Below are 72,089 nucleotides of genomic sequence, written 5' to 3' on the forward strand. Positions count from 1 at the left end.
AAAAGGGTATTCCATGCCAATGGAACAAAAAGAAAACCAGAAGTAACTATATTTATATCAGACAAAATGAATTTCATGGCAAAAACTTTAACAAGAAAAAAGGAAGTCACCATATAAGAATAAAGGGACCAATTCAACAAGAGACTAAAACAACTGCAAATATATATGCACCCAACACTGGAGCACACAGATGTGTGTGTGTGTGTGTGTGTGTGTGTGTGTGTGTGTGTGTGTGTGTGTGTGTGTGTATGAAATCTAATTAAAGCTAGAAACAGATAGATCGCAATAAAAAATAGCTGGAGACTTCAACCACCCATGTTCAGCATTGAACAGATCTTTCCAACAAAAAATCTACAAAGAAACATCAGACTTGATCTGTACTATAAAACAAATTAACTTGATAAATATTTACAGAATATTTTATCCAGTGGCTACAAAATGCATATTATTTTCCTCAACACATGAAAAAAATGGATCATTCTCAAGGATAGACAATATGTTAGCTTACAAAATAACTCTTAAAAATAATTTGAAATAATATCAAACGTTTTCTCTGGCTCCTGTGGAATAAAACTAGAAAGCAGTAACAAGGAATTTTGGAAGCTATACAAACACTTGGAAATTTAACAATTTGCTCCTGAATGAACAGAGGGCTAATGAAGAAATTAAAAGAAAACTGAAGAATGCCTCAAAACAAATGATAATGGAAAGAAAACACAACAAAATCTGGAATACAGTGAAAGGATTACCAAGAGGGAAGTTTGTAGCTATAAGTTCCTACATCACAAAAAGAGAAGAACTTCAAATAAATAACATAACAGTGCATCTTAAAGAACTAAAAAAGCGAGAGTAAACCAAACCCAAAATTAGTAGGGGGAAAAAAAAAGATCAGAACAGAAACACATGAATTTGAAAAGAAGAAAAGAATACAAGAGATCAAAGAAATAAAAAGTTGTTTTTTTTTTTGAAAAGATAGATAAAATTTACAAACCTATAAAGAGACTACTTCAGAAAAAAAAAAAGAGAGTATCCAAATAAATAAAATCAGAGATGAAAAAGAAGACATTACAATTGATACCAGAGAAATTGAAAGGATTGTTAGTGGCTAATATGAGCAAATATGTTCAGATCTGGAAGCAATGGGTAAATTACTAGACACCTACAACCTACCAAAATTGAACTATGAAGACATCCAAAACCTAAAAAGATGAAAAAGGTATTCCATGACAATGAAAAAATAAAATAAAAAAACAGAAGTCACATATTTATATCAGACAAAATGGATTTCATGATGAAAACTGTAAGAAGAAAAAAGGAAGTCACTATATAAGGATAAAGTTATCAATTCAACAAGAGAATAAAACAACTGCAATAAGAAGATTGCAGTTGTAATAAAAAGTTTCCCGGCAGAGAAAAGCTCCGGACATATTGGCTTCACTACTGAATTCTATCAAACATTTAATGAAGGAATTAATACCTCTCACTTTAAATACTCCAAAACAAAANAAAGAAAAAAAAAAAAGAAAAGAGAGAAGGGAAGGGATACTTTCAAACTCATTTGACAAGGCCAGTATTAACCTGACACCAAAATTAGGCAATGACACATCACAAAAAGAAAACTATAGGCCAATATCAATGAGGAAGAGTGATGCAAAAATCCTCACTGTAATATTAGTAAACTGAATTTAACAATACATTAAAAGGATTCTTCATTATGAACAAGTGGGATTTATTCCAAGGATTCAAGGATGATTCAAAATGTGCAAATTACTGTGATACATCATACCAGCAGAATGAAGGACAAAACTATATGACTAATTCAATAGATTCTGTAAAAGCATTTGTTAAAATTCAACATCCCTTTGTGATAAAAACTCTCAAAAAACCGGGTATAGAGGGAACATACACTAACATAATGAACGCAATATAAGACAGATGCGCAGCTAGTATCACACTGAACAGGAGAAAAACAAAAGCTTTTTCGTTAAGATCTGAAACATGACAAAGACGCTCACTATCACCACTGTTATTCAACAGAGTGCTGAAAGTCCAAGCTAGAGCAGTTATATAAGAGAAAAATACACATCAAAATTGGAAAGGAAGAAGTCAAATTATCTTTGTTTGCCATGATATGATCTTACATTTGAAAAAAACTAAATATTCCATCAAAAAATTATTAGAACAGGTAAACAAATTCTGTAAAGTTACAGGATATAAAATCAGTATACAAAAACCAGTAGCATTTCTATGTGCTGACAGTGAACAATCTAAAAAAAGAAAAATCAAGAGAATAATCCCATTTACAATAGCTACAAATAAAGTACCTAAGAATTAACTTAAGTGAAAGATTTGTATAGTGAAAACTACAAAACTGCAAGAAATTGAAGGACACACAAAAAATTTAAAAAATATTTCATGTTTATGGATTGGAAGAGTCCATATGGTTAAAATTGACTACACAAAGCAATTTATGGATTTAATGCAATACCTATCAAAATACCAACAACATTCTTCATGGAAATAGAGAAAACAACTCTAAAATTTATATGGAAACACAGAAAACCCAAACAGCTGAAACTATTCTACTGCAGGAATCACATTACCTGGGATCAAATTGTCCTACAAAGTTATTGTAATCAAAACAGCATTTATGGAACTAGCATAAAAACAGACACAAAGACCAATGAATAAAGAACATCAAAACACATCCACATACCAACAATGAACTCATTTTTGACAAAGGCACCAAGAGCCTAGAGAAAGGACAGTTTCTTCAAAAATGGCACAGGGAAAACTGAATATCCATATGCAAAAAAATGAAACTAAACTCCTGTCTTTGTCTTATACAAAAGTGAAATCTCAACAGATTAGAGACTTAAATCTAAGACTCAAATTCTGAAACAACTGCAAAAAAAACCCTAGAGAAATTGACCAAGACATTGACTAGGCAAAAAATTCTTAAATAATACCCTACCCAAGCATAGGGAACCAAAGCAAAAATGGACAAATGGAAAGACTGCAAGTTTAAAATATTTTGCACAGCAAAGGAAATGATCAACCAAGCAAAGAGACAATGCACAGAATAGGAGAAAATATTTGCACACCACCCTTCTGACAAGGAATTAATAAAAATATGTAAGGATTTCAAACAACTCTAAGAAAACAAATATCTAATAACCTTATTAAATATGAGCAAAGGACATGATTAGACTCTTCCTAAAAGAAGACATACAAATGGCAAACAGGTGTGAAAGGTTAAACATCACTGAAAAGTCGTTCAACACCATTGATCATCAGAGAAATGCAAATGAAAACTACAGTGAGATATCTCTCCCCAGTTAAAATGGCTTTCTTCAAAAGTCAGGCAATAACAAATGCTAATGAGGGTGTGGAGAAAAGGGATCCTTCATATACTGTTGGTGGGAGTGTAAATTAGTACAACCCACTGTTCTTTATGGAGAACAGATTGGAGGTTCTTTGAAAAACTAAAATTAGAGCTGCCATATGATCCAGCAATCCCACTCATAGGCATATACCCAAAAGAATGGAAACCAGTATGTCAAAGAGGTTTCTGTTTATTGCAGCAATATTCACAATAGCCAAGACTTGGAAGGAAGCTAATTGTCAATCAACAGATGAATGGATAAAGAAAATATGGTACATATACAAAATGGAATATTACTCAATCATAAAAAAGAATGAGATCTGATCATTTGCAACAACATGGATGAAACTCGAGGTCATTGTGGTAAGTGAAATAGGCAAGGCACAGAAAGACCAACTGTATGTTCTCACTTATTTGTGGGAGCCAAAAAATTAATTAAACTCATGGAGAGAGTAGAAGGATGGTTAGCAGAGGCTGGGAAGCATAGTGGTGGAGGTGAGGGGAAAGTGTGGATGGTTAATGAGTACAAAAAAATAGTTAAAGAATGAATAAGACCCAGTATTTGCTAGCAAAACAGCATAACCACAATAAAAAATAATGTAATTGTACAATTTGAAATAAAGAGTATACTTGGATTATTTATAAGACAAAGGATTAATGCTTGAGATGATGTGTACTCTGCCTACCCTGATGTGATTACTATGCATTGCATGCCTGTATAAAAATATCTCATGTAATCCAGAAATATATATAACTATTATATACCCACAAAAATTAAAAATTAAAGTAAAAATACAAATAAGATACAGACCTTGCCATCTCTTCCCTCTAAACTTTCCATTGATAGGTAGTCTTAGTTTTGTTGATCTTGTATAAGACTTTCCATTCATTCAACACCTGTTTATTAAGATCTTATAATTTGCCAGCCATTCTTCTGGGCAGAGTCTCTATACGTCAAAGTTTATTGCTAGTATTTCCAACTAGATGGGCAACTGCTTTATGTCAAGGTTTACGAAGTTTTATCTCCTTGTCAGGACACACTTTAGGTGATATGCAATGCATTTTTAAAGAAGTAATAAAGCAAAAGTAAACCATACTTCATTTGGATAATCACATTTTTAAGCAAAAACTATGCAAACTTATATTCTAAACTTCTAACATTTTCTTTTTATTATATGCAATTTAATTTATTAACTTTGTTTTCAAAAGTGTACAGTAAATTGAAAAAAAAAAAAGAAACCACCAAACTCTTTCTTATCACCCTAAGTAATTAACCATAGGGTGCCATTACTGTTAAAACTGAAGGCAACTTTTTGGGCCCTAAAATAATTATGCTGAATCTTCAGCATCTTTTGGGAAGGCTAATTGAGAAAAAATGAAATACTAAGCTTCTATGTTGTGCCACTGCAGCTATTAAGATTTGAAACTGTTGTCATTAGAGTCTCCCTGAACATTAGTAAAATGAATCTTTGTACAAGCACGTATTCCTGTTATTTAAACACCTTGATTCCAGATACAAAATAAGTTGTGAAATTTAGCTTTGGGATGCACTTTTATCTTTAGGATTCTCTAAGCTCAGCTATAGTGATGTATTTTTCCCAATATAGAACAAAAAAGATGCCTCTGACTGTGCTACTCATAGGAGATCAACAACTTGGTGAACAGAGAAATGTAAATCCTGTCATCTGTTCAGGTGTGAGGAGCAGGACCTTGGCAATGTGCGTCATCAGTCCTGCATTTGAAGATGAAGTCTGTGACCATGCTCTTTCCTCCATGCAAGAGGTTGCTGAAAGAACCAATGTGTGACCTCAGACCTCTCCACAGAGTACACAAGGGGCTTGCTCTTTGGTTAGTGCTTGGGACCACCACTTGCAAGCCTTTGTTGCTTTCAACTTTGTCTGTTTGCTACAGAAAAAGCTTGACCCCTTTTCCTATACTGAGTTAACTTACCTTTGCTGCAAAGCACTAAGGATTAGATACATCACTGTTGTTGCTTCCCCAAAGCTCAGGCTGAAAAACCTTAGGTAATAAGTTCCACCACAATTTTCCCCCTCTGTGGTTACTTTCAATACCCAGTGCTGCAGGTTTTCAAGAATCCTATTATATAAGTAACATAATTTGCCATGTTAAACATGTGGCTCATTTTGTGATAGTTCCTCAGAGGCAAATAGGAGAAGTAGAATATGTTCGAAAGGCTTGGTTTTTATAAGTGTAAAATAGGGGGCTGAGTGGATTTACATTTGAATGGACCTCAGGCACAAAACAGAGGTCCCTCTTGATATAAAAGACTATGAAATTTTTGTTCTACTTTCAGGATCTCCTGCTGCATTAGGGACTTCTTTCTTTAAGTGCCCCAGGGTAATGCAGTTAAGTCTAGGAAGACTCACTATCAGAAATTTCTTCAGTTACCATGTAAAGGAAGGAGTATCACTTTACCAACTGTGCTCCTCTTAGTGCTAAAGGCTTGCAAGAGGTGGAATTGAGTTTCCCCACTCAATGCAAGTGAAAAGGATAGTCTTTCAGGATACTTGTGTTCTAGATTATTTCATAAAAGGGTAATCATCATTCTGGGCAGAAGACCCAGTAAATCTCTAGTCATATACATGAATTTATTAGAGGTATATGTATACTGAAAAAATAAAATTAATACTGAATTTTCTTTTGCCTTTCCTATATATGGCCTTTTGTATTAATGTGAGCAATCGGATTAAAACTGAAAATTTGACTTCCTCTGCTTCAGCTAATAAAAATTCCAGTTTTTGATTCCTTATTAGGTAATTATTTCAATAACTATGCATAATCATATTTTAAATAGAAAACAATCTGTTATCAGAAAGCCTTATTGCTTTAAATTCTTCTTAAAGACACATTCGAATGCCTTGTCCACCAGTGAGAATATGTACTACCAGGAAATTCAGAAGACCAACAAGTCGACCAGGCAGGGTGGCTCACATCTGTAATCCCAGCACTTTGGGAGGCTGAGACGGACAGATCACTTGAGATCAAGAGTTTGAGACCAGCCTGGCCAACATGGTAAAATCCCATCTCTACTGAAAATACAAAAATCAGTCAGGCGTGGTGGTGGGTGCCTGTAATCCCAGTTCCTTGGGAGGCTAAGGCAGGAGAATCACTTAAACCTGGGAGACGGAGATTGCAGTGAGCTGAAATCATGTCCCTGTATTCCAACCTGGGTGACAGAGCAAGACTCCATCTCAAAAAAAAATAAATAAAAGGAACTGGTGAAAAATTTTATCCACAGAATATTTCAAAGTATTGTATGAACTAATTCTACTCTATGTTACTTAAGGTAAATAGTAATGTCAGCACTTAAACTGTTTTTCCCTTTTCTCACCTTAATGGAATTAGTCTATCAGTTTGAAAATCTTACCAATCCCCCAAAATGCCTCCTGCTATTTCAAGAAGGCCCATCCCACTGTGAAATTCAAGTAGTACCAGGCTCTGAACACAACTTTTTGCCTCTGACTTCAGTGTCAATTTCATCAAAAATGGAGATAATATCAGAAGTTCCAGGGCTTATGATTAAATTTATGTGTTGTTTCCTGGAAGCTATTTTAAATGAAATAAAATAGGTATGAATTCAAATTATTTGGTAACTTTCAATGAAGTGATATGAAAGCAGAGCAAGGTAGATGCTGTCTTTGTCCCTTACATCTATGTCATAGCATCTCGCTGACTCACTCTCCTGCCTTCCTCTTCCAGAACATTCCTACTTTTAGGTCCAGGGACTTAATCCAATCCAAAGATTTATATGTTGACATAGTGATAGGTTAACGCCACATGATGATTGGCTGAGACTTTGATTACCTGGACCTATCTACAGGAATTGGTTCATTAATGACTCAATTAGTAAAAAGTCTATTTATTTTGCCTGATGACTGCAGGAAGGAATACACCTTCTCCTCTTTCTCGCACTCTCTCTTTCTCTCTCTGTCACACTTTCTCTCTTTCTCTTTCTTCTCTCTCTTTCTGGGCATGTGTGGAAACAAGGAAATAGCTAGAAGTAGTTGCTGTTGATTGTCTGCCACTACTATGAGAAATGTTTGTTGAAACCAACATGCATAAAAAGTAAAGATTAGAAAACCCATGAAAGCTTGAACCATAACCCTGATCAAACCCTGCTTGTGGTCTTGCACTTTTCAATTCTGTGAATTCCAAATTTGCTTTGATGTTTAAGTTAGTTTGATTTAGATTGCTTGTTATTTAGAGTTAAATGCATTGTAATTAATACAAACACACTTTGGAGATAAAGTTGCCCTTGTGGGTCTTATGCTTTAAAGTTCACAGTCAAGACAAAGAGAGTATTATTAGTAAAGTGGCTTGCCTACAAACACACATTTAGGTAGAAGAAGAATTGGATACAGGTTTTATAATACATGCTTCTGTATGACACATACAACACCTTTAAAATATTTAAACCACTGTCATTCTTCAAAGTTTCTTTAAACATCTTGGATTAGATAGTATTAAGTAAGATATTAGTTTTTCTCTCTTGGTAAATCAAAATTAAAAGATATCTGAAATATCTCCTTTCCCATGATGCTTTTCCCTAGTGGCACCCCTCATGTGCCCTTTCTGCTGAATGCCTGGAGTGGTCGTTAACCACATAGCTTACCTGAGTGTTTTGGGAATAGGGATCATGTTTTAATTCTTTATGTACCTTTAGCTTTTAGAAAACTGCCTCAAATTCAGTAGGCTTCAACAAATGTATCTTGAAGGAATGATTCAAGGAATCAATAAAAAACATACAAATATATGAAAATAATTATTTTATAGATTTAGTTGTATGGCCCTTGAAAAAAGGGACAACAATTCACAATACTCGGTACCTAAAGGCCCACAATAGATATGCATTCTTGGAAATGACTTATTTTATATTATTATTGATATTGTATTTATATAATACATAAAATACAATAATAATATGTAACATATATTTATATTATATCCAATAAGCTTATGTTCCTTATTTTTAAGAGAAGAACAAAAATCTTTCAAATAATATTCTGATTATTCTTTCTTCATTGGGCACTGGAACATACATCTTCACCTTACTAGAAATACAAGAAAGAGCATTTTCTTTCCATCTTACTCTGCACTCCCTTTTCCTTTCTTTGCCTGAGGAATCTAGAAAAAAATGGAAATCATAGCTGTACTATAATCTTGTTTGCTCTGACCATGAATGAGTGCTTTTAAATACAAACACCCAACTGCCTATTTTTTTTTCTAATTGAGAAAGATTTATAAACAGCTGAAGAAAATTTGGAATATCTAATAAAGCATAAAGAAGGCAAAATTTGCCAATATTTTCAATACCCCGAAATAATCATTGATAACATTTTATTGAATTTATGTTCAGCCCTAAAATAAAACTCTTACTGAATACACATGCTCTCATCATGCTTCTCTTATGTTGAGATTATAGTATAACTATTTTCCATCATCCAGTACTCTTGCACAACATTAACATTTTATTCCAAGTTACTTTATTTCAATGTCTGTGCAATAATAATAGAGCTAATATTTATTGTTTGCAATTTCTCTCTGTTCTAGACTTTATCAAGTGATTTTACATGGATTTCACTTAATCATCACAGAAAGAATATGTGATAGGTAATGACGTTCCTATCCTCATATTCTAGATGAGGATGACATGCACAAAGACATTTAAGTAACTGGTCACAGAGCTAACAAGTTGCTGAACAACTTCTTTCTTTACTATAAAACTCTGTGTTCTTCTCAACAGCTTCCTTCATTGCTTTCTTAATTGGGAAATAATTTCCCATTCTTAATATTGTATCATTTTTATTTTTATTATGGAATTAATAATAAATATTTAGGCTGATTTCTCATCTCAGGATCTGCCAAATTTGGGGATAGCTTCTTTCTCTGGTGTAAGACCCTTGATTTTTTTAAATCACAATTATGGCTAAATTTCAGGGTACCCTAAGTGAGAAATTTGTCCAAGATGTCACAAGTTCTTTTTTTATTAATTGGGCAACCTGAAAAAAATAAAATGATATTAACTATGCTGCTTCCAGCCCTGAGTCCTGAGACAGGGATCTTTCTTAGTCAAAGATAGTGACTCCCAGGCTGGAGTTGCTCCATCTGTCATTTGGAATGGGGTGGTAGTGGCACACTAACAGAAATACATTTATAGCTAGATTTGCTAGCTCATCTTAACAAGATATCATGAGAAGGCTGGAAGCGTTTGGCCACTTTTTATTTCTTTCCAGAAGAGGGAATGTGAGTACAGAGAAATCCTATTGGATTTCTTCTCATCTTGCTGAAATTTTCAAAGAGGTACATCTCTCCCTGATCTTTTCTTAGAGCCATATCAAATGGCCAATTGCAGATAGCCAAATGAAATGTGACTTTATGTGGAGAATTAATAGCAGCTACTCTTTCTTTCTGGAGACACTGAAATGTGTCAATTTAGTACTAATGTGTTCTTCTACCTACAAAATCTCTGTTACACCCTGAAAGAAAATGACAAGCAGATTGGAATTAGGGAAGATGACTTCTCAAATTATAACTAGCCTTTCTTTTAGTTATGCTCCTTGTTAATTTACTTATTTTATTTTGATATTGATTTATATATATATACAATTTATATATAAACTTTGAAGAGTCACCGTTTTTGTTTGCATATTTAAAATTTCTAACTTACTAGTTATTAACTGTCAACTACCTGTAAACCTCTTCACCTGGTAGCCACTATTTGTGGAAAAAAGAAAAAATTCTTACTAGCTAAAAATTATTTATAACTCCTGAAAGAGTGAAATAAAAAATATCATTTTTATATCTCAACCTATTTGGTTTAAGCGATTAATTACTTGCCAGAGCTAATAACACGATGTAAAGTGGATTGTGTGTGTTTTGTCTGATTTTTTTCTTGCCATATGTGACTCTGCTATTTGTGAAATTTAAAAAGGGATAGACATAAGAGGAATAAACAAGGTCTTCATTTTACTACAGTAATCATTCTATCAGCAATTGTTTAAACCATACAGCGACTCTTCCTATGAATGGGCTTTAGCAAAAGAATCATAACTGTTGGTTCTTTGTCTTTTCTCACACCATTCTTCATTTCAAATACCTATCGTTTCTGAATGCCCATGTACTAAGCATTGCATTTGGAAATTTCATGTGTCTTTTAACTGTTACAATAATTGTGCAGAATTAGTATTATTTGTCAGTTTCACAAATGAGATTATTGAGGTTCAGAGAAGTTAAATTAAAAATACCTTAGCAAAACCATAGTTTATATTACAATCTTGCATACTGAAAAGTCAAAGTTTTTCCTCTAAATACACACTGCCACTTACTGTACCATAGAATTAGAGTTGTGCCTCTGTTCTTACACATACTCTAGTTTGCGCAGTTTAATACTTCTGATTGATTAGGCCAATAATTGTTGGTTTTATATGGTTTTTTTGTGTCTATTTGTATGCACATGTGTGTGTGTGTGCGTGTGTGTAACTTGCTAGTGTGTTATCTAGTGTTAAATATAGATTTCTACTCAATAAAGCAAATTTCATCTCAAGCCATTCATTCAATTAGCCCTGGATAAGAGATGACTCTAGAATAAACTGCTTTTGTAACATATCCCATCCTCTCACTGTTCCTTGGGCATAAGATTATTTGGCTTCTTATTCTATTGACCACTTTGCTAAATCATCTCATGTTCATATTAATGGTGGTTCAATAAAACACACCATGCACTATTGGCCTTGAGAAATTAGTCATAGTAAGGGCTATAGATCAGATAGACGGTGCTTTAATGCCATTGAGAAATTACTGATACAAAATTCTTTCATGATGACCAAAAACTCAGGCAGCTAAAATGTTGTCTGAGAACAGAGGCACTGGATGTCCGGTCATGAACAAAGACATCAATAAACTGTGCTCTCTTCAGAAGCCAAGAAAGCTGAAGAAACTATCTGAAGGAATTGAGTTTAAGTTTGCTCTTGGAAGCTAACAGGAAATGGTGTTTAGTGTGTGCCAAGACTAAAATGTTCTTACTCAAGGCTAAACTGGATGTGGTCACAGTTAGCAGAGGCATTTACAATCATTTATGAACATTTCAGATCTGTCCAGTGACACATGGCCAACTATTCTTTGAGAGACCAAAACGTGGTAAGTGGGAAAACATGAGTATTCCAAACAGGCTAGAAAAAATGTAACTTTTTTATTATTGCTATGAATTTGTAAAATTACTAAAGCAGTCATGTGCTGATTTACCTACTTTCATTTGTTTATTTCTGAGTTTCTAGGTGAACATTATATATTGTAAAAACATTTTGAAGATGTTCTTTTTCTTTAATTCACTAAGGCAGAGGCAAAAAAAATTTGAAAAAGGGAAATATTTGAGCATTATTTTAAGAAAACTATAATATAATGTACAGAAAAAAAGGTTTAGGCCTAGAGAAGGCAAATGACTTCCGCAAGGCCACAGCTGGTAAAAATCTGGGCCCTCCATTCATTTATTGACCCCCTATCTCTATGGGCTTAACCATTTTGTGTCCAATAAATTAATGAGAATATTGAAGTATGCCATAAGCTGAGTTCTAAAAACATTACAAAAGTATTTTGTTAATATGAGATTTAGTGCATGCCCATGCCATTATTCTCTGGATGTTATGCACTGAGAATACAACATTGTGTCTGTAATATCTTCCCAAAATAGCATCACATAACTCCAATTATAAGAAGACATCAGACAAATTTAAATTAGGGACAGTCTATAAAATAAATGACTTTTCATTTCAAAATGCCAAGGTCTGAAAATAAAGAAAGACTGAGTATTTGATCCAGTTTAAAGGAGACTAAAATAGATACAACAGCTAAATACTGTGCATTTTCCTCAGTTTGATTCTAGGCCTGCAAAAGTTAGTTATCAAGCATTACTAGGATAATTTTTAACATTTAAATATAAACTATGGATTAGTAACTCACTGAATCAATACCAAATTTCCTGAGTGTGTGAACTAAACTGTGGTTTTGAAAGAGAATGTCCTTGTTCTTAGAGACTTCATATAGAATTATTTATGCTTAAAGGAACATGGTGCTTCTCTCTTACTTTCAAATGATTCAGGGAAAAAAAAACTATGTGTGCATATGTATATGTATAATATTTGGTAAATCAGAGTAAAAAGTATCCTGTTATTCCTTTTACTATTTTACTATTCTTACGATTTGCAAGTTTGAAATTATATCAAATTAAAAAATATCTTCCCAAATTATATGCATTTCTAAAATGGGACTATTTCCTCACACAGTGCCCTTCAACTCAATAGAAAAGAGGCTTCTAATCAATGTTGTCTTCCTGTTAAATAATTCTGGGTGATGCTCACTTAATACCTTACTCTACCCAAATGTTCCCTAATTTCTCCATTCCTTTTCTTTCTTTACACCATATTCCCCTAAAATCTTGTAAACTAGTCAACTAATAATTAATAGGTAATAAATTATTTTTAATTCCATTTGATTAAAACATGAAATGATGAAAATATGACTTTGGAAAAGGTAAGCCAGACATTGTTTTTTTTTCCTAATCAATTATCAACATCATCAACCACATTCTTGATTTTTAAATAACAATATAGTGCTATAAATATATATTTTCCTTTCTTAGGATTTTCTTGCTAACTTTTTTTTCTAGTTTACCATATTATAAGAATACAGCACATATTACATATAACTTACAAAGCATGTATTAATCAACTGTTTATATTATTAGAAAGGCTTCCAGTCAACAGTAGTCAAAAGTTATACACAGATTTTCAACTGCATGGGGTCATCTCCCTAACCCTTGTGTTGTTCAAGGGTTTTATTCATTCTTGAGTGGATTTATTAAGCAAGTATGATTATGCATACACTCTTCTAAGAACTAAGAATACAATGAAGTCAATGAGTCTCAGCCCTTAAAGATATAGCAAAATGGATGTAAGTACCACAAAGTTAATAGAAAATTAGAAAATATGACATAAAATAAATGCTCTTTTTGGAAGAATGCTATGTAGCCCTTGAGAGCAACAACAAGCCAAGCATTAAGAGGTAAGTTTAAAAACCTGATACACAAAAATTAACAGGAGTTAAGAAATTTTCTAGAAGAGAAAAAATATTTCAAGCTGAGAAATAAATATGTGGAAAGACAGTAGGTTACAAAAGAGCTTGGGCAAATCCTGAGCACATCAGTAAATCTGGGGCAGGCATGAAGGATGAAAATATTCACAGAAGAGAAATCACATGGACCATGTGTGCTAGATTGAGGAGCATGAAGCTGAGGGCAATGAAGAGACACTAGGAGTTTTCCGGAGCAGAAAAGTAGAGTTAGATTTGTCTTTTGGAAAACTTCACTGAATATTAACTATTCTGAACATTTGTTTTGAAAGACATATTTTAAATACGCATCTATAATCTCTTACTCAAAACCCTTGAAGCTAGATGTTGGAAGTAGAATCTAGGAGTCTCAAAAAACCAAGCACTCACACAAATGATTTCTCAGGAAGGCAAATATATTTCTGCAGAAGGGTGGTGCTTGTAAGCCTGGCTGCCACGGGAGCACTCCCAAACAAAGGTAAGAGGGCTTTTTATCCCTGATGCTGTCCCTACTTCTGTGTCCTGTCTCCATTTGTTGGAGCTGTACCACACAATCTAAACTGATCACGATTGGCTAAAAACTTAGATGTTCCTAAATAAGTAAATGTGCAATGAGGAGCAAAGGAAAGGGAGGGGGACACTCACGGGAAACTGAGAAATTAATATCATTTCCAAATAAGGAAAAAGACTTATGCTACAAGCTGGGGCATGTCTGGACATGTCTAGGCAGATCAGGGAACAAGCAGGCTGAAAAAAGAACAAGGAAATGGAATATGCTTAATCAGCTGAACCAAGTTTTCCCTTTGAAGAACTTTACTGTTTTTAACAGTAAATATGATTTAGAATTCAGAATATGTTGGACTTCTAGAAAACTAGTAAGGTAAGTGTACTGGATATTGCATAGCACCCCCAGTGGGGTCAGTAGCAATATCTCACAACCAAATACATGAAATCATCTTCATCATATTGTATAAATCTTCACTTTAAACAGGACTAATCAGTTCAAATCACATTTTTTAAGTAAATGAATTAAGATGAAATGTTTGGTTGTCAGAATATTTTGATTTCAGAATTGCAAATGAGGGACTGTGGGTGTATATGAGAGATGCCGGAGGCACACATGAAGGCAGTATTAGTCTGAAAACCAAAGCAAACAATTTAGTAACAATGATAACATTGCAGTAGTATAATAGTGATTTATGGTGTAGCGTAAAGCATCCACAGAATAAATTGAATATTGGCTGCCCTTCATTTTTGTGCCACTGTTGAATAGACTTTGCTCTCCTACTCCACAAAGGCAAATTGTTTACATATTTAGTACCCACTTGATTGTTCTCTAGTTTGAATTCTACATTATATTATGTCTTGGAACAAGTTGTACCCTACAATTTTTTGTGACCTATCCTGCTCAGTATCCTGTCAAACTACTTACTATTAATACATATTGTATTTATAAAGCTCTAGTGAAAATTCACATCTATATTAAAGTTTGGTGACATACTTAGGGATAGTCTGAAATATACCCTATGCTATAGCATAGCAGTTGAGAGCCACCGGGGTAGCAAATGGATCATTGGAAGGGGCAAGATTTCATTCAGGAAAGTTAGGAACAATCACACAGTATTCTCACTAACAGATGATAATATCCTTCTTGTAATCCCAGCACTTTGGGAGGCCAAGGTGGGTGGATCACGAGGTCAAGAGATCGAGACCATCCTGGCCAACATGGTGAAACCCCATCTCTACTAAAAATACAAAAAAATTAGCTGGGCACGGTGGCATGCACCTGTAGTCCCAGCTATTCGGGAGGCTGAGGCAGGAGAATTGCTTGAACCCAGGAGGTGGAGGTTGCAGTGAGCTGAGGTCATGCCACTGCACTCCAGCCTGGCACCTGGTGATGGAGTGAGACTCTGTCTCAAAAATAAATAAATAAATAAATAGATAATATCCTTATCTGGGGAAATTGCAGCAGTATTCTTTGACCTTAAAATACAGATGTGTTCTGTCCCACTATAGCATAAGGCAGAAAAAAAGATGAAGTATTATTGATCAAGGGAAAGAAAGAGTACTCATTTATGATCGGAAATATTTTGGAATGTTTCTTGCAGGAAGTGAAGTTTGTCCTGAATCTTGAAATATAAATAGACAGTCCATGGATGGAAACGATGAGGTAGATTGCTAAGTCTAAAAGAGAGATAACAAAAGCATCAAGGTATACTTATATAGAATTTGCATAAGGTGGAGATAAAACTATCACTGACATTCAAAGTCCTGTTAAATTTTGTTTTATTCTGCAGGTAATGAAGGCTTTCTGGCTGGGGCATGAAGGATGATCAAAATCAAGGCAATATATTTGAACAATTCTTACATTCAGCATATGAGAAAAATAAAAGATATATTGTTAAAATAGCCTCAAAAATACTGTTCTCTACAAGATTGGTTTTGTATACCTCTATCTGTTTACCATGAAAGCTTCAGAATCAAAATGGAGTCACTGATATTAAGTAAACCTTGGCAGATAGAGCCAGGGAAGGCCACGAAGGAAGAGTTCTCATGCTTCTATATCTGATAACAAAAATGATCACAAAAGATGGCAAAAACCACAATTTTGTGTAAAGGCCATCACAACTTTGTTTTAAAAAGTACTTCTGCAAGGACATATGTCCAGCAACTGTCTATCCAATCCAATCTCAGACTAGTGATACTCGTTATTGATCTTTGTAGCCAAGTATAATTATTTCAAAACAATTATGTAACTCTACTCTTTGTTTTTTTAAAAAACTTTTGTCTTCCTTTTCATGCCTAAAACCACACATAGTTTATAACGGCATGAATGTTCCCATTACAATGCTGTATTCCCAAATAAACACCTTTACTTTTAGAAAATGCCTCTCTATTTGTTATCTAAGTTGACTCTATCTATCTATCTATCTATCTATCTATCTATCTATCTATCTATCTATCGCTTATGTGAATGTATATGTAGGTATGTTTGTGTATGAGTTCTTCAACCTCATTTTCTGGAATTCAAGAATTCAATTCAAAAGTACTTCATGCATAGCAATTCAACCATAAACCCTTTAGCATGACTACCCTTCCAGCAATGGAAATTTAGTCATCTCTTCCTGAAATAAAAGCAGCGAGGTGACACGTTCCTTGCTTGGCTCATGGGGTGAGAAGGTCTCTCTTGAGGCCGTCTGTTACATTGCCATGCCTTCTTACTAATGAATGCTTCCCCTACTTGTACACTTCTTTAGGCAAAACAATTTTCTTTCAAGGTGCCTTTATAATGTCATTAGATTTCCCATTTGTGTTCAAATGTACCACATTCATGAGCAGAAGATGCTAGCACTGGATTTCTCTGAAATGAGGGACCGAGAAGGAAACTGCTTTCTACAGAACATTTGACTTCCTGCTTCTTATACCTCTGTTTCTTAAATGAGAACATTCTAGTCATTCGTTGTTTCGTCTTACCCAACTTTATTTTATGGACATGTAGATGAGTAGAATATTGGAGTAAGCACACTTTAACCATAGGTGTCAGGGACACTATGACACTATGATATTAGAATAAAGATGAGTAAGTCTGAACACTGGTCACTGACATCAATATTTGATACAACAATAATATCTAATTTCTTTTATCTTTTTAGAAGCAGTATTCACCGGGTTCTAAAAGACATACATATTTAGTTCATGAAGAATAACTCTGAGGTCATTTCATAAGTCAAGAACACATATTGTCGAGGGTGGAGGAAAGCAGGAGAAAAATAAAAACAAAAACCACATATTATCATCTATGATGACTGCAGCCTCCCCCAAACTGAGGCTGTAAGAGTGTGCTTTAGAACAAAGTTCTGAATACTGCAAGAATCCTGACATATGTGACCCAGTTTATCTTACGTTGATACAGTTGGTCCTACAGTAACGTCCTTTCATTCAAAGTCTTTTGTATTATAACACTGATAAGGGTGTGAACCCTGAAAACCTGAGATAGGTCTCAGTTAATTAAGTAACTTTGTTTTGCTGAGGTTGAGAATGCGCCCATGACACAACCTCAGGAGATCCCAACGATACGTGCCCAAGGTGGTTAGGGAACAGTTTGGTTTTATATATTTTAGGGAGACGTGAGATATCAATCAATACATGTAAGATGAACATCGGTTCAGCCCAAAAAACAGGAAAAACCCAAGCAGGGAAGGGGCTTCCAGGTCATTTGTAGATAAGAGACAAATGGTTACATTTTTTTGAATTACTGATTAGCCTCTCCAAAGGAGGCAATCAGATATGCATTTATCTCAGTGAGCAGAGGGGTAATTTTGAAATAGAATGGGAGGCAGATTTGCCCTAAGCAGTTCCCAGCTTGAGTTTTCTCTTTAGCTTAGTGATTTTGAGGCTCCAAGATACTTTTCACAAGGAAAAAAAAAATCAATTCCTAGCCAGGGGCACTGTTTCTGTGAAATTTTAACTTTCTCTCTGAGTCTGTTTACTCCAGGTAGTCAGATTTCCTCCCACATCCAAAGACATGGAAGTTAGGTGAATCAGCCTGCCTACTTGGTTCAAGACTGAGGGTGTGGACTGTGTGTGAGTGTGGCCAGTTGGGAGATGGAATGGCAACCTCTCTGGGGTTGTTCCAGCCTTGACCCTGAGTTGCCAGGATAGGCTCTGGCCATTCGTTATACTGAATTGAAATTAATTGGGTAAATAATTACCTTACTTGTTTGTATCGATCCTTTATAAATGTAGGTATAGCTCACATTTATTTAAATGTTTTATAGTGGTAGTTTTGAGGGTCCTTATTTAGAAGTTTGGTGATGTTTTTGTGATCAGAAATATTCTATAGGAACTTACATCTTGCTACAGAGACTTGAAATGGCTAAGGCCAAAGACAAGACCCAAAAGTAAACTTTAGCCAAATATCAAGAACAAAGCCAAAATTTAGAACATCCCCAGCTAAATCACCTGATAGAATAAAATAATTATTACAATTTTTTAAATAATAATCTTTCTTTTTCAATCAAAATGACTCAAGATTTATATGTGTATGTGACGAGATGTAGAAAGATGTAGCTCTGTGGTTTGTATGTATTTGTGCATATGCATGTATGTGTACGTATGTATGTATGTGTACTATATTTATTCCTAGAGAAATAAAATAAAGCATATAATTTTTAGTGCTTCTTTTTTCTGATGTTAACTGTAGTTTAGCTCTTAAAATCACATTTCAGTTTCTTCAAAGAATGGAATCATGCTTTTACAGTATTTTCAAAGTGCACATCTCATTCATATGCATGAAAGACTGTTTTCATTATTAAACATGGATTTTTGCCATGATCATCACCACCCCTCAGGAAGAAACTTTCCAGCCAATGATATATCTGATGATATAATTCACAACAAAAAAACATTTATATCAAGATACTCTACAGTTTTTCTGTGTAAAGCACAGCCCCTGGCCTAGGACTTTGCCAACATGACTAGCCCATGATTATTCCTTAAAGAATATTATGTTGATAACCATAAACCTTCATTCTGAAATTGTTTTGGTAAAGCTCTTAGAAGTAAAACACTCATTCCTAATGCCTCAAGAAACAACAGAATTTGTGCAAATGGACTTTAGCCTAAGTGAGCAAATGTACCTCCTGCTGATACTGTGTGGATGGAGTGGGAGGAGGGTGTCATTTTCCTAGGAATTTCTTCCAAGCTGCTTAAAAATGGAAGTGCATTAAGTAATTTGTATGCTTTTATGGAGTTAATATTTTATGTCTGAGGAAGTCAAATCCATCTGAAAGATTTGTAAGCAATGGAACCCAAAATGAATTGATAAAAAATTAGTTTGAAACCAATGAAACTGGGTCTCTCTCTTCCCATTTTCCTTGGAAGCAGTTAAAATTCTAAGGTTCCCATGCTTCAGAGGAGATGCTGAACACAGTGAGAGTGTCCAGTAATTGCTGTGTTTCTTTTTCTACAGCTTCTCATCTCGCTGGTATTCCACTTCATTCAAGATTTCTAATGCCTGACTTAACCAAGTATATTTCTATCATGGGTATTGATTGATATCACTTCTCAAAAGGCATTATATTAACTAATTTCTTGGAATCTTACACATTATTTTAGTTACAATGTTGACAGGGTCAAAGCGGATGTCACTAAAAAGGAAAGAGAATGAAAATACTTCTGAGCCATCATGTTTGTTTTCCTCTTCTGGTTTCTCTTTCTAAACAGAATCAGGATTTTTTTTATTTCCAAAAATAATCTGCATAAAAGAAAATTAAACATACACATTTATATTACAGATGGCCATGACTGTCACTAACTTTAGTGATTTAAAGAAATGTGGTTCTAATGAAATATTTAACAGCCTCAGCCACTTTTCCCTCCCAGTACCACTTTCAGTGATTCTGCTGCTATTGGATTTGTCCAGCTCCGTGAGTATGTACCAGAGGAAATGGGAGAAAGTCAAGGTCTTGAAATTGTTGCTTTTTTTTTAAAACTAGCTTTCAGTGTGCTTCAGTACCATGCAGCTAATCATGCATTTCTGAGTAGTAAGTTGGCATTAAAATTAATCAGATCACATGAAAATCTTATATGTTTATGGTAAAAATCAATGATGAATTTCAAGGGAAATAAATGAGTCTTCAATGCCCTTTAGTCCCCTAAATACAGCACAGTTTATAAAGAAACATAATTAGGGGACACTCATTTAAAAAGTATACCAGGCACACTAAAATTTATCATGTCTACATGCTATTTTCAAGATTTTAAGTAATATTTTGATATTCATTGAAAGCAAAAATATATCAAAATTAAAATGTACACCAATATATTTTGAGTAGAGATGAATATCATGATACATTTTTTTCACTAGTAATATAAAAGGGAGCAAGTGAGCACATATTACTTTTTGTTCTGCTATAATTCATTTTAAGGAATAAAATAGGTGTAAAATAATAAAATAATTTATATTCATTCAGTATAGTAATAGCTTTATTATCAACATAAATTTTTTGATGCTTAAGTCTACATTATTTGAAAATCAAGTGTCTGGTTTAGAAATTGCATGTGAAATTATTAATGGGTTAATAAGCTGTTGAAATGAGAATGCATATAAAAATAAAAAGGTTGGAATTTTTAGTCAAATCTCTTTGCATTCATATGGTACTGCTAAATGTATTGTCCGTAGTATCAAGTCAATTGTGCTATTTGAGATAGCAAATATATTTGGCAGCCAAAATAGCATGAATTATTAGCATGCATGGATCTAATGTGGCTACATCAACCTTTAAATATTGAGCCCTAAATTGGAAACATAATATGTGCACAATTTATACATGTAAATATTTGTTTTATTGTTTACTACAATTTGGGAAAAATGAAACTAGAAACTTCAAAGCTTTATATTCCAGGCAGGACACAAAGCCACATTTTCTTATAATAAATCTTAACATTTAATTCATATGCATTAGACCTAGCATTATAAAAAGCATAATTAACAAGATTAACCACAAAATTTTACATCCATGTTGCTGCTATAATTCATTAGTTGTTATTATAAGTCTGAATTCTAGAAAAAGTGTGACTCCACTACACATACATGTACTCTCTATTTAAGTTATCTGTAGTTTTAAATGGAAACATCTTTTGGTAGAAATTCAAAAAGAGTTAGTTTCAACTCCTATATATTGAAACATATTAACAAACTGAAAAATAAATGACCTATCTTCATCAATGAAAAATGTGGTTTTATCCATTATTACCCAATCAGTGTATCATGACAGCTTACGGCAATGTGGTCAGCCTTTTAAAATTCAAAGAGAAAATACAATTAGTTTACCGCTGCCAAAACAAAATTTGTTAAGAATTCCTCCATTGATCTATTCACTAATCGCCATTTACCCAGATAGGACTCTTTTATTTTGAAAACAGTGAGCAGTACAATATGAATCCCACAAGATTAAGTTGAAAATTTTAACCTTTATATATTATATGCATTCTCATTTCAACAGCATATTATCTCACTAAAAATATCACATGTAAATTTCTAACCATACACTTCCTTTTTAAATAAAGCACATTTAGAGATCAAAAAACATTATGTTGGCCAGGTGTGTTGACTCATGCCTGTAATCCCAGCACTTTGGGAGGCTGAGGTGGGCGAATCACGGTGTCAGGAGTTTGACACCAACCTGGCCAAAGTGCTGAAACCTCTTCTTTACTAAAAATACAAAAAATTAGCTGGGCGTAGTGGCAGGCACCTGTAGCCTGTAATCCCAGCTACTCGGGAAACTGTGGCAGGAGAATCGCTTGAACCGGGAGGCAAAGGTTGCAGTGAGCTGAGATGGTGCCACTGCTCTCCAGCCCAGGTGACAGAGTGAGGCTCCATGTCAAAAAAAATGTTGATAATAAAGCTATTACTGTACTGTATTACTAGAAACTATTCTGGTAATGAATCTTTGAAAATACCTCACAATAACAAAGACACATGCACACGTATGTTCATTGCAGCCCTATGTACAATAGCAAAGACCTGGAACCAACCCAAATACCCATCAATGATAGACTGGACAAAGAAAATGTGATACATATACACCATGGAATACTATGCAGCCATAAAAAATGATGAGTTCATGTCCTTTGTAGGGACTTGGATTAATCTGCAAACCATCATTCTCAGCAAACTGACCCAAGAACAGAAAGCCAAACACCATATGTTCTCACTCATAGGTGGGTGTTGAACTATAAGAACACGTGGACTCAGGGAGAGGAGCATCACACACACGAGGGAAAACATGGGGAGAAATGCCAGATATAGTATGCACCTAAAGTAAAATTAATTAATTAATTAATTACAAAAGCCAAAAAAAAAAGAAAAAGAAAATACCTCACAATAAAAACCAATGCCTAAATTTGGGACTTCGAAGACTGACATTTGATATACATTTATTTTTTAGATGTATGTTTACCTCAAAGAAACTATAACTACACAAAAACAAAACCAAGATGGGTAGAAGTTCTGAAAATGCTTGTATGAAGAGTTTGGTTGATTCCTTCTATAGAAAACCATTATAATACTAATCCAAAATATTTAAAAATATTATTTAAAAATTTGAAAGTAATGAAAAACGCTAAATGAAGACAAAAAATGAAGTAGAGTTTACTCTTTCAAGACTCTACTACATGGAAAGATTTTGGTTTTCTTTCATGGGTGAATACTCCATGCTCTGTAGTTGTGGAACTGGAGAACTGCAATCACTTTACGTGGCAGATATCAGAATATAGAGCAACAGAGAAGTTAGAAATGTAGAGAAGAAAATCAGAAGTGAGATGGTCATAAAAGGGCTGTGATCCCAATCCTGAGTGTCTAAACATCATAAATTTCTGGGAGCCTACAAAAAAAAAATTTAAAAATGAGGGAGATTGGGATTGGGAGAATCTACCCTTGCAAGAGGAGCTTTTCCAGGTAAGGTGTGCAAGTTTATTGTGTTTGTAATTGTCTCCCCAACCTACACACAGCTTGGTAGACAGAGAATGGAAATCTTACTGGCATGAGGGAGTAGAGGCCATCTGGAAATTCAGGGGGACAAGGAAAGTGAAAGAATCACAGAGAAAGTAAACCCTCAAAACCTCAATTGCTTTGTGTTTTTCTACTATTTTTCTACCTATCTTGTTGTCTTTTACATGTGTGCATAATAAAAGCATCTAGCCAGGTGCTATTGCTTTATTTTTTAAACATTAGAATATCTTTCAAAATTGGGAAATTTATTCTTTAAAATCTTGTGATTATTAATACTTATTTTATTCTTGTCTTCTTATTTTGGGCCTGTTATGATGCATTTTCTTTGGAGTTTTTCTCTTTCTTGCCTTCTGCTTGTTTTATAAAGTTTTTCTTATTTTTCTCTTTTCTTTACATACTATATTTAAGGTTATCTATAACATTTTTGTATGTTTAGATATTTCCTTTAAAATCTTAGCAAAAGATTTCATATAAGAAAATCTTAAATATTTATTATTATATTCTTCCTCAATAAAACTCAATCACCCTCAATGTACATATTTAAGTTGTCTTAAATTACAACTTTATTTCTAACTTATAATACTTAATATTGTTAATAGTATCTTATCAGAATTATTTTATATCATGATTACTTTGTGTGATTTGTCTGCAAATTCAGCATTTCATCTTGCCTGTTAATCAGTTTGAGTTTAGTTTACTTCTTCCTGAAAAACAAACTTTTAATTTTTTTCTCCTTAAGACTTTTCAGTGAAAATTTTCTGTTTTGTATGGAAACATATTTATTTCATTTTCACTTAAGGTGGATTATTTTTAGGTTAGTTTGATAGTATTTCTCTCAGGACTACAAAGATAATCCATTGTCATATAATCCTCATTTTTGCTTCTGAGAAGGTTATCTTCAGGCATTCTTTCATTCTAGGTAATATATCTTTGCTTATTAGAAGCTATTAATAATTTATTTCTATTTTTAGAGGTCTGCAGTTTTATTATGATGTACCTAGCTATAGAATCATTTTGCTTTTCTTTCTCTCAACTAGTTGTATTTCCTAAAAATAAAGTTTTGAGCCCTTTATATGGTCTGATAAAATTTGAGCCATTATTCCTACATACAATTTATCTATTGTTTTATTACTGATCCCATTACATGTATGTTGGACCTTCTAATTTTTGTATTTTTTTTTTTTTCTTTTTGAGATCAGGTCTCACTCTGCCTCCCAGGCAGGAGTGCAGTGGCACAATCTCCGCTCACTGAAATCGTCCTCTTCAGAGTTCAAGCCATTCTCCTGCCTCAGCCTCCCAAGTAGCTGGGACTACAGGAGTGCACCACCATGCCCAGCTAATTTTTTTTTAAATTTTATTTTAGTAGAGACAGGGTTTCCCCATGTTGGCCAGGCTGGTCTTGAACTCCTGAGCTCTGGCAATTTGACCACCTCAGCCTCCCAAACTGCTAGGATTACAGGTGTGAGCCACCATGCCTGGCCAGTATTCTTTCTTATAACTGTTATAATTTCCATGTCTTTGCATCTGTGCTGAATTCTTGATAGTTTCCTCATGTATTCTATTTCTATTTATTCATTCTCTATTCATCTCCATCTTAACTTCCATGTGGCCCACCGTATTGTTAATTTCAATTACTATATTTTTTTATTCTAAAGCTTATATTTGAATTACCTATACATTTCAATTCTTTTGGAATAAAGTGTTTTCCCATTGGAGTTCAAGTATCATTTTAAACATATTTGTTTTATAGTCTTTTTTTCACATTGTCTTATAATCTTAAGTTCTCCAGATAGAAATTTCTTATTTTTTCTTTCCTTAATGTTGCTTATAAGGGACTATACTTTTGAGTATTTTTTTAATTTAGGTATTATTGACAGGACAACCAGCTGCAGAGAGGAGCTACCCTTTCTGCTAACAGCTGAACACTTGCCGGGACAACCTGCCTGCAGAAAGGAGCTGCACACTCCAGCGTATCCTGATAAGAGCTGAACATTCAACCTGCCTACAGAGAGGAGTTACCCACTGTGGGTCTACTCTGAGTTGTTCTAAAATTCCCTAAATCTCCTCTTCATCTTGCTCATTCTCTGCTTGTCTGTGTATCTCATTCTTCTTGGACACAGGACAAGAACTCAGGCAAAAGCACCACCAGACACAGAGGTTTCTGGCCAGAAAACATCACCCCAAAGATCCCCCCTGACATTATGAGCTCAAATGTATCCTGTGGAGCATGGGTTGTAGGCATATCTTCTTAGATGAATTTTGTGTTTGCTCTAACAGAACCTAAGTGAATTACAACTTTAAGACTAAGTTTCATGTTAATGTTTTGTTTTGGTATTGCATGACCATACAAGTAGCATAAATTTGGACCTCAAACCAAGAGAAAGAACAGAATTGGGGACAATTTTTTTTTTTTTATATATCTTTGAGACCAAGTTTCGCTCTTGTTACCCAGGCTGGAGTGCAATGGTGCAATCTCAGCTCACGGCAACCTCCGCCTCCTAGGTTCAGGCAATTCTCCTGCCTCAGCCTCCTGAGTAGCTGGGATTACAGGCACGTGCCACCATGGCCAGCTAATTTTTTGTATTTTTAGCAATGACAGGATTTCACCATGTTGACCAGGATGGTCTTGACCTCTCGACCTCGTGATCCACCTGCCTCGGCCTTCCAATGTGCTGGGATTACAGGCATGAGCCACCAGGCCTGGCCTTAAATTTTTAATTTTTAAATTTTTTTCTACCTTACATCAGATAGAGACAAGCTTCATTGTCTTCTCCCTTACCAGAACGTGAAATTTTTCTTGTTCAACCAGTATTTGAGAGTATGCCTTTTTAAAATTTCTACTTTATATTGTCACCTTTTATAGGCCCAGAACCTCAATCCCTGACCAAGTATAAAATTAAGTAGAATTCTTGTGATACCAAGAGAAATAAAATATCCCTCTAACCTTCTCTAGATGTCCGTACTATCAGTTCACATGTTTCTCTCTCTAAAGCATAGTCCCTGTTTCTCCTGACTTTTTCCCTCTTTCTGGCAAAAAAGAATGTTATTGCACATTGCAAATAATTTTTGTAAGTTTCTACTCAGAATTTTTACATATTTGTAGTGAGAAGGTTGTTACAATATTTATTTCACCATCTTGCAAGAACAAGATGTCAAGATGGTGTTTTCTAAAACACAAATGGGTGTGTCACACTCCTGCTTAAAATTTCAAATGACTTTATACTTCTATTATCATAAAATTCAATTTCTTTCACATGACATATTAGGAAATCCTACCTTTCAAGTCTAACCCTTTGCTATGGTCTCCTTCACACTCAGTTTTCAGCTATATGGAGCTTTTTTTAGGTCCTAGGATGTTTTGGTGCTTCCTTGGGGTGTTTGTGTGGGCATCATCTAAGTAGTCCTCCTCACCCTTCTCACTCAACCCCCGCCACACATACACACTCAGATACATGTAACTTCAATTGTTATTTGCCTCTTTTTAAATTTATTTGATCCTTGAACATTTTCATTAGTTTTCTAACAAGTTAGGCACCCCTTCTAGATGTTTCACAATATCCTGTATATCCCATACCATATTGCTTCTTAAATTGCACACTTTGAAAACTAACCTATTAGCTCCATTTACTTATTCAGTGAATATTTATTAAGCATCTACTATGCACTACTTCTTGTTTTAATGGGAAGACAGTGGTGAACAAATCATACACAAATCCTTACCACGACAACAGGGATCCTATATACTTTTTTTAACAAGGTAAATTTCCATTATCTGGTACAGTAACTAGCCTTCAGCAGGTATTGAATAAATATCTATTCAATGGATGTCTCTTATCTAAGCATTCAGTTAATATATGAAATTTTTTAATTTGTCCTCTTTTTCATTATATTCATCTGCTCTTTAAGGTAAAATCGTAAAATAATATAAAGTACAATATATCACTAAAATATTTTGTGATAATGTCTAATATATGAGCTCCCCTCTAAGCTTAGACTCTTCATTAAGGTCAATAAATTTATCATCTTCACGACAGTGCATATTGTTGATATGAATCATACCTAACTAAAAGATAGGGGGAAAAATTGCCAAAAAAATTGCTTGACAAGACATGTACAGTTTCTAAAATTGCAAATCTCCAGACATGTTCACTTTTATTTATTTCTTTACTTTGATTTCATTTTGTAGATTCTTCCTCACAAAATTGTTCACAGGTATATACAAATATTTTTGTGCTACATAGCTCTATCTCTAATAGCTTTTATTATTACTTTATGTTTTGTTTGAGTGGACATTGGTAATTTATCTGATAGATACTTAAGTTATATTTTACAGACAGACAATGTTAATAAATGACTAAGGTCAACTTGTGGATTACTGCTTTTAGGTTTCTTCATCTTTACTTCAGTCAAATGTGGTAACTATTTTCTTTTTTAAAGAGTCTTAAGTCTATTTATTCAGTAACAGGCTATGTGACCTTTTGAAGTTTAATTTCCTTATCACTACTTGAGTCAGAATGAAGATGCAGTCATTTTATTCTCATTTATGTCTAGACCTTTTCTGGAAACCAACAACTTAAAAATAGAAAATCATGATTTGTCCGAATAGAAGCCTTTTCTTTAGTCCACCAAGAATGGTCCTTCTCTTCCCTAAATATATTGTGTGATTTGTCTTGTTTGCCAAAATTAAGGCAGCTAAATTCTATGTTTTGGTAGTCTTGTACTCTGCCCAGAGTACTGTGCTATATGCTATTTTTCACCAGTCCTTACAGAAAATGTCTTTACAAATTTTGCAGCTGGCGTTTGTGACATCAGTGGCCTCCAATTTCTAATATTTATTCTATTTAATTTTAAAAAATATCATTGATTATTTTCTCTGCCTCATGGTGGTGATTGTTTTGCTTTCTCTCACATGCTTTTGAAATCAACAATCAAAGAACACTAGGTCATACCCCAGAAGTCTTGAAAACTGCAGCAGTAGAGCTGTTAGCCCCAAACCACTGGCCTTCTGCAGGGACCAGACCAAGGAGACTATAAATCATTTTCTTAATGTTGGTTCCTACCCTTAAATCACTCACTGTTAAATTTCTTGGGATCCTATCATCATATACACACACAAATACACATATACACACACTCACATATATATAAATACACACACATTTTATATATATATATATGTATATATAAAATCTTGCTTTTAAGATAGTTCTGCAAACAGCTTGTTATCTACATTATCTCCTTCCACGCCATCTTAAGTCACTTTGTTTATCCTGTCTATATCCATTACTTGTTACTCATAAATCCTCTCTGTGTTAGGTTAGCAATACTTGGATTTGTTCTTGACATTTATGCACCCACTCTTAATAATCATCCTTTCATTTTCAAAAAATAAAAAAGGATTACATTTGCTATGTTTTATTATTATCCATTGTTTACCTTATTTTACTTCTAAGCACCCTGTAAACACATTTGCAGCTGGGAATTTTTAATTTAATCTTTAAATCTTTCAAATTTTCTATGAGAGGCTTCCATTGCTCATTCGTAATGAATCCTCATCCTTTTCTCATAAAGGTGCAGGCTCCCATATCCTTGACGATCCTCACAATAGATGCCATTTAGTTCTATTCTCACTGGGATTTACCCATACTCCTTTTACAGATACCAAATTGCCCACTTTGGGAGTCATTCTTTTCATCTAACTTCCTAAAATCATCCAAAGGAGCCTTAAAAGTGGTCTTTATTTGCACTTTTATTTAGTCCGCTGAGGTATGTCTATTCCTTCTGGTTAAATACTCAAAATTGTTAATATATATATATTTAAATAAGTGGTTTTGTATCTCCATTTCTATACGCCAATTTAAATATTTGGTTTCAAAGATAAGATTTAGTTATAATATTCATTGCTTGCATGTTTTCTGTGAATGCTGAAATTCTAATATTTTCCTTCATGTTATATGCAAAATGTCATCATCAACTTAAATGGTTGTATTTTTTACATTCCTTTTTTGCATTTTTTAAGATTGTTATAAATTTCATTTTTCACCCTTTCTTATGATTTATCTATAATCTTACACATTCCAATATAGTTTCAGATATTTTATACATATTCTTATAAATATTATCCTCATGTGACTCTTGGTTGACTGATGTGACATCCCCAATCTCAGTCCTATATCTTGCAATAAATATTTCCCTAATATCCAAAACAAATCAAATTTTTTTGTGCTAAAATATATCTAATTTCATTTTTCAGAGTGTACCATAGGTAAAAACCTTTCTTCCTGATGTATTCTGTAAAAGTTTTCATTTCACAATATGTTGCCCAGATATTTGTGTGATTTCAATGATTTCACCAACAGTGTTGTAATCTACTTCCTTCTCTTGCGCCTTTCATAAAAGATTCTGGATCAATCCCATTTCCACTTCCGATTTTCCTTCTTCATTTGGTGTTTACAGATCTTTATCCCATTTTTCCTATTAGTTTTATAGTTTCCTTTCTCTTTTATTTTCTCAAGCCAAAGCCTTGTTTTTTTGTTTTTGTTTGTTTGTATGTCTGTTTGTTTAAGACAGGGTCTTTCTCTGTTACGCTGGATGGAGTATAATAGCACAATCGTAGCTCAACACAGCCTTGACCTGCTGAGTTCAAGCCATCTGCCTACCTCATCTCCCAAGTAACTGGGACTACAGATGCACATCACCACATCTGGCTAATTTGTGTTTTGTTTGTTTGTTTTTCATAGAGACAGTGTCTCTCTATGTTACCCAGGCTGGTTTTGAACTCCTGGCCTCAAACAATTCTCCCACTTCACCCTTCCAAAGTTCTTTGATTAAAGGCATGAACTTTAACCACACCCAGCTCAAAGCCTTGTTTTCTGTCTGTGCTCCCCATATTCTTTCCCTGTGGCCACTGCCTTTCTGGCTTTTCTCCTTTCTTTCATCCTATCCCTATCATCATCTCTTTGTAAAACCCTATCTTGCTGTATTCTGCTCTTACAGTAACAGGAAATTTCATTGAACTGAGATTACAAACCCAGTTTTTGCTTTCTTGTTTCTTTAATTTGGCATCCCTTTTATTACAACATGTTTACCAGCAATTTGCATATAATGCCCCATTTTCACCTCAAAACTTACAGAAACTATCAACTTCTATTATGTTTAGACAATTTAACATAAAAACAAATTTATCTTAGTTCCACCAGCCTAATCATTTTTTACTCAATATTTTATATAATATAATCACTCAAGTAGTATGCTTTTATTTTTTATGTCATTTTGTACATTTTTAGTGTGCATGTTATTTATTATGACAGTCTATGAATTTATTATACAAAAAATTACTTACTATGTCTCTTAACACCTGTTAATGTTTATTAGGTGATGACAATGTACAGGCCTTGTTCTATACACTTCATATTTATTAACTCATTTAATGCTCACAGCAGATCTTTGAGATTAAATATTAGCATGATCTTCGTTTTAAATGTATTGGCCTTCCATCCAATTTGCCTTTCCTCCTGTGTTCCCCATGCCTTTGCTTCCTGTATCTCTATTGAACTAACTGCTCAACCTTAAAACAGGAATGTCCTCTTATACTTCTTCGTTTGCAACTGCCTCAATCATCTAAAACTTTCATTTTCATCTCTTAGATACTTTTTTATTCCTTAAAAGACAGGGTCTCACTCTGCTTCCCAGGCTGGATGGAGTGCAGTGACACAATAACAGTTCATGACAACCTCAAACTCCTGGGGTTAAGGAATCATCTGACTGCAGCCTCTCAACTACCTGGGACTACAAGTGGACACCACCACCCCCAACTATTTATTTCATTTTTTTGTAGGGATGGTATCTCACTGTGTGCGCAGGCTGTTCTCAAACTCCCAGGCTCAAGAGATGCTCCTGCCTCTGCCTCCCAAAGTGCTGGGATTAAAGGGTTGAGCCAATGCACCTGACCTGAAATGTCTCATGTTTGCGAATAACTTTCAATCACCACTATGTCTGTGCCAGCCTTGACTATCACACATGAACAGAGACAGGCAATAATACATTCTAGGCAAAGAAGACATCTCTCCAATCTACTCAACCCTCACATCTCAGCACAATGTGTTAGCTCCTCAGTGAAGCTCTCTCTCTGACTTCAATGAACATGTTGAATAGAGCATTTCCGTATGCTGAAATAATTGTGTGCCTACCCCTCTTAGAAACCCTGCAGTGCCTTTTTTCAGTAAACCCATCGTTTTCTCAAGGCCTATGTTAAAAGACCTATTGGATTGCATAAGTTCATGAATTCTCCATTTACACTAGAAGTTGACTTTCTGTTTTTCTAAAGCCAATATGTAAAAGGAAACAGGATTTTATCTCAAAATTTGAAGTGTTATAGTGGCAAGAATAATAACAGCTAAGTCATTTTAAAGTGTACATTTATAGGCAGCCAAATGGGAGTATTTGCTTCCTAGCCTATAAGTCTCCACACAGCAGCCTGGCAGTGCATATGGTTAAACTGTATATCTCAGCAAAATATTAAATCTATTCATGCCTTGGGCAACTAAATCCACCGGGAAGCATTAAAAACAATAAATTTTAAATTGTGAATAAATGAATAAGTACAAAAATAAATTTTAAAAAAATCTGTTGAATTCTTATGTGTGTAAGGTGCTCAATAAGTAAATTATTTTCTTTCTTTATGTAGAATAGATTCCTAAAAGTGAGATATCTTGTCAAGTTAAAATTTAACTTCCAGTGACATGTTATATATAACTTATTTCTTAAATTTTCTAATGGAATATCCCAGATCCTTTTGAGTATCCCAGATTTCAATCATAATGTTATCTGACCATAAATGAAAAACCTCTACAAGTAGTTTTAGAGTCTCTCTTCCCTTGGGTGTCTGTATGGTTTATTACTACCTTTTAAAGCCCAATAAGTCTATTCCTGGTACTATACACTCACAACAGCATCTTTCAGAACCAGGCCATTCTTGGATGAAATTTACAGTCCATTTAGCCTGTGAAGTAGAAGTATCTCCAAGTTGTTCAAGCAGTTTTGGTTTTTTGCCTTCCTATGCAATCACCAAATGATGCCAGTCTTTCTGCTGACCTGAAACCCAGCTTGAGATCCCCAATTCCTGATATTTGAAAAAACTCAAATATATCCTTTTATTTTTTCACCTGAATCAGGAGTCCTACAACATAATGTCTTGTTGGAAAACAGCTTGTTCTCATGTAAGAAATTTCAAATTCTGTTGTTTTTAATAATTTGCTCTCCTTTTGTCTTCTTAAGATTGTTATGGAATATCCAAATATTTTGTAAAACATTTTTTTCTTATTTTTCTACTTGGTTTCTTTCTCCCTTCTATTATCCATTCTAGTTTACAAATGTGCTCCTTTTCCTCCTTTTCCATTTTATCCTTCGTTTCTTTTATTTCTCTTCAGCTTCTTTTCCTTTTGCTTGTCCTTATTCTAGTTCCCATTTGATATAGATGCCTTGAACTTCAGATGGCTCCTATAGCTGAATTAAAGCTCAGCATATCTGAAATGTTTTTCCTCCACTTGGACTTAAATTTGTTTCTTTGACAAGTTGTGCATTGCTCTTTCCTCTCTTCTTTATCTGTATGCTGGAAGTAAGCCCAAATCCTGGTGAAGCTGATTCTACTTTACAGGACTCTACACCTAGCACCCATTCTGATCCAGTCCAATATCCATCACTCATTGATGATGCTTATCACAGAGCAGTTAAGTACATGACATCTCTTGTCACAAGGCTGAGGTTCAAATCCAAGGTCTGCATCTTATTAGCAATGTAAGCTTTGATAAGATCTATTTTATTGTGTGTAAAATTAGGATAAAAATTCTATTATGAGATCTTAGATCTGCTCTGTGGTCTGTTCACCTTCTCCTACAAGGCTATCTCAGAACTCAGATAAAATCAGCCTTTGAAGAATTAAGGCAATTATAGCATCTTTTCCAGCCTGAAGTTTAGCTAACTTAACACAAGAACAATCTCGCTAAAGCCACCATTCCTTTGAGCTCAATATATATGATCACAATCCTACAAATAAGTATCCACTCTCCTCTAAGAAACTGTTGGAATTAATTCAACCAAAACTCAGATTTGGTCAAGAGTTTATGCTTACTCTGTTTCATTCCAAGTGTATGTACCTTCTCTGATCTGATCCAATTCCTCTTCTCTCTCGCTATATTAATTTTGTTGCTGCATAAACAGTCACAAATCTAGCAACTTAAAACACATACATCTATTATCCCACAGTTTCTGTGGGACAAAGGTCTGGGCACAGTTTTTTGATCCTCTGCTCTGGTTCTCACCAGAGGGCAATCGGGATATCAGCCAGGATGGGTTCTTACCTAGAAACTCACCTAGGGAAGAACCCAAGTTCATTTGGGTCATTGACAAAATTAATTTCCTTGTTGTTAGATGTATGCCTTAGTGCTCTGGATTCTTTCTGGCTGGTTGCTGGAGGCTGCCCTCACATCCTAGAAGTGACCCACAGTTTCCTGTCATGTGATCCTCTCTGTAGGCAGTTTACAACATGGCTGTCAGATTCTTCAAGACCAGACATTGAATCTTTCATTGCAGTTTGCAGAAACAGAGTCTCCTTATATAATGTCACATAGTCATGGAAGTGACATCCCATCACTTTAACCAATTTTTATTGTTAAAAGCAAATAACAGTTTTCACCTGTACTCAGGAAGAGGGGATTATACAAGGAAGTGATTCATTGTGTCTCACCATATGATAATCTGCCATGGTTGCCTTGCAAGACGTTCTATTACTTTACCTCTAGCACCTTCTATGTCATCACTAAACTCTTTTATATCCTTAATCTCCATGTATTGAAAAAATTCACATCATTTTGTTATCTTAACCCAAAACTAGAGAATATATCGTGTTCTGGAGCCATCTCAAATAAAAGGTACCACTGCCTTTATTTTTTTTATTTTTTTTATTTTTGAGACAGAGTCTCATTCTGTCACCCAGATTGGAGTGCAGTGGCGCAATCTCAGGATCTCAGCTCACTGCAACCTTCACCTCCCAGGTTCATGCAATTCTCTTGAATCTCAGCCTCCCAAGTAGCTGGGATTATAGGTGCCCACCACCACACCCGACCAATTTTTGTATTTTTAGGGGTTTCACTACTTTGGCCAGGCTGGTCTTGAACTCCTGACCTCACGATCCACCTGCCTTGGCTTCCTAAAGTGTTGGGATTACAGGCATGAGCCACTGCACCAGGTACCACTTCTAATACCCCATTTGGCTTAGAGCCTATAGAAGGAGATAGGGCTCCTCTCTGCTCCCTAGTGCCTGCCCCAGGCAATTTCTCACCCATTCCCCCTGAAAATTCCTTGTTTCTCTAACACTCATGGTCTATACAGCTTCTAGTTCCTACTGTATTCTGACCTTCTCCAATCATCTGACTCCTTTTCATTTATCAACAATTTTGCCCCAGGTTTTCCCTATGCCTGTATATCTCTCATGCTCTGTGACTTCAACATTTGTGTCTATAAATCATCTGACATTCTTTCCCCTCTGATCTTATAATCTTTATCTCCAAATATATTTTCTTCACCCTACCACTGTAATGTATTCCTATGCTTACGCTTTAAGTATTTATTATTGAGTCTATAAACCATCCAAACTTTGGTTCTAAGTATATCATTCTCTGACAAACACTCTCTTGTTTTCATTCTCACTTACACAAACTCTCCAACATTCTCTCTACTCTTTGCCCATGGCTAGCTCCTCACCATTTAGATCTTAGAAAGGCTGTTCCTAAATACAGCAGATAGGGAGATTCTCCTATTACTCTAAATTACAGTATATAATTTATTTCTCTTATAACATTGATCCCATGTGTAACAATTTATTTGTTTGCTTATTCATTTACTCTAATAACCTCAGAAGATTTTAAAACCCATGTGGACAGAAATGATGTTTATTATACTTTTTGCCAGTATATATCAAATATTCTGGCAAGAACCAAATAAGATTTTTCATATAATTATGATAACAATAGCCAATGCTTATTGGGTTTTTGTAATGTCCTAGACACTTATAAGCACTTTGTACATTATCTCATTTAGTCCTCTCTGTAAGTCTGTGAAGTAAATATTATGATTCCCTCTGTGAGAAAGATAAGAAAACTGTCCAGTGTGACACAGACAGTGGGTGACAGAACCAGGAAGCCTGACTGCAGCTTCTGCTCTTCACCTCTACATTAGACTATTTTCAATCTTAAATATATTATACTTTTAGAATTATCCTAGTCACAAATAAGTTAGAAAAATCAAAGTTTGTATACAGTGTAGGTATGCATATATATTACATACATACATATGGGTATGAATATAGATAATATTTCAAAAATATTTCAAAAGTAATGAATATTTATTTTATTTTTAATTTATTTGTAATATATATGTACTAATATTTTCTGGATGAAGAACCAAGCAACAAAGAGAGAAAATAATGTGCCCAAAGTTAGGTAACGTATTAATGGTAGAAATAGTTTTCAACTTAGAAGTATTTTGCTGTTATTTTCTCACTATCAATAGAGATTTGTAGGTGGGCACATATATATGCATGAATGTGTACATTCATTGATTTTGAACAAATTATAATTTACTTTTATATTAACTCAATGAATGGTCTGAAGAAGTATCATAAAACAGGGCAAATAAAGATGATTTATTAGCTGTATTAGGACATAATTTATTACATTTTAGTTTAAATGATTTAAACATTTTTTCTTTACCTTTTTAGGAACATACTTTCCTTTATTATTGGAATTTTTTTTTTATTTTACACCAACTATCTTTCCTTCAAAAAGATTTGAAGTTGTTTATTGCTTTAGCTGATGAATTTATAACTAAAATCAATGTTGAGTTTAAAGTAAAAATTTTCATTGATTTAATAATACATATTAAATGTTAATGAGCTTTAGTATGTTAGAATACAATGTAAAGTTTTTTAAATACCTTAGTATACAGTATTTAAAATTCACAGTTGCAAAAAAGTTGAAGAAAATTTCAAGCTACGTCATTCACATCCTGTATTGTTTTCCTAGACTTGAATCAACATTTTTGTCTAAACTGTAAGTGCATACTGAAATAGCATTTCCAAGCTAAAGTTCTATAGAAGGAAAAAGCAACCAGTGAAAAATTTCAAGTCCTTTCCTTTAGCATAAATTTAAGAAGAGAATCTGCCTTTAATATATGAAGGATCGTTTTAACAAATTTTTAACTGTACAGTAAGGTATCACCAACTACAAAACAAAATTGTGTGGCAGATCTGTAGAACTCATTCATCTTGGATCACTAAAGTTTATGCTCAAACAGCAAATCCCCATTTTGCTATCCCCAGAACCCTTAGGAGCCACCATTTTACTTTCTGCTTCTGAGTTTAACCATTTTAGATACATGTAATATTTGTCACTTTGTGGTGTATTTATTTCACTTGGCATGTTTTCAAGGCTCACTCATGTCATTGCATATGGGATAATTTCCTACTTTTTTATGGTTAAATAATATTCCACTGTATGTATATACCACATTTTCTTTATCTGTTATCTGTCTTCTTTGTTTCTCTTTTTATGTGCATTTACATTTAAGAAGAAACTTAAAAGTTTAGCTGATATTTTAAAGTCACACAGGTTTTACTTTTTATTTATTATTTTAAGCACATTTTAAAATTCAGAATACATTTATATTAAGAAGTGAAAAAGGGTAGATTCAGTAGTGGCCTCACATTAAATAGGCCTCTGTGTATTTCTTTGTCTATGTTTTTGATGGAAGACCCTGCTGCCAGGCCGTGTACCATGTCCAGAGAGGTGACCATTGGCACACTGTGTGCAGAATATGTTCGAGCTTGGATGTGTAAGCAGAAATGTCCACAGGCAGGCATTGGAGGCCACTTATATTATGGAATGGAGATGTGGGGAGGTAGAGGTTGAATGGTAGTTCTGTTAGAAGTTCTTTGAGAAATAGCCAAACTGCTTTCCACAGTGGCTGAACTAATTTACATCCCTACCAGCAGTGTATAGACATTTCCTTTTCTCTACAACATTACAAACATCTGTTATTTTTTGACTTTTTAGTAGTAGCCATTCTGACTAGTGTGAGATGGTATGTCATTATGGCTTTAATCTGTGTTTCTCTTATGCTTAGTGATGTTGAGGTATTCATAATAGTCTCTGAAAAGTTTTCGTATTTCTGTGGGGTCAAGAGTAATGTCTCCTTGGTCATTTCTGATTATGTTTGTTTGGATCTTCTTTCTTTTTTTCTTTATTAGTCTAGCTAATGGTCTATATATCTTATTTATTCTTTCAAAAAAAAAGAATTTCTGAATTTGTTGATCTTTTCTATGGTTTTATAAATCTCAATTTCATTAAATTCAGCCCATATTTTGGTTATTGCTTGTCTTCTGCTAGCTTTGGGGTTGATTCCCTCTTATCTATCTAGTTCCTCAAGGTCTGATGTTAGCTTGTTAATTTGAGATCTTTCTAACTTTTTGATGTGGGCATTTAGCACTGTTCACTTTCTTCTTAACACAGCTATGTCCCAGAGAGCCTAGTATGTTGTATATTTGTTCTCATTAGTTTCAAAGAATTTATTTATATCTGCCTTAATTTCATTATTTACCCAGAAGTAATTCAGGAGAGTATTAATTTCCATATAGTTATATGATTTTGATTGATCATCTTAGTATTGATTTCTATTTTTATTGCACTGTAGTCTGAGGGTATGGTTGGTATGATTTCATGTTTTTAAAGTTTTCTGAAAATTGTTTTATGGCTGATTGTGTAGTCAATTTTAGAATATGTATCATGTGTATATAAGAATAATGTATATTCTGTTGTTTGGGGATGGAGAGTTCTGTAGATGTCTGCTAGGTCCAAATGGCCAAGTGTTGAGTTCCACTCCTGAATATCTTCGTTAGTTTTTCGCCTTAATGACCTGTCAGTGGGATGTTGAAATTTCTCACTATTATTGTGGGGTAATCTAGGTTTCTTCACACACCTCTAAGAACTTATTTTATAAATTTGGGTGCTCCTGTGTTGTGTGCGTGTATATTCAGAATAGATAAGCCTTCTTGTTTAATTGAACTCTATGATTATGTAATGAACTTCTATCTTTTTTTTTTCATTGTTTGTTTAATGTCTCTTTTGTCTGAAATTAAAATAGCATTCCATTTGCTTGGTAGATGTTTTAATTTGCCTTTACTTTGAGATTATGGGTGTCACTGCATGTGAGATGGATCTCTTGAAGATAGCATACAATTGAGTCTTGCATCTTCATCCAACTTGCTACTCTGTGCCTTACAATTGGGGCATTTAGTCTGTTTATATTTAAGGTTAATATTGATATGTACAGATTTGTCCCTGTCATTGTGTTGTTAGCTGGCTATTACGTAGATTTGATTGTGTACTTGCTTTATAGTGTCAATTTGTAAATTGACACTATAAAGTGTGTGTTAAATGTGTTTATGTGATGGTTGGCTACAACCTTCCATTTGTATATTTAGCACTGCCTTAATGACTTACAAGGCAGGTCTGGTGGCAATCAATTTCTTTAGCATTTGCTTGTCTGTAAAGGATTTTATTTCTCTTTCATTTACAAAACTTGGCTTGGGTAGATATGAAATTTCTGGTTGGAGTTTCTTTCTTTTAAGAATGCTGCATATAGGCCCCCAATCTCTTTTGGCTTGTAGGATTTCTACTGAAAGATTCACTGTGAGTTTACTGGGATTCCCTTTGTAGGTAACCTGCCCCTTCTTTCTAGCTGCCTTTAATATTTTTAATTTCATTTTTACCTTGGAGAATCTGATGACTGTGTCTTAGGGATGGTGATTGTGTATAATGTCTTGCAGGTGTTTACTGGATTTCCTGAATTTGAATGTTGGTTTCTCTAGTGATGTTAGGGAAATATTTGTGTATGATACTCTCTAACATGTTTTCTAAGTTGCTTACTTTCTCTCCCTCTTTTTAAGGATGCCAATGGGTTGTATATTTGGTCTCTTTACATAATACCATATTTCTCAAAGGTTTTATTTATTCTTTTTTCTTCATTTTTGTCTTACTAAGTTAATTTAGAAAACCAGTCTTCAAGCTGTGAAATTCTTTCCTCAGCTTGGGCTATTCTACTGCTAAACTTGCCATTGTCTTATGAAGCTCTAGTCTTGTCTTTTTCAGCTTTATTAGATCAGTTTGGTTCTTTCTTAAAATGGTCATTTCATCTTTCAGCTCCTATACTGTTTTATGTATTCCATGGATTTCTTGAATTGGGCTTCAGCTTTCCCCTGAATCTCAATGATATTCATTCTTATCAATATTCTGGATTTTATGTCTGTCATTTCAGCTATTTCAGTCTGGTTAATAAACGTTACTGAGAAACTAGTGCAGTTGTTTGGCGCTAAGAAGATACTCCAGCTTTTTCAGTTGCCAGAGTTCTTGTACTGGTTCTTTCTCATCTATGTGGGCTGATGTTCCTTTAATCTTTGAGGTTACTGTTCATTGACAGATTTTTTTGTTTGTTTTTTGGGTTTTTTTTTTTTGTTTGTTTTTTTTTTATCTCCTTTGATGCCCTTTGGATGTTTGATTGAAAATTAAGGTGTGTTTGGTCAACTAACTTTGATTCTATAAGATTTCAGGGGGCCACGGTTTAAGTCAGCACTCCTGGGCTGCATGCTCTAACTCTTGGGGGCTGGTACTGAGCCTCTGGCTTTGTTCTCTGGCCCCTTGAGTTTAGGAACCTGCTACACTAGAGGCCTGAGGTATTCCTGGTCCACTAGCCCCAACCCCCTGATGGTTGCCAGCCAAAAAACCTTGTGGTGGCACAATATTCATGCTCACTCGTGTGCCAGTGTAACTTCCCAATGAGTTCACCTTGCCTGCTGTCCAGACAGAGCCAACTTATCAAGGCAGGAGAATTACAATAGATAAAGAATAATTCATGCAGAGCCTGCCATGCAGGAGAACAGAATTTTATTATTACTCAAATCGGTCTCCCTGATAATACTATGATCAGAGTTTTTAAGGATATACTTGGTGGGTAGGGGGACAGTGAGTCAGGAGTGCTTATTGGTTGGGTTGGAGATGAAACCATAGGGAGATAAAGTTATGCTCTTGTGCTGAGTTAGTTCCTGGGTGGTGGCCACAAGGCCAGATGAGCCAGTTTATCCATCTGGGTGGTGCCAGCTGATCCATCAAATACAGGGTCTGCAAAATATCTCAAGCACTGATTTGGGGTTTTACAATTGTAATATTATCCCCAGGGGCAATTTGGAGAGGTTTAGAATTGTGCAGCCTCCAGCTGCATGACTCCTAAACCATAATTTCTGATATTGTGGCTAATTTGTTAGTCCTGCAAAGGCAGTTTAGTCCCCAGGCAGGAAGGGAGTTTGTTTGAGGAAAGGGCTGTTATCACCTTTGTTTCAAAGCTAAACTATAAACTAAATACCCAAGACTGGGTAATTTTTAAAGAAAAGAGGTGCTTTAATTGACTCACAGCTTCACATGGCTGGGAAGAAGTCAGGAAACTTACAATCATGACAGAAAGCAAACGGGAAAAAAGGTACCTTCTTCATAGGGTTACAGGAAGGAGAAGTGCTGAGCAGAGAGGGAAAAGCTGCTTATAACACCATCAGATTTCATGAGAAGTCACTCACTATCATGAGAAAAACATGAGGGAAACCTCCCCCATGATTCAATTACCTCACACTGGGTCCCTCCCATGACATGTGAGGATTATGGGAACTACAATTTAAGATAATATTTGGCTTGAGATACAGCCAAACCATATTATTACACCCTTGGCCCCTGTACTCATATTTCAGAATGAAATCATGCCTTCCCAACAGTACCCTCCAAAGTCTTAACTCATTCCAACATTAACCCAAAAGTCCAGATACAAAGTCTCATCTGAGACAAGGCAAGTCCCTTCTTCCTATGAATTGGTAAAATCAAAAGCAAGTTAGTTACCTGCTAAACTCAATAAAGGTAAAGGCATTGGGTAAATATACCCATTCCAAAAGGGAGAACTTAGTCAAGATGAAAGGAAAATAGGCCCCATGAAAGTCCAAACTTCATTGGGTCACTCATTAAACCTTAAAGTTCAAAAATGATCTTTGACTCTATGTCTCACATGCAGGTCACACTGATGCAAGAGGTGGGCTCCCAGAGCCTTGGGCAGATCCTCCCTTGTGACTTTGCAGGTACAGCCTTGCTCCAGGCTGTTTTCACGGGCTGGCATTGAATGTCTATGGCTTTTCCAAGCACATGGTGCAAATTTATTCTCTGTTACCTCTTGAATGCTTTGCTCTTTATAAATTTCTTCCCCCAGATACCCTAAATCATTTTTCTCAAGTTCAACATTCCACAGCCATTTCTAGGGCAGGGACAAAATGCCACCAGTCTCTTTGTTAAAGTACAATGAAAGTCACTTTTTGTCCAGTTCCCAACAAGTTCCTCATCTCCATATGAGGCCACTTCAGCCTGGACTTCATTATCAATATCACTATCAGCATTTTGGTCAAAGTCATTCAGCAAGTCTCTAGGAAGTCCCAAACTTTCCCACATCTTCCTGTCATCTTCTGAACTCTCCAAACTGTTTCAACCTCTGCCTGTTACCTAGTTCCAAAGTTGCTTCCACATTTTTAGGTATCCATGTATCAGCAAGCCACTCCCTTGCCACCAATTTACTGTGCTAGTCCATTCTCATGCTGCTATGAAAAAATACCTGCACTGAATAATTAATTAAGAAAAGAGGTTTAATTGATTCACAGTTCCACATGGCTNTCAGCTATTTCAGTCTGGTTAATAAACGTTACTGAGAAACTAGTGCAGTTGTTTGGCGCTAAGAAGATACTCCAGCTTTTTCAGTTGCCAGAGTTAATTGGAGAAGAGACACTATGACTTTTGGAGTTTTCAGCCTTTGGTCTTTGAGGTTGCTGACCTTTGACTGATTTTTTTTTTGGGTTTTTTTTTTTTGTTTGTTTGTTTGTTTTGCTTTTATCTCCTTTGATGCCCTTTGGATGTTTGATTGAAAATTAAGGTGTGTTTGGTCAACTAACTTTGATTCTATAAGATTTCAGGGGGCCACGGTTTAAGTCAGCACTCCTGGGCTGCATGCTCTAACTCTTGGGGGCTGGTACTGAGCCTCTGGCTTTGTTCTCTGGCCCCTTGAGGTTAGGAACCTGCTACACTAGAGGCCTGAGGTATTCCTGGTCCACTAGCCCCAACCCCCTGATGGTTGCCAGCCAAAAAACCTTGTGGTGGCACAATATTCATGCTCACTCGTGTGCCAGTGTAACTTCCCAATGAGTTCACCTTGCCTGCTGTCCAGACAGAGCCAACTTATCAAGGCAGGAGAATTACAATAGATAAAGAATAATTCATGCAGAGCCTGCCATGCAGGAGAACAGAATTTTATTATTACTCAAATCGGTCTCCCTGATAATACTATGATCAGAGTTTTTAAGGATATACTTGGTGGGTAGGGGGACAGTGAGTCAGGAGTGCTTATTGGTTGGGTTGGAGATGAAACCATAGGGAGATAAAGTTATGCTCTTGTGCTGAGTTAGTTCCTGGGTGGCGGCCACAAGGCCAGATGAGCCAGTTTATCCATCTGGGTGGTGCCAGCTGATCCATCAAATACAGGGTCTGCAAAATATCTCAAGCACTGATTTGGGGTTTTACAATTGTAATATTATCCCCAGGGGCAATTTGGAGAGGTTTAGAATTGTGCAGCCTCCAGCTGCATGACTCCTAAACCATAATTTCTGATATTGTGGCTAATTTGTTAGTCCTGCAAAGGCAGTTTAGTCCCCAGGCAGGAAGGGAGTTTGTTTGAGGAAAGGGCTGTTATCACCTTTGTTTCAAAGCTAAACTATAAACTAAATACCCAAGACTGGGTAATTTTTAAAGAAAAGAGGTGCTTTAATTGACTCACAGCTTCACATGGCTGGGAAGAAGTCAGGAAACTTACAATCATGACAGAAAGCAAACGGGAAAAAAGGTACCTTCTTCATAGGGTTACAGGAAGGAGAAGTGCTGAGCAGAGAGGGAAAAGCTGCTTATAACACCATCAGATTTCATGAGAAGTCACTCACTATCATGAGAAAAACATGAGGGAAACCTCCCCCATGATTCAATTACCTCACACTGGGTCCCTCCCATGACATGTGAGGATTATGGGAACTACAATTTAAGATAATATTTGGCTTGAGATACAGCCAAACCATATTATTACACCCTTGGCCCCTGTACTCATATTTCAGAATGAAATCATGCCTTCCCAACAGTACCCTCCAAAGTCTTAACTCATTCCAACATTAACCCAAAAGTCCAGATACAAAGTCTCATCTGAGACAAGGCAAGTCCCTTCTTCCTATGAATTGGTAAAATCAAAAGCAAGTTAGTTACCTGCTAAACACAATAAAGGTAAAGGCATTGGGTAAATATACCCATTCCAAAAGGGAGAACTTAGTCAAGATGAAAGGAAAATAGGCCCCATGAAAGTCCAAACTTCATTGGGTCACTCATTAAACCTTAAAGTTCAAAAATGATCTTTGACTCTATGTCTCACATGCAGGTCACACTGATGCAAGAGGTGGGCTCCCAGAGCCTTGGGCAGATCCTCCCTTGTGACTTTGCAGGTACAGCCTTGCTCCAGGCTGTTTTCACGGGCTGGCATTGAATGTCTATGGCTTTTCCAAGCACATGGTGCAAATTTATTCTCTGTTACCTCTTGAATGCTTTGCTCTTTATAAATTTCTTCCCCCAGATACCCTAAATCATTTTTCTCAAGTTCAACATTCCATAGCCATTTCTAGGGCAGGGACAAAATGCCACCAGTCTCTTTGTTAAAGTACAATGAAAGTCACTTTTTGTCCAGTTCCCAACAAGTTCCTCATCTCCATATGAGGCCACTTCAGCCTGGACTTCATTATCAATATCACTATCAGCATTTTGGTCAAAGTCATTCAGCAAGTCTCTAGGAAGTCCCAAACTTTCCCACATCTTCCTGTCATCTTCTGAACTCTCCAAACTGTTTCAACCTCTGCCTGTTACCTAGTTCCAAAGTTGCTTCCACATTTTTAGGTATCCATGTATCAGCAAGCCACTCCCTTGCCACCAATTTACTGTGCTAGTCCATTCTCATGCTGCTATGAAAAAATACCTGCACTGAATAATTAATTAAGAAAAGAGGTTTAATTGATTCACAGTTCCACATGGCTTGGAAAGCCTCAGAAAACTTACAATCATGATGGAAAATGAAGGGAAGAAATGCAACTTGTTCATGGGGCAGCAGGAAAGGGAAGTGCTAAGAAAAGAGGGAAAAGCTCCTTGTAAAACTATCACATCTCATGGGAATCCACTAACTATCACGAGAACAGCAACTGCTCACATGATTCAATTACCTCACACTGAGTCCCTCCCATAACACATAGGGTTTATGGGAACTACAATTTACAATGAGGTTTGGGTGGGGACATAGCCAACCCATATCAGCTAATGATCATCTGAGCCTTCAATGAATCATAATCTTTTTGTTAAGAGAGGCTTTTGTCTTTATGCTGACAACTGCTGACTTTTCAGGGTGAGAGTTGCTGAAAGATGAAGTGGCTGTTGGCAATTTCTTAAAATACAACAATACATTTCTTGTGTTGACTGACTCTTCCTTTCTTGAAAGATTTATCTGTATTATGTGATGCTGTTTAATTGCATTTCACCCACAGTAGAGCTATCAAAATTGGAGTCTATCCTCTCAAGCCATGCGATGCCTTATCAAGTAAGTTTACATAGTATTGTAAATTCTTTGTTGTCATTTCAACAATGTTCACTGCATCTTCACCAGCAGTATACTACGACTCAAAGAGACCGGTTTCTTTGCTCATCCATAAAAGCAACTCCTAACGCATTATAGTTTTACTATTAGATTGCAGTAATTTAGTCACATCTTTAGGCTCCACTCCTAATTCTAGTTCTCCTGCTATTTCCATCACACCTAAAGTTACTTCCTCCACTGATGTCTTGAAACTGTCAAAGTTATCCATGAGGGTTGGAATCAACTTTGTCCAAACTCAAGTATATGTTAATATTTTGACCTCTTTCTATGAGATTGAGAATGGCGAATCTTTTTTAGAAAGTTTTCAATTTACTTTTCTCAGATCTGTTAATGGAATCATTATTTATGGCAGCTATATCCTTATAAAGTTTATTTCTTAATTAACAAAACTTGAAAGTTGAAACTACTCTTGACCCATGGGCTATGGAATGGATATGTGTTAGCAGACATTAAAAAAAAAAATTAATCCAATAGGGGATTTTCAAGATGGCTGGCTAGTAACATCAGATGTCAGTACGCCTCAGAAAGAAGATCAAAATTACTCATAAATGGAAAAGTTCTGAACAGAAAACTGAAGGAAGAGAGCTATACTTTGTCAGAGTGCCCACAGAGAGCAGCTGGGGCACAGAAAAGGAAATCAGCAGGAGTCTGGCAGAGATGACCCCAAGGAATCTGAAGCCCCATGGAAATGGTAGGGTAGAAATACTTCTCTGCTCTCCTCACTCTTCTGACGATCCGCTTATAGTGAAACTCTTGGAGAGTGCCTCTGTCTCACAACTGAGGTAATGCCATCAGTGGCAATTTGGGAACCTCCTGAGGATAGCTACCTGAATGGCCAGCTCACACAGATGTTCCTGCATTTCCCTCTGACTGATCTGAGATTATCAGTGCCATTGTTTATGCCCATGGTAGGACATGACCTTGCTTGGGGATTCCTCGCCCTTGAATCGCTATACCATCACATTCCCTGCAAATATATTCTTATAACCTGCTCTAACTTTGTTAAGCACAGGGGGACCAGTGATGCCCTGGAGAGCTGCAGGGCCCCTGGAGATCTAACCCTCAGTATGGCCACCCCTAGGGTAAGGGGAAGCACAGCCCACCAAAGCCACCCTTAGAACAAAGGAGATGCAGGCATTGGGCTACTTGCTGCTTACATCAACAGAAACAGACATGAAGAGGGGGTCACCTCTCATCCCCCAACAACCTCCCAGTACACTGTTCCAGATGCAGCAGCACTTTTCACTGGGAGCCAATGAGTGTGCACTGTGAGAAAGCATTTTTCATGCTTTTCATAGCTGCTCCCCTCTACCCACCAAGTGAACCTGACTTCTAGGGCTTTCACAATGTGGGGGCCAAACTACCCTTCTCTACACAGAGCAGCAGTACCTGACAATGAAGAAGATACTGTGGAAATTCCTTCCCTAGAGCGGGAGAAGAGGCCATACCCTGAGACCCATCTTTAATGGTAGCCATCAGAAAGGCATATCCACAACCCATAGCCACACTGCAGTTGGGAACCAAAAAACAAAATCCTTAAACTGAAGGTCATAATCCTTGTGACAGGGGCATGATAGGGAAGCAGATTATGTTTTTCCTAGATCAAGATGAGGAGCTGGTGAACCCTCCACCCTTCCCACAAGACCTCAGTGCACCCCAACACAATCTCTTCCCACCACCCTCATCAAGGAGGTGCTTCCATTTGGGAGAGGCCTGCCAGTCAGCTCTTACTCTTAAACATCATTTAATAGACTTCAACCTGAACTGCACCACCAAATTAAAATCTTGCTACAGAAATGGCTTAGTTCTAGTCCATGAAATCCGCTTTGTGAGCCCTCCACACCCTCAGCTCTGCAGGAGATAGTGTGTTGGCTAATACATCACTCCAACAAGCAATGTCAGAGAAAGTCACCACTCAGACGGCTAACAGAATTCACCACTAAAGGAATTTCACCACAAAAGGAATTTACCATTAAAATATTCACCACTAAAGGAATTTCAAAAGCTATCCACAACCAAGGAGCCCATATAGAGCCTTGACCCCCTGAACAGTATCCCAAAATGAAGCAAAACAATCATACACAACATATACCACAGTATACTCTCAAGGAAAAAAGAATTTGAAAATTAAAAGCCCCATCCAAATGATAGTGAATTCAAAAATAAGAAGTGACAGCTACCTCAGATGAGGAGGAATTAGCATAAGAACTCCAGCAGTTTGAAAAGTCAGTGTTGTGACACTTTCAGAGGATCATATCAGCTCTCTAGCAATGGATCCTAAATACATTGAAGTGTCATTGAAGTGACAGATAAAGAACTCAGCATGTTGATTTTGAGGAAACTCAACAAAATTCAAGAGAAAATTGAAATTCAATACAAAAAGCAGAAAAATAATACAGAAATATGAAAGATGACATAGCTATGTTTTTAAAAATAAAATTTCTACAATTAAAAAATTAAAGGAATTTCAAAATACAGTTGTAAGCATTCACAATAGACTCAATCAAGCACAAGAAAGAATCGCAGATCCCAAAGACCAGTCTTGCAAATTAACCCAGTCAGACAAATATAAAGAAAAAAGTATTTAAAGAAATTAACAAACCCTTTGAGAAATATGGGATTATGCAAAATGACCACTTATTGGCATTCTTGAGAGATAAAGAGAAAAAAAACAATTTGAAAAACATATTTGAGGAAATAATTCAGGAAAATTTCCCTATCTTGCTATAGAGGTCCACATCGAAATACAGGAAATTCAGACAACACTTGTGAGATACTGTACAAGACAACCATCCCCCTGGAACATAATCAACAGATTATCCAAGGATCAACCCAAAAGAAAAAGAATCTTAAAAGTAGGGAGAGAATAGGGGCAAATTACCTACAAGGGTAATCCCATCAGACTAACAGCAGACTGCTCAAGCAAAAACCTGGTAAACCAGTAGATATTAGGGGCCTATTTTTAGCCTTCTTAAAGAGCAAGAATGCCAGCCAAAAATGTTAGTTATATGCCACTGAACTAACCTTCATAAATGGAGGAAAAAGAAAATCTTTCCCAGAAAACAACATTAATCCACGTATACATCTCCATCAGAACTCCTGGGTGACTAGATGCATTGTCAATAAGCAGTAATAGTTTGAAAGAAATCTTTTTCTCTGAGCAGCAAGTCTTAACTGTGGGCTTAAAAAATTTAGTAAACCATATTGTAAACACGTGCTGTCAGCTAGCTGTCATGGCTGCATTTATCGAACACAGACAAGAGTTAATTTAGCATAACCCTTAAGGGTTCTAGAACTTTTAGAATAGTGAATAAGCATTGGCTTCAACTCAAAGTTACTAGCTGCATTATCCTCTAACAAGAGAAGCGGACTATGCTTTGCAACTTTGAAGCTAAGCCTTGACTTCTCCTTTCTAGCTACAAAAGTCCTAGATGGCATCTTCTTTTAGATGACATCTTCTTTTAATATAAGGCTGTTTCATCTATACTGAAAATCTACTGTTTATTGTGTGTACCTTCATCAATTATCTTAGCGAGGTCTTCTGAATAACTTTCTGCAGCTTCTACATCTGCACTTGTTCCTTCACTTTACACTTTCATATTGTGGAGATGATGTCTTCCCTTAAATTTTCTTTCTTTAAACTCAATGTCAAGATTATCTTCTGAAGCTTCCTCACTCCTTTAAACCATCCATCATAGAACTGAAGAGAACTAGAGTCTTGTTCAGGATAAGGCTTTAGCTTAAGGGAAGGTTGTGGCTGGTTTGATATTCTATCCAGACCACTAAAACTTTCTCCATATCAGCAATGAGGTTGTTTTGCTTTCTTATCATTTCTGTATTCACTAGAGTAGCACATTCAATTTCCTTCAATAATTTTTTTCTTTGCATTCCTTGGCTAGCTATTTGGCACAAGGGGCCTAGCTTTCAGCCTCTCTTATCTTTCAATATGCCTTCCTCACTAAGCTTAATCATTTCAAGCTTTTGATTTAATGTGAAAGATATGTAAATCTTTCTTTCTCTTGGACAGTTAGAGGCCGTTGTAAGATCATTAATTGGCCTCATTTCAATATCGTTGTGTCTCGAGGTATAGAGAAGCCTGAAAAGAGAGAAAGAGACGGGGAAAGAGCCAATTGATAGAGCAGTCAGAACACACACAACATTTATTAAGTTCACCATCTTCTATAAGCACAGTTCGTGGCACCCCAAAACAATTTCAATAGTAACATCAAAGATCACTGATTACAGATAACAATAACAGATATTATAATAATAATGAAAAAGTTTGAAATGTTGCTAGAACTACCAAAATGTGACAGAGACATGAAGTGAGCACATGCCTTTGCAAAATGGCACCAATAGACTTGCTCAATGCAGAGTTGCCACGAACCTTCAATTTGTAAAGAGAAAAAAAAAAGACAGTATATGAAAAGTAAAATAAAGTGAATAAAGTGAAGCACAGTAAAAATGATACATGTTTCTATTTTGAAATCAGGAAATGTGATACTTCCAACTCTTTTGTTCCTCAATATTCTTTTTATTTATTATTTATTATTATTATTAATTTTGAAGACAGAGACTCTCTCTCTATCACCCAGGCTGGGGTGCAGTGGCTTGGTCTAGGTTCACTGTAACCTCTGCCCCCTGGGTTCAAGAAATTCTCCTGCTTCAGCCTTAGAGCAGCTGGGATTATAGGTGCCACCACCATGCCTGGCTAATTTTAGTATTTTTAGTAGAGATGGGGTTTTAGCATGTTGGCCAGGCTGGTCTTGAACTCCTGTCCTCAGGTGATCCACATGCCTCGGCCTCTCAAAGTGCTGAGATTACAGGGATGAACCACCATGCCCAGCCACCTATTTAAGATTATTTTTGACATTCCAGGGTTCTTTGTGATTTCATATAAACTTTATGGTATTTTTTCTATTTTTGTAAAATATTATATTTGAAATTTGATAGGGATTGAACTGAATCTTTAGGTCACTTTGGGTAGTATGTAGATTTTAACAATATTGTCTTCTATTCCATGAACATGGATGGCTTTCTATTTATTTTTCTTTTTTTAAATTTACTTTACTTCATCAGTATTTTGCAGTTTTTAGTGAACGATTGCTTGACCTCCTTAGTTAAGTTTATGCCTATGTATTTTATTCTTTTTGATGCTATTTGAAATGAGATAGCTTTCTTAATTTTTTTCAGGTGGTTTGTTCTTAGTGAACAGAATTATAAAGAAATAGAAAATCTGAACAGACCAATAATAGTAAAGAGACTGAATCAGTAATCAAAACCTTTCAACAAAGAAAAGCCCAGAACCACAAGTCTTCACTGGTGAGTTCTGCAAACATTTAAAGAAGAACTAACACCAATCTTTTCAAACTCTTCCAAAAATTTGAAGAGGAGGGAATACTTCCAAGCTCATTTTCTGAGGCCAGCATTGCCCTGATATCAAATCCTTACAACACTACAAAGAAAAAACTAAACAAAACTACAGGGCAATATCCAGGATGAACATAGGTGCAAAAATTTATAATGAATACTAGAAAACTGAACTCAGAGGCAGAGTAAAAGGTTTATATGCCATAACCAAGTGATATTCATCACTGGGACTCAAGAAGCATTCAACATAAGCAAATCAATAAATATGATACCCTACACAAACAGAATGAATAACAGCTGTATGATCACCTCAATAGATGCATAAAAAGTATTTGACGAAATCAAACATCCTTTCATGATAAAAATACACAACAAAGTAGGAACAGAAGAAAATTACCTCAATATGGTCAAGGCTATATATGAAAAGCTTACAGCCAGTAACATACTCAACTGTGAAAAAATAAAAGCTCTTCTTCTAAGATCAGAAAGAAGGCAAGTGTGGCCACTTTCACCATTTTCATTCAACAGACTACTGAAGGTATTAGCCAGAGCAATTAGGCAAGAAAAAGAAATAGAAATCATCCCAATGGAAAGGAAGAAATAAAGTTATCTCTGTTCACAAATGTCATAATCTTATATGAAGAGAACACTCAACATACATCAACATACATCAAAAAGTTTTTAAAACTAGTAAATTAATTCAGTAAAATTTCAGAACACAAAATCATCATGCTAAAATCAGTTGCCATTTAGAATTATTAAGTGGCTTAAATAAATATCCAAGTGTTTGTCTAGCTTTCAGGAGCAATAGAGAAATAGTACTGATTTATCACTACAAAAAAAACATTGACTATATGCATTTGTATCTACATAATTACAGCTACATATAAACATATTTTGTAGTGTATATAACATAGGACACTAGCTCCCAAATGGCATTTAAATTTTTGATATTAAAACCCTCTAAAATAGATTTGCTTTACACACTAGAGACAAATTCCTTGTGATGTCACCTTACCCCAAGAGACAACATTGCTTTTTTCACAGCTTCAACATTTTGTCTAAAATATTTCTCATCTTTCTGTTGTGAGTGGAGACTTTTTAAATTGTCTCTAAGTTTTTATGTTTGAAAGATGGAACTATATTTTCTAAAATAATAATGTTTAACTTTGAATTAGGAAAACTTTGAGAGCACCAAATATTAACTTTGACATTCTTGGCTCTCTGGAAAGTGCCTAAGGTAGGAAGAAGTACCATATTGTCTTATAGAGCATATTACATTGTTTTCTTTGTCATCACTGGAGGTAAATCTCAGGAATGTTAAGGAAGAAATGAACATCAAAATTTTAGCAAATTAGACCTTTACCCAGATCTTTATGAGGTGTGACATTAAAATATTTGAGCATTATACAAGCCAAAATATGATTGTCTCTATTATGGGTCACTCCAACTTTTATTTTATTTCATTGTCCAGAAACCCATTTCCGGACAGAATCCCATTTCTAAGACTTCATTATGTATATTCACACCAAGCAGGCGGTTAGGAAGTGCCATCTACTGATTGTTTTACTTTATTAAGTTGTAGACTCTACAATGCCTTTCATACATCAAACTATAATTAAAGCAAAACACATGGGAATAGAATCCAAGTATTACTTTAATAGCTTAGGCATTTGTGGTTAGTACAGATGAATTTTTTCTTTTTGTTTTCAGAAGCCCAAATACTGTAAATAGAATCCTGCAGCAAGCCTTGTGTTTCAACTGTATAACAGAGGCTTGAACTGGGAATTTTTAACAATTCCACTTCAAAGGAAAGCAGACTAGTCAGTAATTCAATTTTGTCCTTTTGAAGCAAACAATAACGGACTTGCCAGTTTGCAAAATGTGCACATATGAGTAGTGTATCAACATTGTTAAATAAAAGGTTATTGCATTAAATAAGATGACCTTGCTACCTTTTAGTCGCAGTCTTAGAGAGCAAACTTGTTTTAATTAGCAGTCAGCAAGCAGACTGTAACTTCACTGAAGGAGCATTGAAGAATCACTGCCTATTAACAACCCAGCGGTAAGTAAGCCAGCACAAATACTTATAACCAAATAGTGTGCATTTCAGGAGTGGAAAGGATTAGCTATTGGGCACACAACACAGTGGAGGAAATTGCTTTATTCCCAGTACTGCTGGGTACCAGGAGGCAATCACTGTGCCTCCAGCCCATTAACAGCATTCAGAGTGTTGCTTCCCATAGAAGGGGTTATTGGCTAACCACTGGGTGACCAATTAAATGCTATGAATAAGTCCCAAACCCAGCAGCATGGGGCCTGTTTGTGGCACAGTGGTATCATTACTAAAGTGAAAAACTTGATGAGAAAGGAACATATTTAATTATAGAACTATACAAATGGCTAATTAGGACCATAAAGTGAAATGAATGACTTTCCAGTGGATTTTTGAATGTTACTGATAACTGCTCAGCTTCTTTGGAGACCATGAAAGTGATCTACAGCCAGAGCTAGCATGTCATGGTAATGGATGGATCTTCATTAGAGGAAGCTTTTTTGACCTGGTTGCTCAGGTAGCATGGGTTCTAAAGACAGTCCTTGATTCCTCTCACTGCAAGGGTTCTTTCACTCCAACCCCCTGGTCTCTCATGAGTTCCGCTTGCTTTCACAATAATTCTTATGGGTTTAAATGCAGAAACATTATCTGCAATAGTCACTCTCTATCAGTTGGAAAACTGAATGGCAAAAGAGTGTCACTAGTTAGTGGGAAACACTGATCCATGCTTCAGTTTAGCTTTTAAACTCTAGAATTAATCATAAAATCTGCGATTACGCTTTGCTATTTCAGGCATTTCAATTGCCAAAACATCATGAACGCTTTAAATGGAAGAATTATAATTTAAGGCTATATCTACCTAGTGACTAAGATTAAATTAAGAAGAAAAAAAAAAGGAACATTGATCTGAAATCACGAAATTTAAAAATTAAAATAAATACAATTGACTTCTGGCTATCAATTGCTGGAGCCAACTTGTTTTGGATGTGTTTGTGTGTTTTATGTTAATTTTGTGAGTACATTAATGAAACTAATTTTATTTTTATCAAAAATTTAATAAACATCTATAATGTATAAATAAGTGCACTAGAACTGTGCAGAAACATCACCTTTAGAGTAAGAGATATTAAGTGCTACCAAAGAATTACACACTTCTAGTCAGGTAACTATACAAAAGACTTACTTGCTGTCACTTAATGTTATTGAATGCTTGTCTTAGTTTTTATTTTATTTTTATAATTTAATTTTTATTTAAAAAAAACTATTGTTAAAAAAATTCTGAAACGTATATAGTAAAAAGTACAATTTTATCACCTGTGAACTTCGTCTACTAAATTTGCTAGTCACTATTATATTGTAAAAGGTGTAGTAACCACCTTTCTGGTAATCAAGATTTGGTGAAAGATACTGACACTGACGAATTTGTAAACATTGTGGCTAGGAATTTGAATGAGATTATTATAAATTTTCTACTTTATAAATGCATTATATATTCCTAGATGATTTTATTCAACAGCAAAGCCAAGGTCAATATAATTATGTACCCAATTCTGTTTCTAGAAATGCTGGAATAGTGAAAGTGTATATTGATTGACTCCATCTCCACTAATCACAAGAATACTTGTCATGAACTTGTTGACTGACTGCTTAGTCAGAATTTATATAAATATTATTTTATTTTAACTTAATCACTGAAATGATTTGGAGAGTTCTAAAGGTAGCACAGAGATCATCTGACATGGACCTTTCTATGCAGGCAAGCTACATTTCACCCATCCAAGGAAGCAATAGTTCCTTATGTTTACAATATCCTCAGGTATGCAGAGCCCATGATCTTCCTTTCAGGTTGATGCCCATCCTGATCACATCTATAGCCAAAAAGATATCCTTCTTAACTCCATTTTCTCTTGTTAACATTTATATATGTTTTGTCAACATCTGACCCTGAATTTAGTAACCTCTAAAAACCTTCCTCAGCGGTTAAAAGGAGGCATAACTTTGTAAATCAAAAATAAAATTATAAGCCTCCCAACCAACTGAATGGACTCACTTCTTGACCAAAGGGATCCCAAAGAAACCTGAAAAACTAATTCAAGCCATGATGGGAAGGGAGGTCAAACATGCCTCATTATACTCTCTCCCTGCAGTGTTTCGGCACAACCAACAAATATTAACGTTAAAATTGAGATCCTAAGACTAACAGAACAGACTCTTTGAAGCAAAAAGATACCAAATTCCAACCTGTTTCCAGTATAGCGTCACACAACAGATAAGAGGCCCTGAAGGTAATAAAAGTATTTTAGCCCAAAATATATTTATTTGACATAGCTTGAAATGGCTCTGTAAAGCTGTCTCTCATGGGTAAAAATTGTATTCTGTAGAGAATCTCCTCCCTTGTCTAGGTCTTTTCCAAGTCTGATGTCTTCTAAGGTCCAAAAAGAGACATTTACATTTGCCATCTATTCTCTCATAAGCCTGCTACTTACAGGCCTCATCTACAGGACAAGAACCGTGGCTTCCACAACCCCCCTTATCTTACCTCAAGCATTTCTTTATGCTGATTTCAACTCTTTAACAGAGCTTAACTCTTTTAAGCAATTGTCAATCAGAGAATCTTTGAATCCACCTATCACCTGTAATACCTACCCATATTCCACTTCCTACTTCAAGATGTCCCACCATTCTAGGCCAAACCAATATGTGCCTTACATGTATTGATTTTTATCTTTGCCTGTAACTTCTGTCTTCCAAAAATACATAAAATCAGCTGTAACCTGACCATTTGGGGCACATGTTCTCAGGACCTCTTGAGGTTGTACCCCAGGCCATGGTCACCCATATCTGGCTCAGAATAAAACTCTATAAATATTTTACAGAGCTTTCCATTTTTTGTCAACAACTATAAACACTCAAAATTTTTTAAACTTCTCTGGCTGTCTAGAAGTGAGATATTCAAAATGATAATAGTTTTTTGCTTTCTTCCTCATTGCTTCTTTAAGATGATTTTTAAGTATATAAACTATAAAAAGTTACATATAAATTATCTCTGCACTGATATTTACTATTATCTTGAAAATTATATTGCCTTTTAATTGTATGTCAGGTATTTTGCATAGCACATATGACTAAAGGGTATCTTTTCACTGATTGTGTACTGATTCTTTTGGTTGTTTTGGCTTCTGAATATGATAAATTCATCTTAATTGAATTTATCTCTATCCTATTCTTGATTACATCATTGTTAATATATCTGTTTTAGATAAAACAACAACTCTGCCACAGTTCCTCAATTCAACTTTAAGATAGTGTTTTTTACTTACTACCTCAGGTACAAATAAGAGGCTTAAAAATGTTTTTATTACTTTTGTTAAGGTTTTACTTAAAATAGCTAAATAATAGAAAAAACACAGATATAAATGTAAACCAAATATAGCTGTGCTTTCATAAGGTATTTTTGTTATTTCCTGAAGAAGCTCAGTTTGGATTTCAAAGGCTTTGCTGAATCATTTATACTATTTCTGAATGCATTCTTGAGGGACGACAAAGAAAGAATTTACCCTACATAACAAACAACAAGTATCTTCAGTATTTGTTCTGCTTCTCTTTCCAAATCCCACATCACAAGCAGCTAACCCTAGTAATTCTTTTCTCTCTCCCCTTGATAACACTTTAGCCAACTTTAGCCAATTCTCCTGTTTGGCTTTCCTTTCTCTTCCTTTTTCTAACTCTGCTTTCTCACCCCTCCCAGTTACCTGGCCACCACACCTTGGGATCAGCATAGAAAGAGGTCAGAAACCATCAAACAAAATGACCTGAAGAAATTTTTAAAAAGGGAGAGCTTTTGGATGCTTATATTTGATATTTTTGACTGTTTCATTTATATAAACAGTCAAAGTAAATAATGGTGAGCTTATTTGAAGGAATATAATCCAATCATAAAGGTAATTATTATGAGCACTATATAACCACAAACATAAATGTTTACAATATAATGTTAAATGAAAGAATAGGACAGATTTTAGAGCAGAATATTTACCAACAAAGATTATAAAATAAATAAATATATATACTGTTAGGGTAAAAAATGTTCACTAACAGGCAAATAGATAGACAAATTATGCTATAGGTAAACACTGTAATGCTACTCAGCAATTCATAAAAATACACACAAATACATACATGCTGATTGATGTGCCTTGGCTCTGTGTCCCTACCAAAATCTCATCTTGAATTGTAATCCCTATAATCTCTACAAGTAGAGCACAGGATCTGGTGGGATGTGATTAGATCATGGGGGCAGTTTCCCCCATGCTGTTCTCATGATAGTGAGTGAATTCTCATAAGGCCTAATGGTTTTACAAGGGGGTCTTCCCCCTTCACTTGCTCACTCTTTCTTGCCTGCCATCATTTTAGACATGCCTTTGCTTCTCTCTTGGCTTCTGCCATGATTGTAAATTCCTGAGGGCTCCTACATCTCTTTCCTTTATATATTACCTAGTTTCAGGCAGTTTTTTATAGCAGTGTGAAAATGAGCTAATACACATACATAACACATACAGGAAATAAAAATAAAATAAATCTAGCAGTGAGATTAATGAACAAAATTACACATAAGTCTCAAATCTAACTCAACTTTTTAGCAATAGGTATAACATTGGAATGATGACCTTAATGTAATAATAAATGATGACACAAGATGGCTGATTAGGAGCAGCTCAGGATTTCAGCTCCCAGTGAAAGCACAAAGGGTGAGTCGATGCTGCATTTACAGATGGATTTTTATTGCCCACAGACCAGGAGATTCCCAGGCAGAGGAGCCCCATGGGTCACCAGCGAGGCTGTTTGTATTGGCCGGTGCCCTGGTGCAGCAAGTCTCTGCACAAAATACAAGGGTCCAGGCACCATTTTAGTTGGCGATTGGAGCTCCTGGGAGACAGTTGCCCATTCAGCTGATAAAAAGGGGGACTGAAATGGGGAGCCAGGGCAGGAAATTCCTGGACAAAAAAAGCGCCACAAATCTCAGCATGGCTGTTTCAGCTGGTGCAGTGGATCGCCGCATGGGAAATCACACAGATCCCAGTGCCTTTTCAACAGGCAACTGGAACACCTTGTAGACAGAGCCGACCGTTCAACTGAAAAATAAAAAAGGGGTCTGAGGCAGGGAGCCAGGTGATCAGGCTCAGCTGGTCCCACTCCCACAAAAAAACAGCAATCTGGAATGCTCTGGATTGAGAGTTTCACAGCAACCACAGCTGAACCTGGGATGGTCCAGCTCTGTGGGGGAGGGGTGTCCACCATTACCGAGGCACTCCACAAGTATGGTGGTAGTCCACAATTGCTGAGGCAGCCCGCCATTGCTGAGGCAGCCAGCCATTACAGACAGAGTCTGCCATTACAGAGGTGGGCCACCATTGCTGTGGCAGTTCTAACTATACCTGTATAAACAGGACGGCAGGGAAGTTCATACTGCAGCTGGGCAGAACCCACAGCAGCTCCGCAAAGCCCCTGCAAGCAGACAGTAACTAGGCTGCCACCTCGCTGGCCAGGGAAGCCATGAAAAAAGGCAGCAGCACGACAGAAACTTATAAATAAAGCCCTAACTCCCCAGGACAGGTTGTCTGGGGGGAAAAAAAGGGGGGGGGGTTTATGAGCTCTGCTGCAACAGACAAACACACCTGACCAGCACCTCTGAATGAACAATGGAGCTCACAGCTCAGCACTTGAACTCCTATAAAGGACAGACTGTCTCCGCAAGCAGCTCCATGACCCTCATATATCCAAAGCATCACTTGATAAAGGAGAGCTCAGACTGACATTGGGTGGGTATCCTTCTGGGACAAAGATAGCAGAAGAAACTTGCAGCAACGCTTACTATTCTGCAGTCGCTGCAGGTGATCCCCTGGCAAGCAAGGCCTGGAGTGGACCTCCGCAGTGCTCCAGCAGAGAGGCCTGAATGTTAGAAGGAAAACTAAGAAACAGAAATAAATAACTTCATCATCAAAAAACTGGACATCCACTCAGAGACCCAATCCGAAAGCCAACAACTACAAAGAATGACAGGTGAATCAATCCACAAAGATGGGAAGAAACCAGCACAAAAAGGATGAAAACACCCGAAACCAGAAAGCCTCTCCTCCTGCAAGGGATCACAACTCCTCACCAGCAATGGAATGAAGCTGGATGGAGAATGAGTGTGATGAATTGACAGAAACAGGCTTCAGAAGGTGGGTAATAAGAAACTTTGCTGAGCTAAAAGAACATGTTCTAACCCAATGCAAAGAAACTAAGAATGTTGAAAAAAGATTTGACGAAATGCTAACAAGAATAAACAACTTAGAGAGGAATAAAAGTGAATTGATGGAGCTGAAAAACACAACATGAGGACTTCATGAAACATACACAAGATCAAATAAATGAAATAAAATGAGAAAGCAAGATTAGAGAAAAAAAGGTGAAAAGGAATGAACAAAGTCTCCAAGAAATGTGGGACTATGTGAAAAGACCTAATCTATGTTTGATAGGTGTACCTGAATGCAATGGAGAGAATGAATCCAAGCTGTAAAATACTCTTCAGGATATGATCCAAAAAAGCTTCCCTGACCTAGCAAGGCAGGCCGATATTCAAGTCCAGGAAATACAGGGAACACCACAAAGATATTCCTCAAGAAGAGCAACCCCAACGCACATAATCGTCAGATTCACCAGGGTTGAAATGAAAGAGAAAATGCTAAGGGCAGCCAGAGAGAGAGGTGGGGTTACTCACAAAGAGAAACCCATCAGACTCATAGCAGATCTCTCAGCAGAAACCCTACAAGCCAGAAGAGAGTGGGGGCCAATATTCGACATCCTTAAAGAAAAGAACTTTCAACCCAGAATCTCCTATCCAGCCAAACTAAGCTTCATAAGTGAAGGAAAAATAAAATCCTTTGCGAACAAGCAAGTACTCAGAGACTTCATCACCACCAGGCCTGCTTTACAAGAGCTCCTGAAAGAACCACTAAATATAGAAAAGAACAACCAGAACTAGCCACTCCAAAAATATACCAAATGGTAAAGAGCATCAACACAATGAAGAAACTGCATCAACTAACGGGCAAAACAGCCAGCTAGCATCAAAATGGCAGGATCAAATTCACACATAACAATATTAACCCCAAATGTAAATGGGCTAAACACCCCAATCAAAAGATACAGAATGGCAAATTGGATAAAAAGCCAAAACCCATTGATGTGTTGTATCCAGGAAACCCATTTCACATGCAGGGATACACAGAGGCTCAAAATAAAGGGATGGGGGAAGATTTACCAAGCAAAAAAAAAAAAAAAAAAAAAAAAAAAACTAAAGCACGACCCTGACATCTGTCTGTTAGTTCATGTGTGCAGTGGATGAATCTGGAATGCCAGGGAACAAAAGGGATGATGGGTTATGAGGAAGAAATAAGGAGCTTTGACTGACAGGGGTCCATAATCACCTCACATTCAATTAACTGAATTCAAGATCAAAGTCACCTGCAGAGTATCAATGGGCCAAGCTGCTCTGGCTTCCACAGAAGCAGAACAAAATCGAGAAACTCGGTCACTGAGCATTCCATGCCGGGACGGCGAGAGGCTCACGCATGTCCTAAACTTGTGAGATGATCAATCCCGCAGGCCATCAGCTGACCAAAACGACATGGGGTGAGGAGAAAGGTCTGCATACGATTCTCTATAAGTGGCAGAGAAAGAGCTCTGGGAAATGGGATTTTGGGGCCATTTTCACTCACGTAACAAAAGAAGTTGAAGCAGCTTCGTCCTCACTGAGGCCATAGCTGGCCCCTCGGAGGCTCAGGAAAACCGTGGGTGTGTGTGGGGAGGGGGAGCTTCACAAAGAGAGAGCTGAAACTCCATAATCAACACGGTGTCATCTGGAACTTTCTCCTTAGCCTCCCTATTTAACATTTCCCTTAGAATCAAATGTCTNAGATATATAAAGCAAGTTCTTAATGACTTACAAAGAGACTTAGACTCCCACACAATAATACTGGGGGACTTAACACCTCATTGCCAATATTAGGCAGATTAATGAGACAGAAAATTAACACGGATATCCAGGACTTGAACTCAAGCCTGGACCAAGCAAACCTAATAGACATTTACAGAACTCTCCACCCCAAATCCACAGAATATACATTCTTCTCAGCACCACATCACACATACTCTAAAACTGACCACATAATTGGAAGTAAATCACTCCTCAGCAAAGGCAAAAGAATGGAAATCATAACAAACAGTCTATCAGACCACTGTGTAATCAAGTTAGAACTCAGAATTCAGAAACGAACTCAGAACCACACAGCTTCATGGAAACTGAACAACTGGCTCTTGAATGTTGACTGGATAAACAATGAAATGAAGGTAGAAATAAAGATATTCTTTGAAACCAAAGAGAACGAAGACACAGCATACCAGAATGTCTGGGACACATTTAAAGCGGCATCTAGAGGAAAATATACAGCAATAAATGCGCACATGAGAAACAAGGAAAGATAAAAAATCGACACCTTATCATCAAAATTGAAAGAGCTAGAGGAGCAAGCTCAAAAAAACTCAAAACCTAGCAGAAGACAAGAAATAACTAAGATCAGAGCAGAACTGAAGGAGCTGGAGACACAAAAAACCTTCAAAAAAATAAATACAATAGCCATTTTTTCAAGAAGATCAACAAAATAGACAGACCACAAGCCAGATTAATAGAAAAGAGAGAATCATCAAATAGATGCAATAAAAAATGATAAAGGGGTTATCTCCACAGATTCCACAGAAATACAAACCATCATCAGAGATTATTACAAACAACTCTATGCACATAAACTAGTAAACCTGGAAGAAATGGATAAATTTCTGGACACTTGCGTCCTCCCAAGCCTAAACCAGGAAGAAGTTGAAACCCTGAATATACCAATAACAAGGGCAGAAGTTGAGGCAGCAATTAAGAGACTATACCCAAAAAAAGAGCAGGTTCAGATGGATTTCACAGCCGAATTCTACCAGACATAAAAATAGGAGCTAGTTCCACTCCTTCTGACACTATTCCAAACAATCCAAAAAGAGGGAATCCTTCCCAAATCATTTTATGAGACCAACATGATCCTGATACCAAAACCCGGCAGAGACTCAGCAAGAAAAGAAAACTTTAGGACAATATCCATGATGAACATAGAAGCAAAAGTCTTCAATAAAATACTGGCAAACTGATTGCAGCAGCATATCAAAAAGCTTAGCCACCATGATCAAATACGCCTAATCCCAGGGATGCATGGCTGGTTCAACATACGCAAGTCTATATATGTAACACACCGCATAAACAGAACCACAGAAAAAAACCACATGATTATCTCAATTGATGCAGAGAAGGCCTTTGACAAAATTCAACAGCCCTTTATGCTAAAAACCCTCAGTAAACTCAGTATTGACTGAACGTATCTCAAAATAATAAAAGCTTTTTATGACAAACCAACAGCCAATATCATACTGAATGGGCAAAAACTGGAAGAATTCCCTTTGAAATCTGGCACTAGACAAGGATGACCTATCTGACCACTCCTATTCAATATAATATTGGAAGTTCTAGCCAGAGCAATCAGGCAAGAAAAAGAAATAAAGGATATTCAAATATGAAAGGAGGAAGTCAAATTGTCTCTATTTGCTGACGACATGACAGTATATTTAGAAGACTCCATCGTCTCAGCCCAAAATCTCCTGAAACTGGTAAGCAAACTCAGCAAAGTCTCAGGATACAAAATCAATGTGCAAAAATTGCAAGCATTCCTATACTCCAATAATAGACTTAAAGAGAGCCAAATCAAGAATGAACTACCATTCACAAATGCTACAAAGAGAATAAAATACCTAGGAATACAACTAACAAGGAACGTAAAGGACCTCTTCAAGTAGAACTACAAACAACTGCTCAAGGAAATAAAAGAGGACACAAACAGATGGAGAAACTGTTTGAATTCCAGGCTCATGGTTAGGAAGAATCACTATTGTGAAAATGGCCATACTGCCCAAAGTAATTTATAGATTCAATGCTATCCCCATCAAGCTACCAATGACCTTCTTCACAGAACTGGAAAAACCACCTTAAACTTCATATGGAACCAAAAGAGAGCCCACATAGCCAAGTCAATTCTAAGCAAAAAGAACAAGGCTGGAAGCATCACACTACCAGACTTCAAAATATACTACAAGGCTACAGTAATCAAAACAGCATGGTACTGGTACCAAAACAGAAATATAGACCAATGGAACAGAACAGAGGACTTGGAAGCAGCACCACATGTCTACAACCATCTGATCTTTGACAAACCTGACAAAAACAAGCAACACGAAAAGGATTCCCTGTTTAATAAATGATGTTGGGAAAACTGGCTAGTCATGTGCAGAAAGCAGAAACTGGACCCCTTCCTGACACCTTACACTAAAATTAACTCCAGATGGATTAAAGACTTAAACATAAGACCTAACACCATAAAAACCCTAGAAGAAATTCTAGGCAAAACCATTCAGGACGTAGGCGTAGGCAGGGACTTCATGACCAAAACACCAAAAGCATTGGCAACAAAAGCCAAAATAGACAAATGGGACCTAATCAGATTCCAGAATTTCTGCACAGCAAAAGAAACAGTCATTAGAGTGAATTGGCAACCAACAGAATGGGAAAAAAATTTTGCAATCTACCCATCTGACAAAGGGCTGATATCCAGAAGCTACAAAGAACTAAAACAGATTTAGAAGAATAAAAGAAACAAGTCTATTCAAAAGTGTTCAAAGGATATGAACAGACACTTTACAAGAGAAGGCATACATGAGGCCAACAAATATATGAAGAAATGCTCATCATCACTGGTCATTAGAGAAATGCAAATCAAAACTACATTGAGATACCATCTCACGCCACTTAGAATGGCGATCATTAAAAAATCTGGAGACAGATGCTGGAGAGGATGTGGAGAAATAGGAACATTTTTACACTGTTGGTGGGAGTGTAAATTAGTTCAACCATTGTGAATGACAGTGTGGCAATTCCTCAAGGACCTAGAAATAGAAATTCCACTTGACCCAGCAATCCTATTACTGGGTATATATCCAAAGGATTATAAATCGTTGTGCTATAAGGACACATGCACACAAATGTTCATTGCAGCCCTGTTTACAATAGCAAAGACCTGGAACCAACACAAATGCCCCTCGATGATAGACTGGACAGGGAAAATGTGGCACATATATACCATGGAATACTATGCAGCCATCAAAAATGATGAGTTTGTGTCCTTTGTATGGATGTAGATGAACCTGGAAACTATCATTCTCAGCAAACTGACACAAGAACAGAAAATCAAACACTGCATGTTCTCACTCATAGGTGTGTATTGAACAATGAGAACACATGGACACAGGGAGGAGAGCATCACACAATAGGTTCTGTCAGGGGAAAATAGGGGAGTGACAACAGGAGGTGGGTATTTGGGGAGGGATAGCACAGGGAGAAATGCCGGTTATAGGTAATGGGGAGGAAGGCAGCAAATCACACTGCCTTGTGTGTACCTATGCAACAATCTTGCATGTTCTACACATGTACCCCAAAACCTAAAATGCAATAATAATAAATACTTGTTATTTCAAAAATAAAAATTAAAAAATAATAAATGACAATATAATAATCAGACACAATAAACTAGTTTCTTAAGTGAAACACTAATCCTAAAAATGACACAAAAGAAAAAATTATCTTACCCAGGCGCAGTGGCTCATGCCTGTAATCCCAGCACTTTGGGAGGCCGAGGCAGGCAGATCACAGGTCAAGAGATCGAGATTATCCTGGCCAACATGGTGAAACCCCATCTCTACTAAAATACGAAAATTAGCTGGGACTCAATCTGTAAATGTTTTGTTGACTGAGCAAGCATGGAATAAAGTCTGTGCTACCTGCCTGCAGTAGTGGGACCTGGCTGGTCCAATTTCTTGCTGACTCGTTGATGGAAACCTTGGCCCTTCCTGAGTTTAACTTTGCATCTACTCATGATTTTAAGGTGATAGTAGGGAAAACCTCTCAGCACTCTTTATATAATTCAAGCCTACTTTAAATATGTTGAAATGGAGTCTTCATTTTTTATAATGTATAAATATGTGTGCAAAAATAATTTTCCCATAAGAACAATGACTAAAGAGCTCATTGTATCATTTTCAGGGCACACTTCCAACTAACTGGTTACTTGCCTATTTACAAGTTAATTTATATAGTTCTCAAGATACATTTAACCTCTACCACCACTCCTCCCCAACTAGACATGTTCCCATCTTAGGTTAAATTCTAGATTTTAAAGTTAAACTTGAAGATTTGTATAATACACCCTAATATTTATGTTTCTTAACTAATCCCCACAGCTTGAATAAGTAAAGTGTGGAAAGGTCGTACACCATTCTAAAATATAACGCATACCCACAAATGTATTCTGGCAAAAAAGTTCTGTCTTCCATCTCTATTCCACGGTAAGAGTAATTGCTAAATGTTCTCTCCAACACTGTGTTAAGCTGTTTATAGACACAGTTATAATTCAATCTTCACAAAATGCCTATGAGGTAAAAGTTACGGTTGTAATTTTAAATAAGATGAAATGAGACTAAGAAAGAATAAAGAGGTTAAAAAGTAGAAGAACCCTTACCTGAAAGCACATTTGTCAAAAAAAATGTTTGTCTGTCTCAAAAGTTTGGATTTTTAACTACTTCCTAGTGCTTTCTTTTGTTCTGTATTTGATCCCAGACTTTGCTGGAGCCCCTGCCCCAAAACATCAGCAATCATTTATAGTTGGGGGATTCTCAGCTCCCATTTTCTATCAGGTGGAGCAAAGAGAAAGATGGCAAAATAGGAAGGAAAGTCTGAATCTCATCAAAATTGACGAAGGACATTTAAATTTCTTAAACCATGTCTGCTGGGTAAAATCTATAATACCATTAGTACAGTATTAAAGTTGACTTTTTGTTTTAGGTATAACACGTGTTAAATGAGCTTTTGTTATCTGGCGAGGAATCCACCTTAGTTGCTAACATGCAAAGATAAGGTCCACACTACTGACTTGTATGTGAACTCTTAAAAAAAAAAAAAAAAAAAAAGTTTTGTTGATCAGTTATTATGTACTGATATTGTATATATACGTATCATTTAATATCCAAGCCCATCTGCTAAGCTACTTAGTATAATATCAATTTTACAAATGCAAAAAAAAAAAAACGATAAATTGGCCATTTTACTCAAATGTCAGTTAGCAAATACAAGATTTGAGATTCTAATGCCAATCACTCTGAATCTTAAGTTTACGGTTCTATGACAATAGCTTTTAGCTTCCAGCCGACTTAGAATTAAAATGTAGGTTTTGGTATTGACCATTTGTGGCTGGTAGTAAAGTTTGAACCATGTGTTGTTAGTAGGAAAATGCAGTCATTTAATACTCCATTTTGACCCACCATCCTTCTAGATAATCTATTTTTTTGCTAAAATGATAGCATGTGCCATTTAGTTTCTAAAGAAGAGTGTTGTCCTAAAGATATAGTCAAATTATGAACAAATAGATAAATATCTTTATAATAAAAATTAATTACTGTCAATCATTACTTACTAACTTGTTTGTTTTTAAACAGTGAAATGAGTAATAATTTGAAAATGTTTTTTTAAATTTTTAATGAGGTAAAAGTACTCAAAACATATAAAGTCTGTGATTAATAGTAGATTGGTCCATTGCCTACTTTAGTAATAAAGTTGTATTGAAACACTTTAAAAAAAAAAAAAAAAGATTTCGTAAGTTTTTTTTAGCAATGAGGTCTTGCTATGTTGCCCAGGCTGGTCTTGAACTCCTAGGCACAAAGATTTCTCCCACTGTGGCCTCCCACGTAGCTATATCTACAGGAGTTTTAACCTGTGTTAACACCCAGCTGTGAACTCTTATAATACAGTCCATTCATAAGTTGTAGTCTATTTGTTTATTTATGTAAATTACTCTTGTTTGTTGCTCTTATTTATGTAAATTATGCAAAGTTTGTGTGTATGCTCATGTGTGTTCCTGTGTATAGAGGAAGGAAGAGACATTATAGATAAATCAAATTCAATGTTTATAGGCATAAATAAAAGCAAAGGAGCTGTAGCCAGACTGAAATCAAGCTATGGTTCAACCACTGATTAGCTCTGTGATTTTGGGCAAGTTCCTGAGAGACCCTTTATGCCTTAGCTAACAGCTCCTCCTTATAAAGTTGTTGTGGGGAATAAATACAATAAAACATAAAGAACAAGTTTAATAGTGCCTGAGAATATAGTAAAAGCTCAATAAATGTTAGCATTATTGTTGTTGCTGCTTTTGTATGTGATTATTTTCTGAGAGAGTTAATAAATCAAAAAGAGATGACCCAGATATTTGCACCTATGCCCTGTGATGCTGTCTGATTTTTGAAGTGTCCATAATGCTATGAAACCAGGAAAATTTATGTTAATTATTTGCATATGCACAACAATTGAGAGATAAGCAATCCAACAGACTAGGATTAAAATGCTTAAAAACAGAATTGTGTCTTCAAAATGAAGTTGAAAATAGATTGAGAAGATGCAGACCACTGCCCAGAATACCTTTAAAACATAACCTGGATTAGCTTTCCTCTTTTCTGCTTGAATCTGCTGAGAGATTGAAGAATAACATTACACTTGCAAGCTCTTGGTCATTTTCTAACCCTTATTTAAATAAACTACCTAAGGTTATGTCACAATCTGCTAAAACATATTATTGCTGGAGTATGAATTGTAGGAACTTTGTAACAAAGTGGAAAATCAGGATTGTATTTGGAGCTTCTAAATTCTTAAATCTATTGAATGATGAAATGTAGGCTTCCATCACTATCTCTTCAAAGAATTTTACAGAACAAAATGTTGTAACACAGACACTGTGATTACTTTCTCACGTTAATGAAAACCAAAATCAAGTTGAAATTCTGTATTAGTACTGAAGAGGAATGCATTTTTTGCTAGATCTTTTTAAAGAGATTACTTTCTAATTATGTGCTACTATAGGTAAATAACAGTATTTAGTCAAATACAGATATGTTTGTTTGTCTGGGGTAATACACTGAGCAACAACATATTTTTATCTTGTTTTTGATTGCTTAAATACTGTACACCACACCTTGCTTTTCTCTCTCTGCCCCACTAGTCCCTCATGGCTATTTCATTGAATTCTGATGGTGCCTGCAAGTAGCTTACCAGAATGGTTTATTTTCATATTTTACAGATAAATACTAGGCACTGTCATATGAAAACAGAATGCCCAAATCTGGTTTCAATCCCAACATTCCATCTGTTGTTTAAATAGAAAGAAGTGGTCATTGGTACATCAATCTGTGGCATATTTCAATAAATGTAAAGGCAACATCTTCAGATGGTTGGTTGGATTAGAAATAAGGAGCAGTATGAAGAAGTGATGTCCTTTTTCATTCCATCCCTAAAAATAGCATAATTCATTTGATTATATATACCAATCAGACTCTCTAAATCGCCTTTTTTTAAAAGCTTGTATTTATATGCAGTCTTATTTATAGCGTATTTTAAAATATTCTAAAATTCTTTTGTTTTTATACGTCAGTTTCTACTATTTATATGCTTTTTATGCTTTAAGAAATTTAAAGCATAAACCCTAGTGCTTACTATTCTACAGAACACGCCAATCTAACGCTTCATTTAAGTTGGTTAAAATGGAAATATCAGTTCTTAAGCAAACCAGTAAACCACCATCCTCATGCATCTTGCTTTCAATTAGTTTTTTGAAAAACCTTATTATTATCTTTTACTTTCTCTTCTGCTTTTGTATTTAATTTATTCAATCCAATATTATGACTTATTTATAAGTATATAATAAATGATAGAGTGAAGGTTCCTGCAATGTTTGTGTTTTATTTTAGAATGCAATATTCATTTAAGTGAATTACTTTCAAAAATGAATATATGCAATGCCTACACAAGTGCAAATAATACCTTAGCAGATAGAAAATTTAGATAGAAGTTAAATAAAACACTTAAAAAATGTAAGCAACAATAAGGAATTATATTAAGCTAATCATAGTGCAAGGAATATTATCAATCAATAAATGAATGCCATTCTTTGGCTTCTATTATTACAGTTTGTATAATCAATCACTTTTGTATCAAAAGTGAGGATACCAAAAGAATACTGATAATATGAAGTATAACTTTCTGGTTGAAAATAATTGTAATATCTGAATGCTGTGCTTATAGTGAAAATGGCACATTTGAGTTTAAAAATATTCTATGAAAAACAAAATTTAGTTATAAGAAGACAAATTCTTCTGTTCTATCACAGAAAACCACTTCTTCTGAGAAAATAAGTATATTAAATAGCAAATATTTTCAGCAGCCTGCACGCTACTTTCAAATGAAGCGAGTTGAAAGGCCTCAAGGGAAGTTCTCCTTCAATAAAGTAACTCTTGACCAACAGCCCTTGCCTTGTCCTCAAATGTCTTGTCATATAAAGTGGATTTTTTTCATCTAACTATTACAGTTCTTGGTGACCATCTATGTAAGCTTATTCATATTATAACATAAATGCAGTTCAATGAATAATATTGAAATCACTATATTGTGACACTAAATGGTAAACATTTTTTGTCTTTTAAAGAAAATAATTAGAGAATATTTGAATTCTGAAAAGCATTTTTGCTATCTCGATTTCTAAAACAAGATTTAGAAAGTTTAGAATAAAATTTTGAATTGTATGTATTCATTTTATTATTCAAACATCTTAGTTAAATGACATTATTGTGAGGATAGAACCATGAGTAAGTTAAAGCTTGTATTTACAGAGCTTTATATGGATTTAGAAAGTTGAAAAATCCCAATCTTATTTCTTTTTCCTTCCTGTGGTTGGGCTTTTTGATATTGCTAAGCAGATGAACCAAACAGGCTAGCAGTGTGAGGTGCATTCTCACTTTATAAAAAGGTCTCTTCATTTTACCTACAAATCAACCTCTGGTCATGTTCATATATTTATGCCTGCAGGACTGTTGAGGAATGAGTTTGCCTCTGAGACTTGGGAGAAATGCGTAGAACTGGCTGAGAGATCATCATCCTTTGTGTTTCACCACTTACTGTGCTCTTCTCAAGAAGTAGATATTGAATTTGGAATGCTACCTATCGAATTTGAAAAGAAAATAATTTGTATTGAATAAAGCTTTTAGAAAATAGAAAAGCATAAATTTCTGTTTTTGTTTTTGTTTCTAGAGAGAGTCTTGTTCTGTCACCCAGGCTAAAATGCAGTGGCTCTCTCTCGGCTCACTACAACCTCTGCCTCCCAGTTTCAAGTGAGTCGCCTGCCTCAGCCCCCCAAGTAGCTGGGGTTACAGGTGCCCACCACAATGCCTGGCTAATTTTTGTATTTTTAGTAGAGATGGGGTTTCACAATGTTGGCCAGCCTGGTCTGGAACTCCTGACCTCAAGTGATTCATCTGCCTTGACCTCCCAAAGTGCTGGGATTACAGTTGTGGGCCACACGCCTGGCCAAATACAACTTGGGGAATTATATCTAGTTTAGCAAAAATTTAGTAATAGTGAAGTTTCTGGTGCATTTAAAAAAAAAATCACAGGAATATAGTGATTCCACCCATTAGTGTGAACATAAGCCAGCCAGAAGATTTGTAGTACAGGTGCCCTTCCACTGACACCACAGAACTGACTTCCACAGGCAAATAAAAGTTGACAGTTCCTGCCTTAGATTCATTGCAAAAGTGTGACTTTGGGGACTCTTACCATCAGAGCTGAAACAGGTCACTGTGGCAAGACATTGAAATAAAAAGAATGGATAGCAGGAAAAGTCTCTTCTTGTCCCACCATAGCCCATCAACATTTTCTCATTTACATAAGCGTAGTTATTTTCTAAGCAGAAAAGAAGTCTCCATTAAGCCTGACTTCATGTCCTTTCTAATGGCTACTGCTCGAGTGTTTAGGAAAGTGGGCAGTAACTGGTGTCTGCAGAAGACAGCCGAAAACAACACAGTGTTTCCTAAAGCAGTAGGATTTGATTTTGGTCGATAATCCACCTAAGAAAAGCTATTAATTAAATAAAAAATAATGTTGGGGATACTATGAGTAATGATCAGTATTTCATGAACCTTTTCAACATACAATAATATATAAATATAATAATTTGTATATTATGTATTTATTCTTAAATTAACTCTGGTAAAAAACAAACGATGGATTAGCATCATTCATGCATTAACCTTACACCAACCTTGTGTGAAAAAATATAGTCTTTATTTTTTCTTTTCCCTCTCTCATTGACAGAATTTAAAATATAGGAAAGTCATACCTTGCATGCATGCCCTCTCATATACCAAAGTTTCTGGGTACATGTATATATACCTACTCTACAGAATTTTGCATTTACAGGCACATGCACGCTACTTCATAGACACTTTAAAACATTTTAAAACTGAATCGTTACTCTACTTACTTTGTATTTTATTTACTTTAGCACATCATTGTAAGATCCTGATAATGACAGCAATAGTTTGTCTTGAGTTCAACTGAAATATTAAACGCTATCCTAAGCGGTCTACACACAGCTCCCAGCAACACTTTAATATCTTTATTTCTGATATTCATATTTTACAGATGAAGAAATTGAAGTAAAAAAGTGTTGAGTAATTCTTCTAAGATGACACAGCAGTACATTTTGAAGCTGGGATGTAAACTCAGGTAATATTTTCCCCAACATGACTCTCTTGACTATTATTTTACTCTGCTTCCTTTCCAGTGCTGCTATGCCATTATTATCAACAACTTAAAAATGTAGACAATGAGGCTTAGAGAAATCAAGGGTATTGACTAAGGTCACAAAGTTAATAATGGTGAGGTTGAGACTGAACCCAGAGGATATGCTCTTAAACAATTCACTGCAATACAAATCCACATGCCTTTTTCTTCATTATGGGGCTAGAGTTGCATTCATCCACAGGTACTAAGTTATATAATAAATTACCTTTGTGGGAATGAGAAAGTTATTTTGGCTTTTATTCTCTCATTTTCCCAAAAAGTAAAATCAAGGCCCCTGACCTTGGTCCAAGCAATCAAACTAACAGTAAATTGAAGTGTTTCATGACCATCACAGCCTCAAGGCTGGCCTCATGCATATCAAAGTAAGAAGATGCCCATTTCTGACCATGTCCTGGTTACATTAGGTCAAAAATAAAATTGGATTGGTTTTGAATATACAGCAAATAATTTTAAATATTGCAGGGTAGACTCAACAATTTTACTGCTGAATATTTGCCACATATCTATTTCTGGACAAAATTTAGATCTAGAACTACTGGAGTTCATCCAGCACCCCAGAATTGTTTGCAGAGATTTGTGTGTCCTAACAGGCTAGTTCCCTTTGATTCTTTTAGTATCAAACTCTGGACATGTGAAGTTGGGATGAAAGGCCTTGGCTCCTATAGTGAGGACAAACATCAGTGATTCACTCTTAGGATGATGGAACCCGGAAGGAGAAGACAAACTTTGCACTGTGCAAGGCAGCCACTGGAAAGCCATATTTAATCCCTTTGCTTCCCAGAAGGATTTGAATGGAATTGAACTAAGCAAATAATAAGTGTCTGGAGATACCGTAAAGGAAGATACTTTAAGCCACACACCAGTACTGCCATTGCTCAGAATACTGTATATTAGAAGGCTTTACATTGAATGAGGCTAG

The sequence above is a fragment of the Cebus imitator genome, unplaced genomic scaffold (assembly GCF_001604975.1).
Source record: "Cebus imitator isolate Cc_AM_T3 unplaced genomic scaffold, Cebus_imitator-1.0 Scaffold150, whole genome shotgun sequence".
In the NCBI taxonomy this organism is placed as follows: Eukaryota; Metazoa; Chordata; class Mammalia; order Primates; family Cebidae; genus Cebus; species Cebus imitator.